This window comes from Thunnus thynnus, chromosome 1 (assembly GCF_963924715.1).
Source record: "Thunnus thynnus chromosome 1, fThuThy2.1, whole genome shotgun sequence".
Classification (NCBI taxonomy): domain Eukaryota; kingdom Metazoa; phylum Chordata; class Actinopteri; order Scombriformes; family Scombridae; genus Thunnus; species Thunnus thynnus.
This window is the reverse complement of record NC_089517.1, coordinates 39,560,793-39,632,881: the sequence shown is the minus strand read 5'-3', so window position 1 is coordinate 39,632,881 and position 72,089 is coordinate 39,560,793. Positions and strand designations below refer to the sequence as shown.

At 39.7% G+C, this 72,089-nt stretch overlaps 1 protein-coding gene across 1 annotated transcript; it reads left to right on the top strand.

Moving 5' to 3' along the window:
* Positions 1 to 21,616: 21,616 nt before the first annotated feature.
* On the top strand, positions 21,617 to 70,663 carry LOC137189240 (mucin-2-like). Its single transcript, XM_067598992.1, has 40 exons — positions 21,617 to 21,732; positions 23,074 to 23,212; positions 25,156 to 25,266; positions 25,433 to 25,502; positions 25,898 to 26,035; positions 26,200 to 26,364; positions 26,548 to 26,642; positions 26,746 to 26,872; positions 27,304 to 27,559; positions 28,212 to 28,261; positions 29,460 to 29,569; positions 29,683 to 29,834; positions 31,206 to 31,344; positions 31,584 to 31,694; positions 32,271 to 32,447; positions 32,742 to 32,981; positions 34,011 to 34,167; positions 34,340 to 34,468; positions 35,113 to 35,260; positions 37,136 to 37,179; positions 37,395 to 37,598; positions 38,680 to 49,317; positions 49,579 to 49,838; positions 50,402 to 50,573; positions 50,821 to 51,068; positions 51,244 to 51,427; positions 55,129 to 55,354; positions 59,078 to 59,250; positions 59,339 to 59,408; positions 61,015 to 61,136; positions 61,232 to 61,263; positions 61,349 to 61,517; positions 62,746 to 62,841; positions 63,617 to 63,657; positions 66,169 to 66,687; positions 67,624 to 67,722; positions 68,017 to 68,145; positions 68,230 to 68,269; positions 68,389 to 68,509; positions 70,258 to 70,663. Exons 1-40 carry the CDS (start codon positions 21,617 to 21,619, stop codon positions 70,457 to 70,459), a joined length of 16,419 nt encoding a protein of 5,472 aa, XP_067455093.1. The 3' UTR covers positions 70,460 to 70,663.
* Positions 70,664 to 72,089: the final 1,426 nt, after the last annotated feature.

Here is a 72,089-nt window from a genome sequence, read left to right as displayed (position 1 = left end):
CATACAACCACAGTTTTTTGATTGAAAGTAAAGTGATGATCCAGATGACACTGAAACCAGCAAAACAGGCACAAAAATGTGTGAAAATAGACTCCACGCTAGACCCTACACAGCAAGCTAGCAGCAATACTAATGCCAACGAAGAAGCAACAGGTTCTAGTATGGCAACCAGCCCAGACCAAATTCTGACTGTTACCCAAGCAATGAAAGAAGACTTTGTCTTGAGGTTCAACAGGCTGCTAAACACAATACAAGAAGTACAAGGGGAACTGAAAGCGGTCACAGTGCATGTCACAGAAGCTGAAGACAGAATTAGCACCAATCAAGACAACATCCTATCCTTGCTAGCTCCAAATACTGCCATGAAAGTGACTGTGGAGGGGTTAGTGCTTGAAGTGGCAACTTAGAAAACCATAGCCGCCGTTCTAAACTTCGTCCGGTGGGTCTCCCGGTAAAGAATGAAGGGACTGGTATGTCATCATTACATATCATACATATCATTTTTGGAAAAGTGGCTACCTGACGTGCTTGGTGCAGATGATTTTCCTGGGCTGCTGCTGATTGAGAGAGAGCGCACAGAATTGCCAAAGTTAATGAAGCTGAAGCACAGTCAGTGGTATGACCCAGAGCAATGATAACGAAATTCCTGAACTACATGGACAAGACTCAGGTCAGAATTAAGGGACCGATATTACTGGAGAAGCAAAGAGTCATGTTTTTTCCCAATGTCTCTGCTGAGCTCCTCAAGTGAAGATAAAATCTTAAATCAAGTGAAGAAAGATCTGGCCTCCCTCTCCATCCCGGAGCTGCGTTATGGGATTGTTCACCAAGCTAAACTCCTGATAACCAACAAGAGGAAATGCCACATTTTCAGCATGTCATCGGCAGTGGAGAAATTTGTGCAAAAAGGATGGCAACCGGGAGACTGCAAGTAATTGAAACAACAAACACTAGCTTAATAGCACCTTTTAAAGAACACTCTGACCCAGTTGGTATGTTCCACAATACCTAGTGGACATGAACAGTCAATAATAGCTAGTGCTAACTGTATGTTACCACTGCATTGATCACATTACTGACTATACATCAGATTATGCCTCTGTGGCAGTGTGCTTTAACCTAGATTAGACAAAGACTCTGTTTGGTTTGGTTGTCATAGTTTATACTGATGATTTATGGGAGAACTCGCTCTGGTTGTTGGGCATGATGCTCCTTTCCATGACGATAGCTTGGGTGGACCAGCGAAGCTCCATAGTTGGGCTCTTTTCTGGGCTCCTAAGGAGCATGTTTAATATGGGATGGTGGGTGTATTTCAGTTGGGGAAGTACACTCAGATATGTTTCCAGTGTTCTTTTTGTTATTTTCTGGGATTTGTACATTTCTTTTTTTTGTTATTATGGCATATTTTTGTTAGCAGCCTACTGAAATATATCCAATTTACCATGATTGAAATTATAACTTTCACCTAGGGCCTCTGAACTTCAGTTCACCGTCTGGAATGTAAGGGGACTAAATAAACTTGTCAAGCTAAAGCAAGTCATGAGTAGGATACAGCAATTAAAAGCCAAAGTAGTGTTTCTTCAGGAGCCCCAATTAACTTCTGCGGAAATAGTTGAGATAGTTGAAATAGTTGAAATAGTAGAGTGAGGAGGAGATGGCCTGGTCAGGTGTTTTAAGCCTCTTTCAGCTAACACTCATGGGGCATAATCACTCACATACATAAATCTGTGTATTTTCATCTTATTAGTGTCACTGAAGATTGATTTGGCAGTCAGATTCAATCACATTTAATCAGATTCAATCAGATTAAATTAGCTTAATGTGTATGGGACAAACAATGATAACTCAGCCTTTTTCAGAAACCTTTTCTCATCACTAGCTGCTCAGCCTGGCCATTTTGTCAATGGGGGGGATTTCAATTGTGCACTCCAACCAGAGCTGGATAGATCTACTGGGTTAGACACCTCCCACCCTCAAACAAGAAAAGAGCTACTTAATAGTATGAAAGACTTTAACTTGGTCGATGTTGAGAAGTACCCCAACCAGCTAACATTTTCCTGTTACTCCAGTACTTACCGGACCTTTTCCAGAATTGATTATTTAGTCTCAGTGGATTTAATATTCAAAATTGCAAGTTGTTGGTATGATAGCATAATAATTTCAGACCATGCTTCAGTTTAATTTCTTTTTAAATTCCCCAACTTTTTGCACCACTCCCCAAGATGGTGTCTCCAGACAACTTGGCTTAGGGATCCAGAATTCATAGGGTTTATTGGAGCACAAATATTTTCAAAATAATGTTGACCAGACATCTGCAGCTGTGAGGTGGGAAGCTTTTAAAAAAGAGGCCAGATGATAAGCTTTACAAGATTTAAACACAAATCTCACAGACTGGAATGCCATCAGCTAATAACGAAGTTCCATAAACTGAGAGCCAAATATAATGTTTTATCTACAAATAGGGCAACAAAAAGTTTGATGAGATTAAGACAATCCCATTATGAACTAGGTGAAAAAGCTTAACTTACAAGCTTTTTCACCTAGTTCATAATGGGACTAGCCTGGCACATTAAACAAATGCAAGCAGAGAAGGCATTAAAACAGATAGGGGGTGATAACCTCTGACCCAAAATAAATAAATAACACATTTTTAAACTTGTACAGCTCCAGAAATATTCAGATTCACCTCTGCATATATAAAAACAATTTCTAGATTTCTAGAACTGTCTGAAACTATAACCAGCTTGAAAGGAGGAAAGACTCTTGGACCTGACGGAATTCCAATTGAAATATATAAAAATTTGAAAACTAAACTAATACCACCTCTGCTCGACATGTATCAAGAATCGTTTGATAGGGGATCACTTCCTTCCTCACTCAACACAACAATAACTACGTTATTACTGAAACCCAGAAAACCATCAACTCAATGTGGATCGTATAGGCCAATTTCTCTTATTAATAATGACCTTAAAATTCTATGTAAAGTACCAGCTAAGAAGTTGGAACCAATTTTACCAAAAATGGTTCACTCTGATCAGAATGGATTTGTACAGGGATGGCAGGGCTTTCACAGCACAAGGAGGGTGCTTCACACACTTTTTGAGAAATCTGGCAGCCCTGACAATGCTATCCTGTCATTGGATGCAGAGAAGGCCTTTGACAGAATAGAATGGCAATGCACCGGCTTGTCTACTCTTACCCACAAGCTGAAATTTTAACTAACAGGCTCACATCAACTTCCTTTAAACTTAATCAAGGAATAAGACAAGGTTGTCCCTTATCTCCTCTACTGTTTACCCTGGCTATTGAGCCACTAGCCATGGCAATACGTAAACACATCAACATAACAGGAATAAAAATAGGAGATATAGAACACTGAATAGCCCAATACGCAACATAATTCTGTTTTGCTCCAGTTTGAAACAAACTCTTCCTATTTTACTTGACTTAATAGGTGCCTTTGATGACTTTTCAGGCTACAAAGTTAATAATGACAAATCTGTAACAATGTTTATGGCAGAAAATGAGAGGCTCAACCCTCCGATCTTAACTCCATTTGTGATGTGACTTACCTGGGCGTTAAAATCACCCCCACTATTGACGAAATTATCCCAGCCAACTACAACCCTCTCACTGAGGTAGTTTTGCAGCTTATAAATAGGTGGACACAATTACCTATATCTTCGATTGGGCACATTAACGTTTTAAAAATGACAGTTTTACCTAAATTCTTGTACCTTTTCCAATCAATTCCACCTTTTCTCTACCTTCCCTTTTTCAAGTGTTAAAGAAAACCTTTTCAAACTTCATTTGGAACAATAAATGTCCAAGACTGAGGCTTTGCCGCATTTGACACAATTGACCATCACATCCTATTACAGAGACTGGAACATTTAATTGGCATTAAAGGAACTGCATTAAGCTGGTTTAAGTCATATTTATCAGACCGATTTCAGTTTGTACACGTTAATGATGAATCCTCTATGAAGGCAAAAGTTAGACATGGAGTTCCACAAGGTTCCATGCTTGGACCAATACTATTCAACTTGTATATACTTCTTTTAGGTAATATTATCAGGACACACTCCATAAATTGTCATTGTTATGCAGATGATACCCAATTATATTTATCAATGAAGCCAGATGAACCCAATCAGTTAAACAAACTCCAAACATGCCTTAACGACATAAAGACCTGGATGACCTGCAATTTTCTACTACTAAACTCAGATAAAACTTAAGTCATTGTGCTTGACCCTAAAGACCTGAGAAACACATTATCTAATGATATAACCACTTTGGATGGCATTACCCTGGCCTCCAGCACCACCGTAAAGAATCTGGGAGTTATCTTTGATCAGGATATGTCCTTTAACTCCCACATAAATCATATATCAAGGTCTGCCTTTTTTCACTTACGTAATATAGCAAAAATCAGGCACATCCTGTCCCAAAAAGATGCAGAAAAACTAGTCCACGCATTTATTACTTCTAGGCTGGATTATTGCAATTCTTTATTATCAGGCTGCCCTAATAAGTCTCTAAAGACTCCAGCTGGTCCAGAATGCAGCTGCATGTGTACTAACAAAAACTAGAAAAAGAGAGCATATTTCTCCATTTTAGCTTCACTACATTGGCCTCCTGTAAAATCTAGAGTAGAATTTAAAATCTCCTAACTTACAATGCCCTTGATGGTCATTCACCATCATATCTTGAAGAGCTCATAGTACCCTATTACCCCACTAGAACACTGCGCTCCCAGAACGCAGGCTTACTGGTGGTTCCTAAAGTCTTCAAAAGTAGAATGGGAGGCAGAGCCTTCAGCTATCAAGCTCCTCTCCTGTGAAACCATCTTCCAGATTTTCTCTCTCTATGTTTAAGAGTAGGCTTAAAACTTTCCTTTTTGATAAGGCTTATAGTTAGGGCCGGCCAGGCTCGCCTTGGATCAGCCTTTAGTTATGCTGATATGGGCCTAGACTGCTGGGGAACTTCACATGATGCACCCAGCTCTCCTCCTCTACATCTGTATGCATTCATGTACCATCAATGCATGTTACTAACTTGGCTTCTTCCCTGGAGTTTTTTGTGCATTCTCATCTCGCAGGAAACCCTGGGTTGCAGGCCAAGCCTTCGTGGTCCTTCGCAGTCCTGTTGGTGTCCTTCCCTGGCAATTGCCACTGTTATGTTATTGTTATGATTGTTGTTATTCTGTCCACCCCCTAGATTTGAAAGAAAATAACAGAGGAGGAATGGTCAGAGGCTTGCTCCTTAGTTCAAACCCACACAGTAGACACACACTAGGGAAAGCAGAGAGCCCAGTATTTGTATTTGTATTTGTATCTATATTTGTTGAGGCAGCAAAATTATTTATATTTGTATTTGTATTGGAATAAAAGTGAAAATAGGCATAAAAATCCAGTTTTTGTTTTTATTACACATTTAATTTTAGGATATTGGTGTGTTAAAATAAATGTTTATGAAAAAAACTATCTTATGAAGAAGGTCCCCACACCAGGTCTCGCAGTCAAGTCTCCCAGATCATAGATGACTGCACTGACTAGTGAGCTAAAACTTTATTCATTGCAATTGCAAATTATTCCAAATTATTCCAATATAAGTCAATTAAGTCAGTGCCTCTTAATCCTAAATTATGTATTCTGAATATTTACCCAGATGATTTTGTAACGTCAAACAGTGTAAGGTTCCTGCTCAATGTTTGTTTTTTGGAAGCTAAACAGTGCATTGCCTGTGCATGGAAGACAATCTGTAGAATTTCCCAGTGGCTGAAAGGAATGACTTTTCTCTTTGCTCTTGAAAAGATAAGCTATTTCACCGAAAACAAACTTCATAAATTGTGGAATTTGTATTAATTATTATTTCCTGGAACATAATATACAAAATGATTTTTGGAATGATGAACTGATGTAACTGCTAATAGGGGGGGGGGGGGGGTTGTAGTTTTTTTATTTTTATGTGTGTTAATTTCAATGCTCTGCATTATAATTATTTCGATTATGTTTGTTTAATGGTTTCATTCATCTTATTGTCTTTTATTGTTTTGTAAATGACAATAAAGAGATGTCTAAAAAATTCTGTGGTGATTATTAATAATTAAAATCAATAAAATTGTTAATACAAATTAATAACAACAGGGCACCACCTGGAGACCAGAACCAATAACCAAACAGTAAGGTAGTCTCACAAAAGGAGTTCACATAGGAATGCTAATAAGCAAGGGATACCACCATCCACGGGTGAATGAAGGTTTGATTCCAAGCTCTGACTCTCTCAACCAGCCTCTTATCACAACAAGTGAACACAATAACCACAAAAGACTTCTCTTTAAATATATGACAGAATTTATTAACCTAGCAAGAATTGATAATTAATAATTAACAAATGCTTTAGTTATCAAATTACTGTACTGAGACTAACACTACCTAAGCAAACATACATCAAACAACAGCTGTACATGGTTAAACACATGTAGGTGAATGCATGTGTGTGTGTGTGTGTGTGTGTGTGTGTGTGTGTGTGTGTGTGTGTGTGTGTGTGTGTGTGTGTGAGAGAGAGAGAGAGAGAGAAGATGGTGGATGTGACCTGGGATGATGATATCGCACAAGAGTCAAGATGGTGGATGTGACTATGGGAGGAAGACACATCACGCAAAAATCAAAATGGTGGATGTGACTGCAGTGTTTTAGTTGGAGACAATGGCTAACATGGCTGTGCCTACTCAGTACAGGTCTCTAGTTGCAAGATGGCGCCGGCCGGAGGTCAGTGCTGCAATCACCCAATTCAGCATGTGTGCTATCAAATACACATGTCTGGTGGTAAGATGGCAAGGGGCAGAACACCGCTGTGTCCCACGTTATCTGCCCACCAGCTGTACAAAGGGATGCAAGTGTTAATGTGTGTGTAAACAGGGTTAGTAACAAGAGAGAGAAAAGAGAAAGAAACGCCAGCTCACGGCATAGTCCCGCAACCGGGGGGGATGGTAGTCTGTAATGCATGTTGTCTGGACTGTTGACCGTCAAACCACTCAAATTAGTTTAGCGTGGTAGACACAACTAAACAAGCACCTGGCATCAGTGATACTCAGAGCTTAAGGCATCCCAATTTACCATAACGAGGTCATTAACTTTTACACACTCATGGTCAAAAGAATTCTCCTTTGATTTCATCACTCTTGCTTCTTGCTTTCTTGACAAGACTGCTCAAAGCAGCTAATTCTCAAAATTTAATCAAAAGGTTAATAGTTCCATGTTTTTACCACAGATGTAAACATTTGGAAATTATGTAAACATTTAAAACATTTTATTGACATTTTAGATTTGTGTCCAATGAAATATTATTGAGTTTATATAGTGACTTTACTGTTGTAAACATTACTGTTGCTGTTCTAGAAACATTATTTACTTATATTAAAAAGATAAATCAATTCTAATCCTGTTCTGAATTAGGATTACTTCAGGACATAGTGCTTAATAATAAACTGCACTTTGAAAAATGTATATAAAATGTTTGAATTTTTTGATAGTTTTTATCAAAATTTCAATGTTTATCCTTACTAAAAGGTCCCGTTAACAGACAAAATGGCGGTACAAAGATAAACAAAAAAGGATCCCAACCTGAAAGGAATAAAGAGCATGACTAAAACAAAAACATGTTCGACAGCATAGAACCAAGTTTCCTTCTGTAGACCCTTGGGGCTATGAACTTTGGGGATACGTTTATTCAATTAATTTAATTGTTAAATGCCCCTAAGGTTCAGATTTTGACTAATGGAGTTTTGTTGGATGCCTTCTCGCTCTCCAGGGTATGTAGGCAGGGATGTCTGAGCTCACCTGGATTATTTTCTCTTACCATTGAACCTCTAGCCATTGCTATCTGTTCAAACCCATCCATCACTGGCATAACATTTGGCACAGATGAGCACAAGCTATCTCCCTATGTGGACAGCCTCTTATTATTCCTAACTCATCAAATTAATTATCTTCCCATTATTTCAGTGTCTCAAAGAATATAGTGCAGTATCGGGTTACAAAATAAATTACTCAAAAAGTGAGAACTTCCCAATCAATGTACTGGATGATGTTAATTTAAATTCAATTCAGTTTTTATTTATATAGCGCCAAATCATAACAAAAGTTATCTCAGGGCACTTTTCACTTGTCACAGTGTTCTAGTGGGATAATAGGGTACTATGAGCTCTTTAAGATATGGTACCTGACCATTAAGGGCTTTGTAGGTGAGGAGAAGGATTTTAAATTCTATTCTGGATTTTACAGGAAGCCAATGCAGCAAAGCTAAAATGGGAGAAATATGATCTGTCTTTCTAGTTTTTGTCAGTACACGTGCATCAGCATTCTGGACCAGCAGGAGAGTCTTTAGAGACTTGTTAGGGCAGCCTGATAATAAGGAATTGCAGTAATCCAGCCTAGAAGTAAAAAATGTGTGGACTATTTTTTCTGCATTAGTCCTTGAAATTTGTTTTATGTGGGAATTAAAGAATATATCCTGATCAAAGATATCATCCAGATTCCTTACAGTGGTGCTGGAGGCCAGGGTAATGCCATCTAGAGTAGCTATATCATTAGATAATGTGTTTCTAAGGTGTTTAGGGCCAAGCACAATAACTTCAGTTTTTGTCTGAGTTTAGTAGCAGAAAATTGCAGGTTATCCAGTAGGGGTGTGCCTGAATATAAATACGTTATTCGGCAAAGCACTGGGCTGTGGGAGGTGGGTGTTGTTCTACCATGTATATAAATTTCATGACATAGAGAACTCCAAAATGGTTGACTCTGTCACCATTGACCGTGGCTTTTCAGGGATGATTTTAAACAGCAGGTGACAGGTTGAGCCATTTTCAATCAATGAAGTGCTGATTTTTATAAATTTGGTGTCAATGTCAATATTAACACCAGCATTGTTGTGTTTCATTACAACACAGTCATATAATTTAGTTTACAGCTAAAAAAAAAACATGTTTAAGTGTGCAGTACCTCTTTAATGGAATTTGGCAGAACATAAGTCTTTATTGACACAACACAAACATTCTAGATGGTAGACTTTTTATAAAAGATGCATCACAGGATGTATATCCTGGACTGAGGGACCTGAGTCACTGTGACTTATTTACGTAAGACTCTGACATCAACACAAGCCTCACAATCCTTCTCCTCCTTAGAGCAACACACGCCATGTTTACATCTGAACAATGTGCCATTTTGTGTTCAATTTCTATAGCTGACTAAGTGATGGGTGCGGACTGCTAAACACTGAGACGTCGTACACACTGAATTACTGATTAGATATTCATTGAATAGGAATCACCCTCACACAGCCATGAAATTTGTTCGAGAGTGTTGAAGTAGAGCCTGTACAGGCATAAATTATCGAAAATGTCACGGGAAATCAGGGAAGAAATAATTTGGCTTTTACATCTCCCTGATCAGGTGCTATGAGAACAAATGTAAAGTGGTTTATAGAATGGAGCAAGAGGCCAGTTTTTCCTTTGCTCATGACCAAGAACAACTTGGGCACATGGCCATACGTTCACTGAAATCTGTTCAGCAGTTTTTGAGTAATCAAACAAACAGGACAAAAAACATAATCTCCTCATTGGTGGAAATAAATCATATAAGATGTACAGCACAACGCATCCCTAATACAATGTTACTACTCACTATCACTTCTGTTAAAAGTATTTAGCTCACAAGATAAATTGCAGCAAGCAGTTCATTTTCTTCCCATTGAGGGGAGGGGTAAGAGGGTGTCTTTTTCTTACTTCTGTAACAAATTGATTTATTTCCAGAGCTTCACAAACTCCTCAAAGGAAACGTCATTAACAGAATAAAAGCATTATAAGCATTAAGCATAAATATCACTGAAGAAAATATATCAAGACTTCACCCTGTCTTCCAGCTGCATACTGTCTCAAATTCTGTGGTATATTCAAAGACAAGCATACAAGTTTACTGTTAAATGAATGTATAGACGTATAAATATTCCAGTAGTAAGCAAGACATTGCACAGGAGTTTTCTCATTTTTATTGAAGTTGTGCTTTCCTCTGATGTACCTGTCACATATTCAGAATTGTTGAGACTTTTTCATTTTTATATAAATATATATATAGCTCCATACATACTGAGCTGTATATGAGTGACTTCAACTCTAAAGTGGTTCAAATCCCAGCTCATAGTTCAAGTAAATGTGACCTTAAACATATCATAGCAATTACAAGTGCTAAAACATCCATTTAGTATTTATTGATTTTCTTTCTTTTCTTCCATCTCTCTTTTCCCTGTTCATTTATTTTTTTCTCTAATAATACTTGTAGTGTAGATTATTGGTGCAATATAATATCTATTCATTTTTGATTTTTTATTGTGGTATATTCATCACATTTTGCAAATGTAATAATTAAGACAAGGTTTATTCAAGATTCAATAGTAACAAGTGGCCTCAAGACACTGATGACAGCAGTGTTTGATATTGGCATTCTAATTGAAGCATGATGGCAACTGTGCAGTAAAGTTTGGGAATATTTTTGGACCTCCACTCAATTTTGTCAGGTCATGTTAGGTGAGTGATGAGAGAAACAGTTTTGCAGTTCATGTTGTAGGAATTAAACACCTAACATACAATCATGCCTCCAGGGGTAATAATATTTAATAATCTCTCATTTTCAAATGCCTCCAAATATCGACCAGCTTCATTGCTTCTTGTCATACATTCTTTGAGTGTGAAGGACTCCACTGGTAGGATGAACGGCATTCTTCCAAAAGATATATCCTTTTTAGGAGTTTTAATGATGGTGGAGGTGAGCGACCATGGATTGAGAGCAGAGGGGGGTTTCATAAAAGTGGGTCAGAAAAGATATAGAAAAAAGTCAGAAGTAGGGATTGAATTCAATACAGCACTCTGCTTGTAATTATGACATTTTGTTAAAGTTAACTTTCTTCATATAACTATATTATATATTATATATTATAAGATGCAGATGTATTAAATGCAACACACTATTAAACAAACTCTGACATATCAAATAGAAGCTCAGCCAAGTAATTTATTTTATAGTAGATAACAGTAGCATTTTTTAGAGACTTTGTTCACAGTTCAGGGAGAAACTGTGGAGAAAAGACTGATGTTGTTTCAGTCTTGCAGATTGACACTGCTTAAGACTGATGTGAAGCTAAGCCTCAAAACTAGTCTGATCAAGAGTCTGCAGGGCTAAGTTTCTATGGTAACTTAGTTGAAACTTATTTAAACCTCCTTTATGAAACAGAATATCCAGACCACAGTGGCCATAGTTTATGATTCATATCATATCGTTTTCAGTCTCATCAAACCATTTATTGAACTGTCATTATGTGTATGGAAGCATCAATATTCATTTATTCATTTATTCAGGTTTTAATTTGTGACCATTATGAATGTTTTTGTTTTTCTAACAGGAAAACAAATGTCTTGTGGTCTCGCAAATAACACTGTAATTTCCCTGTGGGATTAATAAAGTACTCTATCTATATATCTAACCCTGTTACCAGGCAATACTGGACATCCAGTGCTAACATTTTAAAATTCTCATTTTCTACAATATCTATGCATGGCAACTTAAGTATGATTATGGTTAGTGAAAGAGTGTGATTACAAAGGCTAGCATTAATTGCAGGTGTGTGACTGGTCTTGAAATTCGGACTGCTGCATGAAAGTCTGACATTCTAGATGCTCATCCACCACCACCATATCCTCACATTCTACTTACATCTAGGACACACTGCTTTCCTGCATTGGCACTGAACATTAACACTGGAGGTACAGTAATGTACAGTGGGTACATTAGTGTCCAATATAAAAGTAAGTTTTAGGTCTCCTTGAAATTATATTCATAACTAAATTGCAACAGTAAATACAATTTTCTAGAAACGTAATGCTGCTAACATAATAACAAAGTGTTAATTAACGTATTTGACAAGTTATAAAAAATGTCAACACTGAATGTATGAGTGAAATGTTCAGAGACAACATACCTAGTTCTTTTTTCCTCACCAAAATATCTGATCTTGTAGTACAGTATCTGCTCATAGAAACTACAGCAATATTAAACCTTTCATGGTTGTGCTTAGACACTGGCAGCACTTGGTTAAGGTTAGGGAAAGATTGTGGTCTTGGTTTAATACAGAAAAAAGTCTGCAGTGACTTGAAGCTCAACTTGTTTATTAATATTTAAGCCACACTATCTTTCACTAACCTGAACTTGCTTTTGTTGTGTAAACCTGAATGCACACAGGACTCAGGATGTGAACCTGGGTCTCTGCTGTCAGAGTCCTGCATCTTGTGAATTCTCCATCCACCCTGACCTCTGCCATCTGACTTCAGAGCAATATATAGATATAACACTTCATTCATTAAAAAAAGTTACCTGTGAACATAATCCAGGCAGCGATTACATTTGTCAATGCAAATAACTGGGAAAACAGTTTCGTTGTTTAGTTGTTCAACGTAATTTGTAGGACACAGTGTTGACTGGACTGGGAAGGTGGGGTGGATCATCAGATGTAAATAGTTCCCCAGCATCCTAGGTGTGGTTTGTTTTACTAAAACACTTGGTTAAGGTTAGAGATGGATGGTGGTTTTGGTCAAATATTGAAATACTCAACACTCAAATCAGCATTGACATTGTCTACATTGAACTGAAACTGTCTCTGAGTGACTACAAAAAAAACCTCCATCATCTCCATCTCCTGTCAGCTCTGGTTCATTAGGCCTGCGGGGTGAATAAGGTGCTCAGTGCGCTGATGGAGGTGATGACATGTTTACTGAGCAAACAAAAAGTAACCTCATGTAACATGTAAATGTCACAGGCCAACCACCCTGAACATATGTGAGCAAAGGAGTGATGAGTTGTGGAGCTGCCTCACACACACTCTCTCTCTCTCTCTCTCTCTCTCTCTCTCTCTCTCTGTTGCCTGAAGGAACTGATGTAGCTCCACCTTGACTGTCAGGTTATAAAGGCCTTCGTCTCCCAGGTGTGTGCTCTCATAGTAGGTCAGTCCTCAGGATCAACATGGGGACTACAGGACTCCAATTCACGTTATGGCTCATCTACCAGACGCTGCTGGTCGGCTCACTCTCTCAGCCTGGTAAGTGATGACTTGAACTACCACTTACAGCTTCACACTCACTGGATACACTATCAGATGTATGGAAGAGGTCATAGAGAGGCTGACTAGATGTTGTTCTTGTAACAGAAGTTAATTTTGGTGTATGGTTAAGGAAAGAAAACATGCTTAAATGCAAGATATATATATATATGTATATATATATATATATATATATATATATATATATATATATATATATATATATATATCTTATTTGATGTCTTCTACATTTCCTTTGTATTTGTCTGTAAAATAATACAAGAAACTATCTAATTTACCTACTTTGACTTCTAAACTAAACTTTACTATTACAGTACACAGACGTGTATCATTCTGCCAAGCATTGTTTAAACCTACAGAAGGCCTTTCCAAAGATACTGATTTTGTATAAGATTTCAGAAAATGTGTATTTAAGATATCTACAATAGTTCCATTTGATTGAACAGTCTATAGCACCATGGGTTAGATTATTTCATTCCGTGTAAGCATCATATAGTGTGCGTGTGTGTGTGTGTGTGTGTGTATGTATGTATGTATGTATGTATGTGTGTTTATTGATTATTTCTTCTCTTTAATACAGCAACCTTCATTCCTTCTGTAAACACACTGAACCTGAATTCAGGTAATTCTGCAAATGCCCATAATAGATTTTTGCTCAAATCTTCGCATCAATTCAAAAATCTGTTTTAATATATTAATGTTGTTGTAGCTAATGCATCTCACATCGGCCGAGTGTGCACAACTTGGGGACACTATCACTGGAAGACCTTTGATGGAGAGTTCTTCCAGCTGGCCTCCACTTGTAACCATGTCCTGGCCTCACAGTGTAAAGGCAGCTATGAGAATTTCAACATCCAGATGAGGCGCAAAATAGTCGACAACATCCCCACTATCAGCAAAATCATCATCAAGCTGGACGGTTCTGTGGTGGAACTCTCCAGCGGCTCCGTGATTTTCAATGACAAGACGTAAGTTCAGTCCAGACTTGTAAACTACATCTACCCCTGAGATGCACGATATACTTGATATGTTCTGTGGTACATTCTGAGACACTGTTTTAGATGTGGGGAAATGTGTTCTTCTCAAATATTTACATTCAGTGATGTAGTACTGCAAAGTTTGTTCTCTACCTTAAAAGCAGTAGTTTGACAAAAATAATAATAATAAACTTAAGATCTACTGAATAGCTTTTTCTAAAACTTTCAATCACGCTTAACCTACCTCAGCAGATAGTGCTCAGTATTAAAGGTGACAGCTCTCTAGACCTCTATCTCCTATATTTATCCATAAACTCCATTCCCTGGGGAAGAGTGTGAGCACTACTGAAAGCTTCAAAAAAAGGAAGTAAGTGGACCTTGAGTTATTTGTCCATAGTAATTGTGACCTGGAGAAGTGACACAGACAGTTTTTTTACGGTAACTATGATTGTCGTGAGATTCACTGTTGCTATGAAGACGAAGGTTGCCTAACTTTAAAAGGAAGTAGTAACTTTAACCCACACCATGTTTCAAGTGATCATTTTAACCCAAACCATGATATTTCCCTACCCCTAACCAAGAGGTTTTTGTGTTTAAACCTAACCAGACCTTAACCACAGCGTTGTCACACCATAAAACATCATTATTTTTTGACAGTTATTTGGAAAGCACAGGCAAAAGATGTTGTCCTCCCAATTACTGCTGATAGAGGTGGCATATTAGAAAGTGCTCCTATGGGTCGTTCTGGAGTGCATGGTATGAAGAACCTATGTGGTCTTTTAATTTGGAGAACTTGTTGCATTTTAGCCCAGTTATTACAAATTATCTATTCTAGTGCCAAACATTTTCAAAGGTCTTCCATAGCATTTTAGATTCTTGAATCTTTTTCCAAGCAGACAGTGTTTCAGTTCCTTTAACAAGAATATAAAAAGATGTGATGATTTACTTACTTACAACCACTATATGTAGAAATTTTTACTCTGTGATTACAGCATCTTTCAAATAATTATAGTTTTTATTCATAGAAAAAATTGACAATCCCAATGGAAAAGCACCAGTTACATTTTTAATAGGGCCAATGGAAGTCACCAAATAGTTTTCAAATCCCACACATACAAGCTTTGTTAAACATAATCCATTCCAATGAACATTTTCCATATTTTGTCAGTCTTGTGTTGCTGTTTTTTACTTAGTGATTATTGCTTAAGGTCAAGGTTAGATCATATGAAAGTTAGATCAGAGATCAGTGATTCCCATCTAAGTTCTTGTACCCCAGGGGGGTTCCTCTGTAGTTGGCAAGGGATCACAAAAGACTGTGCAGTAGTACAGCTAATTGATAGACATACATACAGACAGAGAGATCCCTAACCCAAAACAAACAAGACTGAGTTATACAAACAAGCAAAACAAACTTATGAGAACAGACAAAACTGTTGCACAGAACATGCCTCAGTTTTCCACCGACCTAAGTTGGCTGCATGAGAGTGCATGAAAACCAAGTAAATCTAAATAAAAAGCTAAAATTAACGGAGACTGATCCTGAAGTAATTTTCCTGTTTGAGAAAACACATGCCTAGACTACTGAGTATATTATTCATAATGAAATATTATTCAGTAATAATCCATTATTTTCTGTTTATTTTTCAGTACAAATAATTAGAGCTCAACTGTGAGGATGGAGAGTCTTGTTTGCAATTGTATTCAATGTAAATGTGTCAGTTGTGATGTTGGTTTCAGGTGAAATCGCCCAGCCTTATCCTAAATATCAACAATTCCAGGATCAGTGTGTCTTCATGAAAAAAAAAGTACAAATGTTAAATATCACATTTGGAACATAACAGATCGGTGTTGATGAAGTGATGATAGGGCTATTGGCGTCCGTGAAGAAAAAAGGATCATGGAAATAGAGTACTTGCTCCTTATGGAGCATTCTAGGTATTTTCTAATTGTTCACATTAAAATTGTGGTATCATATTTTGTTGGGGATTGATTCTACTGTACTATACTACTATAGCTCTGATACTGCAACTTCCTCACCTGCATGACGTGGGACACAAATAACATGCAGTGTTACAAAGTATTTACAGCAGCTCATTTATGAAGTGACCTTATTTGGTTTAGGACTATCTGCCTATCTTAAATGGCTCAACTAAGCTGTTAGTTTTACATTTCAGTATATGACTGACTCTTCTTGTCACTATGTTTCTTCACATCAAGAGTTGGATCTCTAAATACCACTGGGATGTCTGCATTTTTTCAAATCATTAATGGGATTTGAAAATGTACAATTACTGTGCCTCCCAGTGGCAGCATCAAAACAGACATGGTGGCAGATAAGCTGCTCAAACAAATTCAGGCTGCAAGTTGATTTTCACACTGTGGTAAAGTGAAGTGCAAACAAAGGCCTCCTACATGGTAGGAAAACACAGTCATGCTTTGGAGAGAAGTTTTCAGAACCAGCAAAGGCTATAAGCAAGCTGCTTAGAACCTCTCATTTGCAGTTTGTTTGTTTATTGTTTGTTTGTGTATTGTGTTAAAATTGAATCATATGACCCGTTGTGATTTAATGGAGGGTCCCTCATAGTGCTAAGATCATAAACACTCACTTCTGTAGTTCTGTTGAACTTTCTAACCTCTTTTAGCTCACTGTTTTGAGTTTACATTTACTGATAGCTGCTATTATTAACACCTTTAAAGCAGCCATTTCCAGAGCAAGGCTCTGATAATGGTATAATACATGCAACAGCAAACAGTAATAAGACAAAGTTATCTAGATTTTAGATTTTAAGGTTGGAAACAATACGATCCACTGTCCAATCAACTCATTGTAGTGTTTAGCCACTTCCCTCAGCTGCTCTCTTCCCACTTTCCAGGCAGAGCTAAATTCCTCTCCAACAAACCTTTGACTTTCTGTGACTTTGTGTCATTTGACAATTTTTGATTCCCATTCACAGAAGAGCATCTGCATGTTATTACTTTGTCTCTCACTGGAAGATGACCTCCTGTGTCAGCTGCTGCTTTCCGTCTCATTTTAAGTCTCTGTGATTCTGCAGGGTGTCTCTGCCACTGGTCTCATTCGGGGTGACTGTCAAGAAGACCACATCTAGTATCACTGTTGAAGCTTCACTGGGAATCAGAGTTGTCTGGAACCTGGAAGACTCCTTGGATGTATGAAGCACACACTCACACGGATGTCTGTCCTCACGTTTGTGGTCAGGTGTAGTTGTAGTCATGGGGTATTAAACAAACCAACAAAGTTTCACATTGTGAGCGTGTACACAACTCAACAAGATCTAACTCTATGTAACTGCAGAAGCCTTTTCTTGCACATGCTTGTTATATATGCATATGTATATGTGTGTGTATGAGTACAAGAAAAAACGTCTTAAGCCATGTTAATAGTTTAAAAAAAATAAGGCTAATGTTATCTTAATCCCATGAAAAGACCAAAACCAACAATGAAATGATGTTTCTTATAAGTATTGTTTGTGTCGCCGCAATCTGATAGAGCTTTTTCCTCTTTGCCACAGAGCTCCATCATTGTCCAAAAGCCATTAAAATCATATACAAGAGCCACCATGTTGCATTTTGGTGGCATATTTGATAAGTCCGATCAAAATAGTCAGTGTAGCTTTATCCTTTCAGCTCATCTTGGTAGTAACTACAGTCACAGCTGATCACAAACCAACTGAGTAGGCAATAAAATTACCGGTGAGCAGCAGTCCACGCTTTCAGACATTTTTAATTTAAAATTCCAACCAAACGCAAACAAATTTCCACTGATACCTACACAACACTTGAGCTGCTCCCTTTGTAGTGGAGGTTTTGACTCCTCAGGGCCTGGTGCAATACATCCAAACATTCCTTTTTACTATGTGCAATTAAATCAATTTCTAAATTTTTTTCTAAATTTAACTTTTTGTAGGCACCAGCACTGTAGCAGTGTAGCAGTCCCTGTCTGATGGATGAAATAGATGAAATATGAAAGCCATGACTACTGAGCTATGGACATTTAAGTGTTTCATGTTGCTGTAGTGCATGTTATCTAAATTTGGTTTTGTATCTGGCAATTAATATCAAATAAGCCAGATTTACAAGAATCCATGATTTTTAAAAAATGCTTCTATATATCACAGTTTTGAATGAAAGCATAAACTGCTTTATAAATGACAATGTCACTATTACCACCAAAAACGTTTCTCCTTGGCCCCTAGCTTAACTTCAACTCTTCAGCACTCTGACTAACAGACATGCAGACAAACTGGACTAAAAGACTGATCAAGGCTCACTGCACAGCAGCAGTGAGTCACTGAGTGAGTTTGTGGGATATGCCCTGGAGAGATCAGCAAACAATATGCAATAAGCCAGGCCTGAAAACCACAGTGAAATTGTACCTGCTTTAAGTAAACATGCATCTGAATGCATTGCTTCATGAAGATGGATGTGATTGAATGATTGCCTGATTAGACTGATATAATTCATTATACTGGGATGGATGGAATCAGCAGAGCTCGCACCCATTATACTGCATAGTGAGATTATGTAGAACAGTTTCCCAACCTTTTTCTGGCTCATGTGCCTTTGTTTATGTCTTAAAATTCCCATGAACTCAGAAAGAGTACAGACATGTTGTGATGTGAACTTGATTATGGCTTACTCAAATCCCCAAATGGACTGCATAGAAAGAATGATATATTTCAAACTTTTAATAATTATTTAAAAATATATTTATCAAGCAACCCCAAGGCTGTAAAACTCTGAAGTGAAAATCTGAAAAACTTGCTTTGAATCATAAATGATTAATTACGAACTTGTGATTTCGCAAATGACTACTGTATGTGTTCACAGATTGAAATAGATAACAAATACCAGAACCAGATCTGTGGACTCTGTGGAAACTTTGACGGCATATCCAATGATTTGGTGAATGACGGTAAGATCCTTTTCAGTATTATGGAGAGATAACATGCTGTAGATTGTAGTCATGTTTCCATTCACTGAAAAGAAACCAGAAAACAGGACATACACACACACTGCTACTGATGCTACTAAACTCCCTTAATATTAGGGCTGCAGTGTCTTATGGCAGCAACCCAAAATGACAGCTGGTCTGGCTATTGGAGACTAATACTCTGACTAAGGGCGTGTCTTCATCCATTTATGGCTAATTATTGGAGTGGAAATGAGGCTAATGCAATTGCACTTAGTTCCAGAATGACTGAGATTCATAAATGAGAACCATATGCAGGCATGTCTTAATAAATCTGACAAAAGTAATGCGTCTTTGTTTTTGTGCACGCACACAGTTTTAGTCATGAATCTACACAGAGTTTTGTGCATTTGGAAGTCATTGCCAATGCCGTTAAAATGAGATGTGAGTTTTTTAACAGACATAAAGCTGCAACTGGTGATTACCAAGCCTGTTTCTTCAGAGTGTCCTTATTGGCCTCCCTCACTACTTTCCTCCTCAAAGAGATGCTTTACTTCACTTTGATGTCCTCATGGTCATTTTGTGATAGGAAAGTGACTAAGAAGCATTTTGATCTTCGAGATTCAGATATGTTACCCTGAAATCACTGTTACACTATGAATACACATATAATCTCTATTCAACATAGTATTTACTACCCATCCTAACAAGAAAAACGACAGTATAGGTCTAAAATTCAGACCAGTAAAAATGACCTACAGTTACACTTACGCCATCTAGCTGCCATGGTAATTATGACCTGAGAAAGTGACGTGGTTCAGATGACGTCAATATAAGGTAAGTTGATAAGATGATTTTGTCTTGTTAGGAGGAGGTGGGTTGGGTAGATGGATAGATGGATAGTGGACCTTGCTGCAGGAGACCACTGTCTGCCCTCCGTTTCCAACCACGCGTGTCATGATTCCAACCGTGACATTTTTTCAAAAACTATAAGATTGTGGTGTTTACTGTTGCCATGACTAACCCTTAGATTTGTGTCTGAGAGAAAAACTGTCTGAGAGTTTCAGGGCAGAAAACCTAAACAAGGCTCAAGTTCCTGTATGGAGCTAGTGACTAGCAAGGATGACTTTTACCCAAAGGGGAAGGGGGTTGGGGGGGCACAAACATCTGCAAGTTTTAACTTGCTTACTGGTGTTTACTTTCTTTACTTCTTTCTTTACTTACCAATGTTGTGTGATTGTCTGTCCTATACTGTAGGAGTTCCACTGTCTGTGGCAGATTATGCTGAGACCTATAAGGTAAACGGGCCAACAGAGAGTTGTGAGGAGCCTGAGCTCAACCCGGTCCTGAGCTGTGGAAATAAGGTAACTCTTCAGTCTCTATCATACTTCAAACATATTTACATTCTACAGATCATGAAATCAACGTTACAAAGGATGAAGATGCCCTATTATCTGTGCCAACATTGAAAAGAGCACTAGAGTATCCTCAACTTAGAGCAATACTCCACCTAGAATGGACCATTCAATAGGAAAGACTTGAAATTTGGTTGTTAAAAGTTGTGTGCTTTCTGCATTTTGATTATTTTTCCTGCTATACAAACTTGTTACCATTGTTCCATTTCACATTATGACCAATATAATTTACACTGACAAGTAATTTGTTGTGCATTGATGTTTTTATTGATATAATACAAGTGTTATAGAAAAATAAACAAGCTGTTATGTACATATTTGTTAAATGGACAATATCATCATTTGACTACTCACAGGATAACATGTGGCAAGTTTAAGACTCCAGTATTATCCATTTCAATAGATTTATGTGTGTGTGTGTGTGTGTGTGTGTGTGTGTGTGTGTGTGTCTATTGTTGTTTTTGTTTTTTTTGTCTTTTTTTTTTGTTTTTGTTTTTGTTTTTCAGGAATTCTGTGAGCAGATCTTCTCTAGTGCTCCATTCAGCGAATGCCAAAACCTTCTGGATATGGAATCCTTCAGTAAAGCATGCATGGCTGATATGTGCAACTCTAAGGACAGCACTGACTCTGTCCTCTGCAAAACCATCTCAGAGTTCTCCAGAGAGTGTGTCCATGCAGGCGGCAAGCCCCAACAATGGAGGAATACTACTTTTTGCCGTAAGGGTGCTAACACCTAAAGATGACTAAACCTATTTGAATGTTCTGGGGCCCATTTCATTGAAAACAATTTGCAATCACTATTTGCAGACAGATTACATGTTTAGCAGAATTGTTTGATTGTCACGAGTATAACATTAAAGTGTTTGTCTCCACAGACAAGAGATGTCCAAACAACATGCAGTTTTTGGAGTGTACCAGCTCTTGTGCTGACAGCTGCTCCAATCCTCAGGCCAGCCAGACATGTGACAGTCACTGCCATGATAGCTGCAGCTGCCCTGCCGGTATCACACACATTTTACACTAAATATGCTGTATGCCAATGTATGCAATCTCATTTCTGTCCCATTCACAGACATAAAACATAATAGTAGTCATTATTATCTCTCCTCTGCTCCTCAGGAATGGTCTTTGATGACATCAGTAACACTGGCTGTGTTGCAGTGGATCAGTGTCCGTGTCTGCACAATGACAAAGTCTACAAGTCAGGAGAGTCTTACTCTTACAACTGTAGATCCTGGTAAGATCCACTTTTTCGTTTGTTTGTATAAAATGCATCTAGTCGCATTTAGAGTATATTCCAGTCAGTAATAAGTCACAATTCAAAACCTCTTATAGAAGTAAAGTGAGTCTTTACTTTAAGTGGCTACAATCAATATTTTCTACAACAACAATGTATGAAATGATGATGTATAATGTGAGAGGCACGACTCGTAGTGATGAACCTACAGAGAATTATCAGTGACTCTGCAGCTCCCCTTGGCTTTATGGAGCTTTCTAGCTCTAATATGACAGTAGCAGGCAGCTGTTTTCAGAGGAAAAGCTCTAAAAAGCCACTGTACACTACCTGCTCAGCACCAAACGGCAAACAGACACAGTTAGCTCTAGACTAGCTGGTGAACATAGTGGAGCATTTAGCAGCTAAAGAGCCAGATGTTTTCCTCAGGAGTTGGTAGAGAGCAAAAACAGAACTAAAAGAGAGTGAATATTGGACTTACATTCACCAGGTGGACACAAACATGACTCCAAATGAATGAATGTTGCTCCTTCACTGCTGGATGTGGAAATTGCAACTGTTTGCTAACAAGTTCAACATATCAACTTAAAAGCTGATGATATGTCAGTGTTGTGTTCACTACTTGTTTCTACTGCCCCCAAGTGGCCAATAAAACCAGTTATTGCATGTTTAAAGGTAAATGAAAAAAAAAAAGAAAAAAAAAACTCATTTTGTTTACCACCGAAATCCCCACATTTCCTCTCTGTTCACTTTAATACCTTTATAACATCATGTTCAGTGCTGGTCCCTGGCCCTCACAGAAATTTTTTGTTTGTTTCTTTTTGTTTGTTCTGTTTGTTCTCCAAGCCAATTAGTAAACTGCAGTTAAATGCATTCACCTTGAATCCACAGTGTTAGAATAATCTTTGTTATGGCTGGAATTCATCCAGGTTTATCCAGTCTTCAGTTCCTTCAGCTTGCCCCCACTGCTAATAAAGTCAAATAACAAACACTCCCAAATTATAGATTTTGCCTGAGGAGCTTCACTCGTCTTTAGCTGTCCCATTTTAGCGACCAGCTTTTTCCCTAATGTTCATGTGTGTTCAGGGTGGAACAGGGAGGGAGGTGGGTCCTTCCTGGGGACTTTGTGGGGTTGCTTTTTTAAGTAGCTGTCGGGGGCAGGCTTATGAAGGTCCATGCATACTGCGGTATTTCCTGTGACATAAGTCCCTTAATTCCCCATGTGTGTGTCCCCATGCTACCCACTGCTCAGTGTTAAAATGCATTCAAAGGATGATAGTAATGATCGTAAAAATGCCAGTAATCAGCTTCAAACACTGTGTGTGTGTGTTTGTATGCTGACAGTGTGTGTGAGAGTGGCCAGTGGAGGTGTACGGAGGAGAACTGTCCGGGAACCTGTTCTGTGGAGGGAGGAGCCCACGTCAACACCTTCGATGGGAAAGTCTACACCTTCCATGGGGACTGCTCCTATGTTCTGGCTAAGGTAGTACACATCATCATCTGCAACACTGCTAGTAAATCACCACATACAAATACATGTTACATGCAACCTGCATGGGCAAAGACAAACTGCACATTCATGAGTATGGGTTACTTCCCATGGACTACAACCACAGGATAAACATATTTGGAGTAGAGGGGCATATTAGACTGACTGCAACACCTGAAAATATGGCCAAAGGGGCCTCCTAGAGTGACTGTAAAACAAAGTCTTAAACAATTCAAACTATAAGATTATCAGAGAAATTTGGCCACTTTTCCATGAAACCTTGTGTATCGATGTTGATCGATCGATGTTGCTCTCGCTTGTTTTACTAAATTTTTTATTGACGTTGTAGATTATCAAACTCCAAAAAGGAAAAGTATAATCAAAGCTGGACCATCTCCTTTGATTGACCAAGAACTCAAGGAAGCAAAAGCTGCTGCAGCCAGGTCCAAACTGGATTCTGATGTTATGCTATATAGGAAATGTAGACATTTTGTGGTAAAGTTAAATTGGCAGTCACAAAAACAGCATTTAAGGGATGTGAAAATAACTCAGAACAAATCTAGAATACAGTAAGGAATTAACAAAGGAATTAAAACTAAACCAGAGGACATCACTAATCTTTGCTGATCATTTTGAAACAAAGACTTGAGGTCTAATATGAATGATCACCCTAATCCTAACGGTCCATACCCTAACAGAATGGACTGTTGTTTTATACAAATCATTTTCTTTAGCTTTAGCTCATTCAAATGCATGTATGTTTGCAAATGACACAACAGTCTAAGCAATAGCATACAGGAATATCTAACTAATTACAGTGATTATCAAATGGGTAGAAAAGAACCAATTGGTGTAAACAAAACTAAAAGTATGACAATGTGCACAACAAGAAGAAAGCGACAAATGAAGCCATTGTATTTAATATGTAGAAATGTTCAAATTGAAGAGGTCACCGAAGCCAAATTATTGGAAATCAAAATACAAAACAATCTGACGTGGACAGCTCATATTGCTGACCTTTCAAAAAGGTGATGAAAGCAGGGATGGTTGGAGGATTTGCAAGCTTCTTAATTAAAGATATTTGTGAAGTTATATCTCACAATCTAATATATAGCCATATCAGTTACTGCTGTACAGCTCAGAGAGATTGCAGTTTGCACTGAACAAGACAGCAAGGTTGATCCTATGACATGGGTTTGAAATAGAATACTTGCACTACATGATGCTCACAGGCCCACAGTAGAAACACACGTGAGACAACATTCAGTTGCACTATTTGGAAAAATTAAAAAGTTCAAAAGACCAATAAGCACTCAGGAGAAGCTACTATTGGTACGACATAAACACAAAGTCGATAAAGGGAATATAGATAAAAATCATTACGTATTACCAAGGATGAAAATAGAAATGGGCAAGTGGACCTTTATTTACAAGACTATTAAATAATGGAACTCAATACAATAATGTGTTTACAATATGACTGGAAGCTGATGTGTTGTAGACTGTAAGTTCTTATTGTGGCTGTCAACATACAGTACTTGTATTATTGCACTGTCAGAATGTGTGCATCAATTTAGATATATGCAGATGTGTTGGTGTAAATGAAGTGTGTATGTGCACATACTGTATTTTATGTATTTTATTAAGCCTAACTGAGTGTGTGAGTGTGATTGAGTACATTATAATCATGTTTAACTATGGTGTGTATGCATATGCGTATATGTGCTTTAGGCCTATAGTACTCTGAAAATGTTCTTATTGTGAAGATAAGATGGATTCCTGAGAGATTAGCTTTAATCTATTTGATGAACAGAGATATTATAGTGTGTCTTACAACAGAGATTAATGCTTGTGGTTGGTGACATGAGTGTTAAGTCTCAGTTTTCAGTCTTTCAAACATTATTAAAGTTCAAGTTATGTTCCAATGTGTGTTTCAGCAAAGTAATGGCTCCTCATACACTGTACTAGTTGATCTGGTCAAGTGTGGTCTGGCTGACAGTAGGACCTGCCTCAGAGCTGTGACTCTGGCCTTAAACAGCAAGTCTGTGGTAAGCTCTACACACACACATACATACACACACACACTCACACACACACCAACATGATGCACCAAGCAGGTTTAAATGGTTTAAAAGAAATCCAGTCATTATTAAGAAATACTGTAGGACTCATGTTTGATATAATCTAAACTGTGTTTTTTCCTCAAATTGACAGGTTTTGAAAATTCAGGCATCCGGGCAGGTCTATGTGAACCAGATTCTCTCTCAGCTTCCACTGTTTACATGTGAGTTACTATAAATGATATTATAGAATACACACAGCATGGTATAAACAGCTGAAATTCCTTTAAAAAAAAAACCTCAGAGGCAGTTCAGAATTATTGCTTACAGCCCAATCCATTCTTCTCAGGTGCAGAGTAAAAATGATTATACATTAAAAGAGTTTTGAATTTATATTGATGCTGTAGATACACATAAATGAACAGAGCAACAATAAGATCAAAAGTTGAACATGAGAATGGCTATAATCTAACATGCAGAGAAGCTTCAAGCCCAGTACTTTTACCTCAGGCAGTACTGAAAAAGAATGGAGACACAGTAATGAGTATACAGAATTTCTGTGACTGATTGAACAAGTTGCTGTAACATTGAGTGTTTCAATATCTTCTGACTGCTCCAGCTGAGCTGAGTGCATTCAGGCCATCATCCTTCTACATCCTCATAAACACCAAGGTGGGCATACAAGTGATGATCCAGCTGTCCCCCGTGATGCAGGTCTTCATCTCGGCTCAGCCTTCACTCAAAGGAACCACCTCTGGTATGCCTCTACATTATTGTTTCAGTACCTGAAAATACTTCCTCCATGTTTTTATGTGTAGCTTAATCTTGTGTTTACCAATATTTATAATGTAAAGTGTTTTGTAATACTTCACGTCATTGATCTTTGGCATCTGTGTAAATGTGTGTCACCTCCTCCAACAGGTTTGTGTGGGAACTTCAACAACATAATGAGTGATGATTTCAGGGTGATGAGTGGGCTGGTGGAGGGCACTGCTGCAGCATTTGCCAACTCTTGGAAAACCAGAGCCTCATGCCCTGATGTCACAACACGCTTTGGACACCCCTGTAGCCAGGGCATCAGCAAGGGTACAACTAGATTCTCTCCTCCAATGTCTTATCATGTCATGCCATATCATGTAATGTGTGTCATACCATATCATATTTTCATATGATAATATGATATGATACCACATTATAGAGTTAATTTGCAATGCAATTTTAATGAGATGTTTTGGAACTACTTCATTTCTGTTTGTTTCTATGTCTCAGAGAGTTATGCCCAGTACTGGTGCTCCAAGTTAACAGATCCCAAGGGAGTGTTTGCTCCTTGCCACTCTGTCATTAGCCCCAGGACATACAAAGATGTAAGTCTGCACACACAAAGCTATAATAACAAATAAACATGCTGTCTAAACTAAAATACTGTACCTTCAATAATTTGCCCATGCCAACTGTGTCTCCTCACAGAACTGCATGTATGACAGCTGTAACTGTGAGAAAAGTGAGGACTGCATGTGTGCTGCAGTGTCCTCCTATGTCTTTGCCTGTTCAGTGGCAGGAATGCAGATCACCGGCTGGAGGGAAACCATCTGTGGTGAGTAAAGACCATTTTGTTTTACTGTGGTAATAAAGAGAGTATGGGTTTGTAACAAACAGCCAAACACATGCAACATGGACAGATCAAGAGCAGCATATTCAATGAGATTTGATGAAATTATTGGTTTGGTTATTGCAGCAGTAAACAATAATTCAGTAAGGTAAATATCACTAACTAAGTGCAGCACATACAAAATTGTTTGTATTGTATTGAATTATGTCTTGCTGGGAACAGGTAGAAGTGCCATCAAATCAATATTATATTAATAAATTAATGTTAATGGTTGCACCCTCTGACCCTGAGACCTGCAGAACCAGGTGCAGTTGCACCCCTGGATCCTTTTCTATTGCTTATCTGCAACAACAAACAATTATCCAACATAAAGATTTGCTAACATGCTCAAACTCAACTCTTGTCTCCACCAACAGGCAAATTCAGTACATCTTGTCCAACGGAAACAGTGTATGACTACAACATGACCTCCTGTGGTCGTACCTGCCGTTCCCTCAGCCAGGTTGACTTCTCCTGCCAGGCTAGCTTCACCACAGTGGATGGCTGTGGCTGTGCCGAGGGAACCTACATGAACGAGGACCGCCAGTGTGTGGCCAGTGCAAGCTGTCCCTGCTATGATGAAGACACCATTATTCCTGCTGGACAGGCTGTCAGCAAAGACGGCATCACATGGTACAGAGTGCAGTGTTGTCAAGAGTTGCCAAGAGACATAGTGAGAAGGAAACTGAGATTATGGACAGGATTTTTTTGTTCCATTTTAGGGCACTTCAGAGCATAAATTTTACTCCTCAAATTCAGACACTCAAATAAAGTTGGGGAAAACAGATATAAGGCATTAGGTAGACAACAGGGAGTTACATGTCTCAGGAAGAGAAATGTTAGCATGGCAACATGCTCACAATGACAAAAAAACATGCTGATGATTCGTAGAGTATACTAGAGTAACTTACCATCATCATCCCAGTTTAGAATATTAGCATGCTAACATTTGCTAATTTGCACTAAAGAAAACATACAGCTGAGGCCGATGGGAATGTCATAGTTTTGCTGGTATTTGGTCATAAACCAAAGTATAAGTTAAAATTGGATTGTATGATAGCGCTAGATAGACAGGGTTCACCAAAGTTATTAAAATTCATCATGTGGGAAATACTAATGTCTAGACATTTTACTTTGAACCAAATATGTCAATCTGTGGATGGTGCTAAATGAAAAGACAGGGAATCACCAAAATGAGAAAATTTAATGGCAATCCAATCGAACAGTTAAAAACTACAGAAATGTCATTTCTGTTTCTCATATCTTCTCATACCTGCTCTCACAGTATCTGCAGACAAGGAGTTCTCAGCTGCTCAGGAGGGACACAACTAAAATGTAGGTTTCCGTATACGGACACATTCAAATCCCTGTAATTTACATTAACAATATGAGTTTTACATGTTTGCTTTTGTGCTTAACTACTGAATTCAATTTGTCAATTAATTGTTAAAGGTGCAGTGTGTAGAATTTAGTGGCATCTAGTGGAACAGACTTGGCAGAAATGGAATAAAATATTCATAAGTATGTTTTAATTACTGTATAATTGCCTGAAAATAAGAATTGTTGTGTTTTCATTACCTTACAAATGGGTACTTTATATGTACATAGGGAGTAGGGGTGGAGCTGAATCCAAATACGGTATTCAAAAAGTACATATAGTGGATTTTTACAATCCACTATATGTACTGGATAATAGTGGATTTTTACAAATATTTATTTAGTACAAAATTTTAAGAAATATTTCTTTGTCTCTGTCCTCTTATATGCTGTTCTGTCTGTCTCTGTGTCATGAGCATATACATAGCTGCAGGTCTGTGTGTGTAGCAGAGCTGATCTTAAGCAGAGTAGTCAGTGCAGTTGTCCATGGTCTGGGAGACCTGAGTTCAAGTTGTGGAGACCTCCTTTGCAAAATAGGTTATTGATAAACACTTTAATATCCTAAAATTAGAAGTGTATTAAAAACAAAAACAGGATTTTTACACCTATTTCCACTTTTATTCAAATACAAATACAAATAATTTCCCTGCCTGAACAGCAGATACAAATACTGGGCTCTCTGCACATCCCTAATAGGGAGTGGTTCTTCTTCCATGGAGCCCGCCATGTTGCACTGCCTCTCTAGAGCCAAACAATGGCCAAACAATGGCTCTAGAGAGGGTTTTTCACGTTTTTCACAAGTCTTGTAGGTTCTCCTACATGCTTGGTGGTGGAGGTGGTGGGGTATTCAGTTGGTTGCAATCTGCAGCCTCACCACTAGATGCTACTAAATCCTACACACTGAACCTTTAAATACCTTAAAATGCACATGTCCCATTGACAATCTGTTTGATATTAGAGGCCTGTTGAGTGGCCAAGAAATGCTCAGAGCCACAGAAAAAAGAAACAATTCTCTTCTGGATTATGCATTTTCCAAACTGAAGAAATTCATGTTAAATTGCAGAATGAATTATGCACATGACATCTGGAATTTTAACATGATCCATATCATGCTAATAAGGCTTCTCTAAATTTGAATATGTTATTGATTACCCAGCCTTACCAACATGCATTGGCCCCATGGTTTACTTTGACTGTGCCACTGCTCAGCCTGGGATGTCTGGGACTGAGTGTCAGAAGAGCTGCAGCACTCTGGACATGGCTTGTGTAAGTGACAGCTCCACCACGCACACACTCACAGAAATCAAACACTTAGATATACATACAATGGCTCTGTTTGACTCACTCCCTCTCTTCCCCCTTCATTTGTATGGATACAGATCAGTACTGGCTGTACATCAGGCTGCATGTGCCCTGATGGCCTGGTGTCAGATGGAACAGGAGGCTGTATCAATGAGACCATCTGTCCATGTCTACACAATGGACAGGTCTACCAGCCTGGACAGACACTGACTGTGGGCTGCAACACCTGGTTTGTACAGTGCTTTATACAACACGTATACCTGCATGAAAATTCAGACACTTAATATTTCTTTTACAGAGGTTGTCCTACACAATGATTCAGATATTAAACACGCTATGTGTTCAAACAGACGGTCACCAGCAACTTTGATCTACTTTGTTGAGGTCTCAGTGAAACATATTACATTATGAAGAGGTGGTCTTGATCCAGTTACAAATGAACTCTAATACAGTTCATTTGTGGTATGAACGTGATCCAACCTAGATCCCACCCGACTGCAGAAAGCACTGTGCATTTTTTGGATTAAACCAGCTCCTGTAGCCAGCTGCACTGTGCAGTATGTGCTCAATATGTGCTCCCTTCTCTTCTTCAGCCAACGTCTTCTTCGCGTAACGTGTGTTTCCATCAGAATGGCAGTGTAACCATGGCAGTGGGGGGTTTTACAGAGAGAGATAGAGAGAGAGAGAGAGAAAGAAGCCGTGTGTGTTGGTAAATGCAAGTGTCGGTTATACTGTACACTGGAGTGTGTGTGTGTGTGTGTGTGTGAGTGTGTGTTGGTGTCGCAAGTGTCGGTTATATGCAAACTCCTTTCTCTCCCTGCCAACCCCACAAGCTTTCTGACCAATGAACAGAGTGACAGCTCCCATGTGGCTTTTGTTGAAACATTTTGGTTTGCTTGAAATTTTGCCATGTGAAACCAAACTAAACCAAAGCAAAAAGCAAACAAACTATAGTGTGAAAATTATAGTCTTTGGATGTTTCGCCTACTTAGATCTGAATAAAACGCTTTGCAGTAGTCAAGTTGGAGGATATAAAAGCATGGATGACCTTTTCTAGATGAGAGGAATGACCTAATCTTAGTTAAATGTCTCAGTTGGACTAAGTGGGACTGCACCACTTTAGTCACTAATCATCAAAAGACAACTGTGAATCAAAAAATACACAGAGGTTTCAGGCCACTTTTTAAAAATATTGTTAGATGAGGCACTCAGACTAGATGAGAGACTGTTCATGATGCTGGTACTGGGGCCAGAGGGAGTGGTTATCCTTATTACTGATTTTGAGTCATTCCAATGCAGAAGTTTTTTGAGCATCCAATTCTTAATTTCAGCAAGGCACAAGTAGATGGGTTTCATTTTTGATGTTCCCATACATCAAAAAGTTGTTGGATTTGCTGTGACTCCAGGACACTGTTCAGGAAAGTTCACTCTGCTGAGGGCAAACATACTGTACTGACATCCCAGCCCCTGTGTAGCTTGTCTGTCTTTTGGAGCTCCTCATCACCTTTGAAAAAAAAAAAGTAAAAATGCAAAAAGGTTTAGAATTAAATAGGGTTTTTTTTAGCAAGGTTTACATGATTGAAAATTTGTGTCTCCCCAGCTATTGCAGCGGCAGGAAGTTCACATGTACCACCAACGTGTGTGATGAGGTTTGTGGGATCTATGGCGATGGTCACTATGTCACATTTGATGATAAGAGATTTGACTTCAGTGGACAATGTGAATACACACTCCTCCAGGTAAAGTGGCAGGTCATGTTCATATTTAAGAGAAAAATGGACAGATGTACAGTGGTTAAAGTTGTAATCCTTAAGGAGTAAATGATATGTTGAGGATTTAAATGAGGAAATTGAATTTTTTTTGAGTAAAAACCAATTCAGAAACAATTATTCCAAGCTGGAGGGGGTCTTTAAGGATGTTCATTTTAAGGATGATGTCCATTAATTGTATTCTGTGTCTGTGTATGTGCCTTAATCAGGACTACTGTGGCACTGGTCAGGGCAATGGGAGCTTCAGAATTATAAGTGAGAATGTTCCATGTGGAAGCACAGGAACCACCTGTTCCAAGACCATCAAGATCTTTGTTGGGGTAAACACAACACACTTACACACTTACACACTGTGCCCATGTCCTGTCTCAAACACAAGCTAATGTTGATATTAACATGGTAAAGTTGGGCTAGGATTATTTGCTTTATTTGGTACCATAATGGGAGGTATAAGGTTCACTGTAAGACCTGTAATAATAAAATTTCATCCCATAGTCACGCGATGATGCCGATACCCACAATATACTAAATATATCCTGCACATGTCCAGCCTTTGTGAACATTTACATTCAATGATGCAGCTCATGAAATTCAGCCATCATATTGCTATGCAATCAATTTGTATCTTTCTGAAGAAGGGGCCAGTTTCTCTCCAGTTATAAGGGGACTAAAGTTCCTTTTCACAATAGCAAGTAGCTTTTCAGGAGAAAACTATAGAAAAATACCTTGTAATTGTTGTGTGATAATTATGTGAAAGACTTCATAGTTGTGATTCCCAGACTCAAGGTACTGATACACTGTATAGTTGTAAAAATGTGAGCAAGTGAGTACTTGTTCCACCTCACTTAACTGGTGCAGTAATAAAATGCATGTTTATCTAATGTTGATACCCACAGGATAATGAATTCCAGCTTAAAGATGAGAACTTCCAGGTGGTGAAGGGCAGCAGCCAGGTGTTCCCTGCTCAGGTACACAAGATGGGTATTTATCTGGTGGTGACAATCAAGCCAGGACTTGTGCTCATGTGGGACCAGAAGACCAGTCTTTTCATTAAACTCAGTCCAAAGTTCCAGGTAAACACTTTATTCTGCATATCTTGATTGACATCTAGCCTTTGCACAAAGCATGACTATTTGTTAAGCCAGTTCCTTTCAGTCTGGCTTCTTATCAGAATATACCAATTTGACTTGTAGTTTAAAGTTACATTCCTCATTTAGTATTTTGTTTAAATCTATCTTGTGTTATGCTACAGTAGTCTGATGTATTTTGTAGTCAGCAGCGTTTTGGTAACAACAACAAACTGGTGCCTTACTCTGTATCAGTCCTATCATATAGCAGTGAATACTGTCATTGGGTTTCTCCCTCAGGGTCAAGTCTGTGGTCTGTGTGGAAACTATGATGGTAACAGTAAGAATGACTTCACCACACGCTCCCAGGAGACAGTAGCAGATGTTTTACAATTTGGCAATAGTTGGAAGGTTTCATCCAGTTGCCCCAGTGCTCAACTCATCGATGATCCCTGTGCCTCCAACCGCTACCGAGCAGCCTGGTCCCAGAAACAGTGTAGCATCATCACCAGCGTCACCTTCACGAGCTGTCATTCACAGGTATCTATAGTGATAACAAACATACTTACATGGATACACACAGAGATGATACACACAAGCAATATCACTTTAACTACAATGGTATTTAGGAAATAAGATATACTGTATTTCATCGTCATTTTCAATTTTCATTCATTATTTCAAGCGCTCATTCATGTGTGTTGATTGCCTGACCACTACTGGCCAGGGCTGAGGGCAGTGATGTTGATCAATATGATGGTCTGTTTGGTGGTCTCCACATCCATCTGTTCCAACAAAATGTTGGTCCAGAGAAAAATATAATAATAACAATAAAGTAATAATAACAATAATAATAATAAACTTTATTCATATAGCACCTTTCATACAAGAAATGCAGCTCAAAGTGCTTTACAAGAAAGACATTACATAGACATAAAAAGAGGATGAAATAAGAGAAATAAGATGAGAGAGAAATAGACATAAAATGAGCATTAAAAACAGGGATACAATGCCATAATAAACGTGACATAAGATGGAAAATACAACTCATTTTATCTTTATATTTATAATGTCATGTCAGTGGCGGCAATTTGAGACTATTATTTAATTATTTGTAATAAATGCACCCGTGTATGCATATTTATTGGAATTTTCAGAATATATCAGCACCTAGGACTGCAACCCAGTCCAGAAAAAACAGTTGCTAGTAAAAACCTCATCAAAACCCTGCCAGAAACGCAGTGGTCAGAAAATACTTCACTGCTTTTAATTTATTATATTTCAGCAAATTTACTAACCGACTACTGACAAAAAATAGAATAAAAATAAAGAGGAACGAGAAAAAGAGAGCTAAAAGAGGAAATATCGTAACAACTACGACTGTTAAATTTTTGGACAGGATATTCACAGTTAGGTGATAGCACCACCATCAATATCTCTACTATTACTACTGATAGTACAGCCAATGTGATTACTACTACTGCTACCAATGCTACTGCTGCTACAACTACTACTGCAACATTTTGTTACCCTCAGCTTTCATTGACAGTATGTTATTGTCTGTTCAAGGTTGACCCAGGGCCATACTTTGATTCTTGTGTGAGAGACTCTTGTGCTTGTGACACCGGTGGGGACTGTGAATGTCTCTGCACTGCTGTGGCTGCCTATGCCAAAGCTTGTAATGAAGCTGGAGCGTGTGTTAAATGGAGAACTCCAAAGCTGTGCCGTAAGTTTTTGCTCCAATCACACCAGGAAAACATGAGCTATGGAGGGACAGAGGACAGGGGAGGAAATTTAAGAATTTAGGGGAACTCAGGTGCTAAATCAAAATCAGAAATTGTAGCACCATGAGTTTTGTAACAACAGCTAGGATGTTTTTTTGTCTCTGTCTTTTGCAGCTATTTTCTGTGACTACTATAACTCCCCTGATGGCTGTGAGTGGCACTACAAGCCTTGTGGAGCTGACTGCATGAAGACATGTAGGAATCCATCAGGAAACTGTTCCAATCTCATCACTTCCCTGGAAGGTACAGTAGACTGATCTTTTGGTATCTCATTACTCTTGACTTGTGGAACCTGTGTGTGTGGCCAAATCAAAGCTTTGAGTGGAACTTAAGTTAACTGACTGATTAACCTTTCCCCTGTTCATATAAACAGTGATAACAGTGCATGTCAATCAGATGTGCTCTTGATCCAGTTTTTAGATGTGTCAGAGCCATCATACTCAGTACTGCAGTCATATCTGTATGAACCTTATATTTATTTTATTTAGTATCAACAATGAAATACAGACCCAACAGTTTGTTTAGTTTAGCCTTTATTCTCACTGTGTCTTTCTCTTTTGTGCTCTCTTTTCTTTGTCACTCTGTCTCTCTCTCTCTCTCTTTATGTCGTTTTCTATTTTGCATCAATACTTATTAGTGTGTTGGCAGGCTAAATAGAAAGAGATCATGCCTAAAGCAAAACGCTAACTGTTCCAGTCTGCATACAAATGGGCTGTTAAGGACAGTTACACTCTGCAATTATTATCGCAAACAAAATAAGGTTTTAGAATCCTAAGGATGGGCACTGTTTCTCTGAATTGCTGCAGTGTCTATGTTTAATGGATTCAAGAGGCTGCTGTACTTGTATTTCTACTGAGGTAAATCAAAATGTTATAACGATGTTGCAGGCTGCTATCCACAGTGTCCTCCAACCCAGCCATACTTCGATGAAGACACCATGAAGTGTGTCGCCTGGGGCCAATGTGGCTGCTATGATGACAAAGGCACCCATTACAGCATCGGAGATAAGGTTCCATCAAACAACTGTTACACTTGGTATGTCTCATACAGAAGATTCCTCTTCACAGTAATGACTTAGCACACAGTAAGCAATGATGCATCTACCACATTTGCACTGCACTTAAACCAACTCTGAAGAAAATAACTGTGCTCAGTCTGTTTCACCTCAAAAACCCTGCACCCGCTTAGTGTCTTGTACAATGATCGCTTTCCCCGGAGCTGATGGTGCAGCAGAGAGGCTGCTCTCCACTGCTGGAAACATGACGCTAATAACAACAGAGTCATTTATGTTATCTGCCAGTTATGTTTCATGTTGTATTTAGGTGTTGTAAGGACACCAGTCAGTGGTTTGGCACACAGTTTACTGGCGCAAGAGACTGAAAATAGTGCTCCCTTTTATATTTATTCAATTGAGAATAAGTTTTGAATGGAGAACAGATTCTGAATCGAATCGGCACCAAGTATTGTGATAGTGCTAAATCAGGAGATAAGCATATTGTCCCAGGCCTACAAAATCAACACTCTCATTTGTCATAACCTTTATTTTTCATCTTTTTGTTCCATCTTGGTAGACAATTTATATTTCTATGGACACTTTCATCTATCAAATCGTGTTTTTTTCACTTAAGTGCACGACACTCTAAAGGTGTGCACACAAACCATGTATGCTGCACTACGCACATTCTCCAGCCTTTGTCACCTTTGTCTCAAAAAAATCCAGGAAAAACCCTGTCCCATGTACAATAAGGTTTTGTGTCAGTCTATGCCCTTCTTCTTTTGAAAAGTCTTTTTTTTATCAACAAATAAATTGTTTCCTTTGTCAGGCCATGACAAGCATGCAGATGTAAGTTTAAGGATGAGATAGGTTTACACAAGATCCTTCTTGTTCTTAGCAGCTGGCATCCAAATCCCTAAATACATTTATTGATGATTTTGACATATGGTGATTTCATAATCCATGGATTAAAGACTACACTTGCTTTTCCTCTTTGAACAGAATACACTCAAGAATCATTTGCTGTATTTCTAACTACAGGAATTATCAAGATGTAGGTGATCCTATGCTTGTTTGGATTGTTGTTAAGGGCTTTATTAGAAACTTCCCTTCTTGTTTTGCCTCCTATTTAAACAATACCAGGCCAGTGAAAATGTCAACTGCTGGAGCATCTTAAAAAGAAATACAGTGTTTCTATTGAAGATAATCTTTTGTAACTGGAGATAATTTATTGAGGAGGACAGCGTTTGTCAGAAATACTATTTCAGTGAACACATGGCAAATAAGCTTCTTGTCTTTGGGTTAAAACAGTGAGAAAATTATGCATCAATAGATTGCATACAAACCCCCCATGAAAAGTCTAGTCTCTGATCCAGTAGAAATTAAATAATACTTTGATGATTATTTTTTTTATACATCTGCTACAACTTTGATATGGATAGGTGGAAAATAGCTTGTTGAAAGGGAATTTTTATGGTTAGTTTTAGAATGATTTGATCGGCTAGGAGACAGTAACATAAAACAACATATTAAACTCATCCAAAAGTGAAAATCACCAATTAATTCACTTAAAATTGCCTGCAATGTATTGGTCTCCTATTTTGTAGATATAATAAAAAGTTGCTTTTAAGTCCAAATTTTGATCTGTGTTTTGATAAACTGGCTCAAAATTTGTGGTCATGCACATCGAGAGGGAAAGAGTCATATAAAGCCAGGGCTCATAAGATCTAATTATGATTGTGGACAGCAGCGAAATATTACATCCATGTTAATTATTGAGATAATGAGGCAATGTTGTGGTATGATATAATTTTACTGAAAGGCATGTCCTTGGTGTATGTTTACATTTCAAACCAATTTTCTGTATACAATACCAAAGTACATTGATATAACAACCATTTCCTTCTATTTCAAAGCTCCTGTACAGTCTCTGGAATAAGGTGCAACTACAATGTGAACTGTAAGTACATGTATACACTGATATTAACAAAGTGTACATACTGTATGCACACACATGCATACACAAACACACACACACACATACACACACAAAAACACGCACACACACACACACACACACAAATATATATATATATATATATATATATATATATATATACACATATATGATAACACATAACAAGGTTAAAATGATGAAATACTCTCCATCTGCAGCTTGTACATGCTTTATTAATGGGAAAACCTACAAATATGGGGCTACTATCTACAACACCACGGATGGACTGGGACACTGCATTGTAGCTAAATGTGAGGCCAATGGTACCGTAACCAGGAACATGTACCCATGCTTAACCACCACCACTCCTGGCCCTACAACATCCCCCTTTACATTCAGCACAGCTGTAATAACAACTTCAGGTAAGAAAAAATCTACATAGCATGAGCCCAGATACTGCTTTAGAATTCTCGATAACTAAATCAAAATGCAAATTATATATTTTTCAAAGAAAAATTACGACATTTTAATGGAAAAGAAATGTGTATGTAATTGTTAATGATATACTTTTCTTTACAAATGGATTTTTTTTAATTTTACCAGTTGCTACCACACCTACATCAACCACCACCAAACATGTAGAAACAACCACATCAGAGGAAACAACAATAAAGGTTGAAACAACAAAGCCACCAAAAGTAACCACTGGCCCACTCATAACCTCCACCACAGCTGTTCTTGAAACTACAACCTCATTGCCAGGGGTCACGACAAAAAGTCTAGAAACAACAGTTGTCACATCCAAACCTTCTGTTAGTACAAGTACTACTGAAATACCATCAACTACCACAAAGGGAACCACCACTAAACCTGGAGAAACTACCATATCAGAGGAAACAACCGTAAAGGCTGAGACAACAAAGCCACCTAAAGAAATCACCACTGGCCCACTCACAACCTCCACCACAGCTGTTGTTGAAACTACAACCTCATTGCCAGGGGTCACGACAAAAAGTCTAGAAACAACAGTTGTCACATCCAAACCTTCTGTTCGTACAAGTACTACTGAAATACCATCAACAACCACAAAGGGAACCACCACCAAACGTGAAGAAACAACCATATCAGAGGAAACAACAACAAAGGTTGAAACAACAAAGTCACCGAAAGTAACCACTGGGCCAGTCACAACCTCCACCACAGCTGTTGTTGAAACTACAACCTCATTGCAAGGGGTCACGACAAAAAGTCCAGAAACAACAGTGGTCACATCCAAACCTTCTATTGGTACAACTAAAACAACATCAAAAAACACTGCAGGTGTAGTCACAGGAAGGCCCCAAACAACAACTGAAATAACAATGCCTTCTGTTTTGAACACAACAACTTCCACTGAAACTACAGGAACAACAGCGATAGGTACTACATCTATTGGCCCAATAACACAGACACTTCCAGGCTTTACAACTGTCTACACTACTGGTTCAACCTCTACCATACCAGTCAAACCCACAGCATCCATGTTTACTACAACAACCACAGAGGGAACCACGACCAAACGTGGAGAAACAACCACATCAGAGGAAACAACAATAAAGGTTGAGACAACAAAGTCACCGAAAGTAACCACTGGTCCACTCACAACCTCCACCACAGCTGTTGTTGAAACTACAACCTCATTGCCAGGGGTCACTACAACAAGTCCAGAAACAGTTGTCACATCCAAGCCTTCTGTTGGTACAAGTACTACTGAAGTACAATCAACAACCACAAAGGGAACCACCACCAAACGTGGAGAAACTACCATATCAGAGGAAACAACTGTGACGGTTGAGACAACAAAACCACCTAAAGAAGTCACCACTGGCCCAGTCACAACCTCCACCACAGCTGTTGTTGAAACTACAACCTCATTGCCAGGGGTCACTACAAAAAGTCCAGAAACAACAGTTGTCACATCCAAACCTTCTGTTCGCACAGGTACTACTGAAGTACCATCAACAACCACAGAGGGAACCACCACCAAACGTAAAGAAACAACCACATCAGAGGAAACAACAATAAAGGTTGAAACAACAAAGCCACCAAAAGTAACCACTGGCCCAGTCACAACCTCCACCACAGCTGTTGTTGAAACTACAACCTCATTGCCAGGAGTCACGACAAAAGGTCCAGAAACAACAGTGGTCACATCCAAACCTTCTGTTGGTACAAGTACTACTGAAATACCATCGACAACTAAAAAGGGAACCACCACCAAACGTGGAGAAACAACCATATTAGAGGAAACAACTGTGACGGTTGAGACAACAAAACCACCTAAGGAAGTCACTACTGGCCCAGTCACAACCTCCACCACAGCTGTTGTTGAAACTACAACCTCATTGCCAGGAGTCACGACAAAAGGTCCAGAAACAACAGTGGTCACATCCAAACCTTCTGTTGGTACAAGTACTACTGAAATACCATCAACATCCACAAAGGGAACCACCACCAAACGTGGAGAAACAACCACATCAGAGGGAACAACCGTAAAGGTTGAGACAACAAAGCCACCTAAAGAAGTCACCACTGGCCCAGTCATAACCTCCACCACAGCTGTTGTTGAAACTACAACCTCATTGCCAGGGGTCACTACAACAAGTAAAGAAACAGTTGTCACATCCAAGCCTTCTGTTGGTACAAGTACTACTGAAGTACCATCAACAACCACAAAGGGAACCACCACCAAACGTGGAGAAACTACCATATCAGAGGAAACAACTGTGACGGTTGAGACAACAAAACCACCTAAAGAAGTCACCACTGGCCCAGTCACAACCTCCACCACAGCTGTTGTTGAAACTACAACCTCATTGCCAGGGGTCACTACAAAAAGTCCAGAAACAACAGTGGTCACATCCAAACCTTCTGTTCGTACAAGTACTACTACAGTACCATCAACAACTACAAAGGGAACCACCACCAAACGTGGAGAAACTACCATATCAGAGGAAACAACTGTGACGGTTGAGACAACAAAACCACCTAAGGAAGTCACCTCTGGCCCAGTCACAACCTCCACCACAGCTGTTGTTGAAACTACAACCTCATTGCCAGGAGTCACGACAAAAGGTCCAGAAACAACAGTGGTCACATCCAAACCTTCTGTTGGTACAAGTACTACTGAAATACCATCAACATCCACAAAGGGAACCACCACCAAACGTGAAGAAACAACCACATCAGAGGAAACAACCGTAAAGGTTGAGACAACAAAGCCACCGAAAGTAACCACTGGTCCAGTCACAACCTCCACCACAGCTGTTGTTGAAACTACAACCTCATTGCCAGGGGTCACGACAAAGAGTCTAGAAACAACAGTTGTCACATCCAAACCTTCTGTTGGTACAAGTACTACTGAAGTACCATCAACAACCACAAAGGGAACCACCACCAAACGTGGAGAAACAACCACATCAGAGGAAACAACAATAAAGGTTGAGACAACAAAGCCACCAAAAGTAACCACTGGCCCAGTCACAACCTCCACCACAGCTGTTGTTGAAACTACAACCTCATTGCCAGGGGTCACTACAACAAGTCCAGAAACAGTGGTCACATCCAAGCCTTCTGTTGCTACAAGTACTACTGAAATACCATCAACTACCACAAAGGGAACCATCACTAAACCTGGAGAAACAACCATATCAGAGGAAACAACCGTAAAGGCTGAGACAACAAAGCCACCTAAAGAAGTCACCACTGGCCCAGTCACAACCTCCACCACAGCTGTTGTTGAAACTACAACCTCACTTCCAGGGGTCACGACAAAAAGTCCAGAAACAACAGTGGTCACATCCAAACCTTCTGTTGGTACAAGTACTACTGAAATACCATCAACATCCACAAAGGGAACCACCACCAAACGTGAAGAAACAACCACATCAGAGGAAACAACCGTAAAGGTTGAGACAACAAAGCCACCTAAAGAAGTCACCACTGGCCCAGTCACAACCTCCACCACAGCTGTTGTTGAAACTACAACCTCACTTCCAGGGGTCACGACAAAAAGTCCAGAAACAACAGTGGTCACATCCAAACCTTCTGTTGGTACAAGTACTACTGAAATACCATCAACATCCACAAAGGGAACCACCACCAAACGTGAAGAAACAACCACATCAGAGGAAACAACCGTAAAGGTTGAGACAACAAAGCCACCTAAAGTAACCACTGGCCCAGTCACAACCTCCACCACAGCTGTTGTTGAAACTACAACCTCATTGCCAGGGGTCACTACAACAAGTCCAGAAACAGTTGTCACATCCAAGCCTTCTGTTGGTACAAGTACTACTGAAGTACCATCAACAACCACAAAGGGAACCACCACCAAACGTGGAGAAACTACCATATCAGAGGAAACAACTGTGACGGTTGAGACAACAAAACCACCTAAAGAAGTCACCACTGGTCCAGTCACAACCTCCACCACAGCTGTTGTTGAAACTACAACCTCATTGCCAGGGGTCACTACAAAAAGTCCAGAAACAACAGTGGTCACATCCAAACCTTCTGTTCGTACAAGTACTACTACAGTACAATCAACAACTACAAAGGGAACCACCACCAAACGTGGAGAAACTACCATATCAGAGGAAACAACTGTGACGGTTGAGACAACAAAACCACCTAAGGAAGTCACCTCTGGCCCAGTCACAACCTCCACCACAGCTGTTGTTGAAACTACAACCTCATTGCCAGGAGTCACGACAAAAGGTCCAGAAACAACAGTGGTCACATCCAAACCTTCTGTTGGTACAAGTACTACTGAAATACCATCAACACCCACAAAGAGAACCACCACCAAACGTGAAGAAACAACCACATCAGAGGAAACAACCGTAAAGGTTGAGACAACAAAGCCACCTAAAGTAACCACTGGCCCAGTCACAACCTCCACCACAGCTGTTGTTGAAACTACAACCTCATTGCCAGGGGTCACTACAACAAGTCCAGAAACAGTTGTCACATCCAAGCCTTCTGTTGGTACAAGTACTACTGAAGTACCATCAACAACCACAAAGGGAACCACCACCAAACGTGGAGAAACTACCATATCAGAGGAAACAACTGTGACGGTTGAGACAACAAAACCACCTAAAGAAGTCACCACTGGTCCAGTCACAACCTCCACCACAGCTGTTGTTGAAACTACAACCTCATTGCCAGGGGTCACTACAAAAAGTCCAGAAACAACAGTGGTCACATCCAAACCTTCTGTTCGTACAAGTACTACTACAGTACCATCAACAACTACAAAGGGAACCACCACCAAACGTGGAGAAACTACCATATCAGAGGAAACAACTGTGACGGTTGAGACAACAAAACCACCTAAGGAAGTCACCTCTGGCCCAGTCACAACCTCCACCACAGCTGTTGTTGAAACTACAACCTCATTGCCAGGAGTCACGACAAAAGGTCCAGAAACAACAGTGGTCACATCCAAACCTTCTGTTGGTACAAGTACTACTGAAATACCATCAACACCCACAAAGAGAACCACCACCAAACGTGAAGAAACAACCACATCAGAGGAAACAACCGTAAAGGTTGAGACAACAAAGCCACCAAAAGTAACCACTGGCCCAGTCACAACCTCCACCACAGCTGTTGTTGAAACTACAACCTCATTGCCAGGGGTCACTACAACAAGTCCAGAAACAGTGGTCACATCCAAGCCTTCTGTTGGTACAAGTACTACTGAAGTACCATCAACAACCACAAAGGGAACCACCACCAAACGTGGAGAAACTACCATATCAGAGGAAACAACTGTGACGGTTGAGACAACAAAACCACCTAAAGAAGTTACCACTGGCCCAGTCACAACCTCCACCACAGCTGTTGTTGAAACTACAACCTCATTGCCAGGGGTCACTACAAAAAGTCCAGAAACAACAGTGGTCACATCCAAACCTTCTGTTGGTACAAGTACTACTACAGTACCATCAACAACTACAAAGGGAACCACCACCAAACGTGGAGAAACTACCATATCAGAGGAAACAACTGTGACGGTTGAGACAACAAAACCACCTAAGGAAGTCACCTCTGGCCCAGTCACAACCTCCACCACAGCTGTTGTTGAAACTACAACCTCATTGCCAGGAGTCACGACAAAAGGTCCAGAAACAACAGTGCTCACATCCAAACCTTCTGTTGGTACAAGTACTACTGAAATACCATCAACAACCACAAAGGGAACCACCACCAAACGTGGAGAAAGTACCATATCAGAGGAAACAACTGTGACGGTTGAGACAACAAAACCACCTAAAGTAGTCACCACTGGCCCAGTCACAACCTCCACCACAGCTGTTGTTGAAACTACAACCTCATTGCCAGGGGTCACGACAAAGAGTCTAGAAACAACAGTTGTCACATCCAAGCCTTCTGTTGGTACAAGTACTACTGAAGTACCATCAACAACCACAAAGGGAACCACCACCAAACGTGGAGAAACAACCACATCAGAGGAAACAACAATAAAGGTTGAAACAACAAAGCCACCAAAAGTAACCACTGGCCCAGTCACAACCTCCACCACAGCTGTTGTTGAAACTACAACCTCATTGCCAGGGGTCACTACAACAAGTCCAGAAACAGTTGTCACATCCAAGCCTTCTGTTGGTACAAGTACTACTGAAATACCATCAACAACCACAAAGGGAACCACCACCAAACGTGGAGAAACTACCATATCAGAGGAAACAACTGTGACGGTTGAGACAACAAAACCACCTAAAGAAGTCACCACTGGGCCAGTCACAACCTCCACCACAGCTGTTGTTGAAACTACAACCTCATTGCCAGGAGTCACGACAAAAGGTCCAGAAACAACAGTGGTCACATCCAAACCTTCTGTTGGTACAAGTACTACTGAAATACCATCAACATCCACAAAGGGAACCACCACCAAACGTGGAGAAACAACCACATCAGAGGAAACAACCGTAAAGGTTGAGACAACAAAGCCACCGAAAGTAACCACTGGTCCAGTCACAACCTCCACCACAGCGGTTGTTGAAACTACAACCTCACTTCCAGGGGTCACAACAAAAAGTCCAGAAACAACAGTTGTCACATCCAAACCTTCTGTTGGTACAAGTACTACTGAAGTACCATCAACAACCACAAAGGGAACCACCACCAAACGTGGAGAAACTACCATATCAGAGGAAACAACTGTGACGGTTGAGACAACAAAACCACCTAAAGAAGTCACCACTGGCCCAGTCACAACCTCCACCACAGCTGTTGTTGAAACTACAACCTCATTGCCAGGGGTCACTACAAAAGGTTCAGAAACAACAGTGGTCACATCCAAACCTTCTGTTCGTACAAGTACTACTACAGTACCATCAACAACTACAAAGGGAACCACCACCAAACGTGGAGAAACTACCATATCAGAGGAAACAACTGTGACGGTTGAGACAACAAAACCACCTAAGGAAGTCACCACTGGCCCAGTCACAACCTCCACCACAGCTGTTGTTGAAACTACAACCTCATTGCCAGGGGTCACTACAAAAAGCCCAGAAACAACAGTGGTCACATCCAAACCTTCTGTTGGTACAAGTACTACTGAAATACCATCAACATCCACAAAGGAAACCACCACCAAACGTGAAGAAACAACCACATCAGAGGAAACAACCGTAAAGGTTGAGACAACAAAGTCACAAAAAGTAACCACTGGCCCAGTCACAACCTCCACCACAGCTGTTGTTGAAACTACAACCTCATTGCCAGGGGTCACTACAACAAGTCCAGAAACAGTGGTCACATCCAAGCCTTCTGTTGGTACAAGTACTACTGAAGTACCATCAACAACCACAAAGGGAACCACCACCAAACATGGAGAAACTACCATATCAGAGGAAACAACTGTGACGGTTGAGACAACAAAACCACCTAAAGAAGTCACCACTGGCCCAGTCACAACCTCCACCACAGCTGTTGTTGAAACTACAACCTCATTGCCAGGGGTCACTACAAAAAGTCCAGAAACAACAGTGGTCACATCCAAACCTTCTGTTCGTACAAGTACTACTACAGTACCATCAACAACTACAAAGGGAACCACCACCAAACGTGGAGAAACTACCATATCAGAGGAAACAACTGTGACGGTTGAGACAACAAAACCACCTAAGGAAGTCACCTCTGGCCCAGTCACAACCTCCACCACAGCTGTTGTTGAAACTACAACCTCATTGCCAGGAGTCACGACAAAAGGTCCAGAAACAACAGTGGTCACATCCAAACCTTCTGTTGGTACAAGTACTACTGAAATACCATCAACATCCACAAAGGGAACCACCACCAAACGTGGAGAAACAACCACATCAGAGGAAACAACCGTAAAGGTTGAGACAACAAAGCCACCGAAAGTAACCACTGGTCCAGTCACAACCTCCACCACAGCGGTTGTTGAAACTACAACCTCACTTCCAGGGGTCACAACAAAAAGTCCAGAAACAACAGTTGTCACATCCAAACCTTCTGTTGGTACAAGTACTACTGAAGTACCATCAACAACCACAAAGGGAACCACCACCAAACGTGGAGAAACTACCATATCAGAGGAAACAACTGTGACGGTTGAGACAACAAAACCACCTAAAGAAGTCACCACTGGCCCAGTCACAACCTCCACCACAGCTGTTGTTGAAACTACAACCTCATTGCCAGGGGTCACTACAAAAGGTTCAGAAACAACAGTGGTCATATCCAAACCTTCTGTTCGTACAAGTACTACTACAGTACCATCAACAACTACAAAGGGAACCACCACCAAACGTGGAGAAACTACCATATCAGAGGAAACAACTGTGACGGTTGAGACAACAAAACCACCTAAGGAAGTCACCACTGGCCCAGTCACAACCTCCACCACAGCTGTTGTTGAAACTACAACCTCATTGCCAGGAGTCACGACAAAAGGTCCAGAAACAACAGTGGTCACATCCAAACCTTCTGTTGGTACAAGTACTACTGAAATACCATCAACAACCACAAAGGGAACCACCACCAAACGTGGAGAAACTACCATATCAGAGGAAACAACTGTGACGGTTGAGACAACAAAACCACCTAAAGAAGTCACCACTGGCCCAGTCACAACCTCCACCACAGCTGTTGTTGAAACTACAACCTCATTGCCAGGGGTCACTACAAAAAGCCCAGAAACAACAGTGGTCACATCCAAACCTTCTGTTCGTACAAGTACTACTAAAGTACCATCAACAACTACAAAGGGAACCACCACCAAACGTGGAGAAACAACCACATCAGAGGAAACAACAATAAAGGTTGAAACAACAAAGCCACCAAAAGTAACCACTGGCCCAGTCAAAACCTCCACCACAGCTGTTGTTGAAACTACAACCTCATTGCCAGGGGTCACTACAACAAGTCCAGAAACAGTTGTCACATCCAAGCCTTCTGTTGGTACAAGTACTACTGAAATACCATCAACAACCACAAAGGGAACCACCACCAAACATGGAGAAACAACCACATCAGAGGAAACAACTGTGACGGTTGAGACAACAAAACCACCTAAAGAAGTCACCACTGGCCCAGTCACAACCTCCACCACAGCTGTTGTTGAAACTACAACCTCATTGCCAGGGGTCACGACAAAAAGTCCAGAAACAACAGTGGTCACATCCAAACCTTCTGTTGGTACAAGTACGACTGAAATACCATCAACTACCACAAAGGGAACCACCACTAAACATGGAGAAACAACCATATCAGAGGAAACAACCGTAAAGGTTGAGACAACAAAGCCACCGAAAGTAACCACTGGTCCAGTCACAACCTCCACCACAGCTGTTGTTGAAACTACAACCTCATTGCCAGGGGTCACGACAAAGAGTCTAGAAACAACAGTTGTCACATCCAAACCTTCTGTTGGTACAAGTACTACTGAAGTACCATCAACAACCACAAAGGGAACCACCACCAAACGTGGAGAAACAACCATATCAGAGGAAACAACTTTTATGGTTGAGACAACAAAACCACTTAAGGAAGTCACCACTGGCCCAGTCACAACCTCCACCACAGCTGTTGTTGAAACTACAACCTCATTGCCAGGGGTCACGACAAAGAGTCTAGAAACAACAGTTGTCACATCCAAACCTTCTGTTGGTACAAGTACTACTGAAGTACCATCAACAACCACACAGGGAACCACCACCAAACGTGGAGAAACAACCATATCAGAGGAAACAACTTTTATGGTTGAGACAACAAAACCACCTAAGGAAGTCACCACTGGCCCAGTCACAACCTCCACCACAGCTGTTGTTGAAACTACAACCTCACTTCCAGGGGTCACGACAAAAAGTCCAGAAACAACAGTTGCCACATCCAAACCTTCTTTTAGTACAAGTACTACTGAAATACCATCAACAATCACAAAGGGAACCACCACCAAACGTGGAGAAACAACCACATCAGAGGAAACAACAATAAAGGTTGAAACAACAAAGCCACCAAAAGTAACCACTGGCCCAGTCACAACCTCCACCACAGCTGTTGTTGAAACTACAACCTCATTGCCAGGGGTCACTACATCAAGTCCAGAAACAGTTGTCACATCCAAGCCTTCTGTTGGTACAAGTACTACTGAAATACCATCAACTACCACAAAGGGAACCACCACCAAACATGGAGAAACAACCACATCAGAGGAAACAACAATAAAGGTTGAAACAACAAAGCCACCAAAAGTAACCACTGGCCCAGTCACAACCTCCACCACAGCTGTTGTTGAAACTACAACCTCATTGCCAGGGGTCACGACAAAAAGTCCAGAAACAACAGTGGTCACATCCAAACCTTCTGTTGGTACAAGTACTACTGAAATACCATCAACTACCACAAAGGGAACCACCACTAAACCTGGAAAAACAACCATATCAGAGGAAACAACCGTAAAGGCTGAGACAACAAAGCCACCTAAGGAAGTCACCACTGGCCCAGTCACAACCTCCACCACAGCTGTTGTTGAAACTACAACCTCATTGCCAGGAGTCACGACAAAAGGTCCAGAAACAACAGTGGTCACATCCAAACCTTCTGTTGGTACAAGTACTACTGAAATACCATCAACATCCACAAAGGGAACCACCACTAAACGTGGAGAAACAACCACATCAGAGGAAACAACCGTAAAGGTTGAGACAACAAAGCCACTGAAAGTAACCACTGGTCCAGTCAAAACCTCCACCACAGCTGTTGTTGAAACTTCAACCTCATTGCCAGGAGTCACGACAAAGAGTCTAGAAACAACAGTTGTCACATCCAAGCCTTCTGTTGGTACAAGTACTACTGAAATACCATCAACAACCACAAAGAGAACCACCACCAAACGTGGAGAAACAACCACATCAGAGGAAACAACCGTAAAGGTTGAAACAACAAAGCCACCTAAAGAAGTCACCACTGGCCCAGTCACAACCTCCACCACAGCTGTTGTTGAAACTACAACCTCATTGCCAGGGGTCACGACAAAAAGTCCAGAAACAACAGTTGTCACATCCAAACCTTCTGTTAGTACACGTACTACTGAAATACTCTCAACAACCACAAAGGGAACCACTACCAAACGTGAAGAAACAACCATATCAGAGGAAACAACAACAAAGGTTGAAACAACAAAGTCACCGAAAGTCACCACTGGGCCAGTCACAACCTCCACCACAGCTGTTGTTGAAACTACAACCTCATTGCCAGGGGTCACTACAAAAAGTCCAGAAACAACAGTGGTCACATCCAAACCTTCTGTTGGTACAACTAAAACACCATCAAAAACCACTGCAGGTGTAGTCACAGGAAGGCCCCAAACAACAACTGAAATAACAATGCCTTCTGTTTTGAACACAACAACTTCCACTGAAACTACAGGAACAACAGCGATAGGTACTACATCTATTGGCCCAATAACACAGACACTTCCAGGCTTTACAACTGTCTACACTACTGGTTCAACCTCTACCATACCAGTCAAACCCACAGCATCCATGTTTACTACAACACTATGTGCCTGCAATGTCAATGGAACTTCATATCGTCCAGGTAGGTGCTGCTCTAGGTGGGTGTTTTCTTCACTGCACATAGATTCATGTGTGTGATGTCTTGAATCTTTCTTTCAAAGATAAGAAATGAACCAGACTTCACTTGAGTCTGCTCACATTACCTCAGAGTTTGAGTTTGTTATATGAAATGGATTAATCCTGGTTCAATTTGTTAGTCTCTCTTATTAATATAAATGATTTATATTTATGTATTCCTTTAATTTTGTGCAATAAACTTTTTACTCCACTCTGATTTTCACAGGTGACTTGGTGTACAATGTCACTGATGGCTTAGGGTGGTGTTTCGTTGCATATTGCAATGCATCTTGTAAAGTTGCAACACAATCCAGTCCATGTCCGACAACACCAATACCCAGCACAACTGCACGTTCTACATTGTTCAGCACAACTACAAAGGCTTCAATTTCAACTTCAGTTCCTCCCACTACAACTATTCCTACCTCCACTTCCACTCCATCAACAACTACCTTGGACTGCAATGATGTATATCCACCGAGAAAGGTGTGATATAGATAAAATAAATTAATGTAAAGACTTTAAGCATTGTATTTCACCAGTGGCTACTTTGTGTCCAGGGACACACTTGTGGGGACTTTTCTGTTAAACTTCACAACAGACTGCATCTCGAAAAATAATTTTAATTACACTAGAGATGCACTGATTCCAGTTTTCTTGGCCGATTCCAATTTCCAATATTTTAAAAGTCTGGCCTACAGATTCTGATTTTTGCCGATTCAGATTTTCTTTCTTTATAAAAATTTAATTAAATTTTTTTTTTCTTTCTTTATATATTTCCTTTCTTTCCAAGAACTATAATTGACAGCATACACAAACATTTTTGTAACTTTTCTTTAATGGAATACTGAAATTCAATTGTATGTTCATTAACTATTTAAATAACTTACATTTTTCTGATCAAGGCAGTCACCAGTCATGGCTGCTCAGCTAAAAACCGTCCATTTTCGGTCTGTGGCCAATCAATCAGTGCATCACTACACACTACATTACAGTTTTACACACCCATTGTTTCCTCTATGACTTACTACTTCCTGATCCCCATCCAGGATGGAGAGTCGTGGAAGGTTGGCAACTGCACCACAGCTACGTGTGCCAATGGCAAGGTCACAGAGACACCTACTCCCTGTCCCACAGTACAGCAACCCATCTGTGCCAATGGACGTAAAGTTGTCAAGGTCTATGATTCTAATGGATGCTGCTTCCACTATGAATGTGAATGTACGTTGAAAATTTCAATACAGTTAGCTTTACTGCTTTTGTCTTGTATATGCAGCAGAGAATCTTGTGTCAGTGTGCTCTGACTCTTCACAGCAATTCTATTACTAAGGCCATTTTTGTAATAGACACTAACTGCTAACGAACTAACAAACATGGCCTTCTCGGTGGAGGTGATAATGGCATTTTTTTTTCTGCTGGTTCCAGCTCTTACTTAGATTTACCACACATGGTTCCTTTTATCCTGCAGGTGTGTGCAGTGTCTGGGGTGGATCCCACTACAAGACATTTGATGGAAAATCATACAGTTTCAAGGAGAACTGCTCTTACTACCTGGTCAAAGAGATTATTACCAAATATAACCTGACTATTATATCAAATAACCATGACTGTGATCCTTCAGACAGCACATTCTGTCCCCAGACTCTTACTGTTACATATCAATCCTATAAGGTAGCACTGACTCAGTTGAAGACTTCAGGAACAGTAGCTAATGTGGTAAGCACCTACTTGTTGTTTTAGTGTCAGTCTCTCACTTTATTAATTATTGCAAGTGTACTAACTTAATGGTAGTCTGTCAATCAAAGTGGTGTGATGCATGATGCAGTTAGGGTTAGAGATGCTGCTGTGGTTCACAGTCTTCACTAATGTGTTCTGTCTCCTTGTCCTACAGGTGTATGTGAATCAGAAACGTATCTATCCTGCTTACAGCAATTCTGTCCTGCGGCTCACTAGCACAGATATGGTCATAACATTGGAGATACCACAGATCAACACAAAAGTGGTCTATACGGGCTCCTCATTCAGCATTGACCTTCCCATTTCCCTCTTTGGTGGGAACACTGAGGGACAGTGTGGTAAGTTACCAGAACACTTAACCCCAGACCCTTACCCTCACCCTGTTCAGTGACACTTATTTCAGTCAGGAGATATTCAATATAAACACTAAACATAATAGCTCATAAAAGCTCAAATTTCTCTTCAGAAAAAAAACATGCATTCATATTATTGGAGAACTTGGGTTCAGTTTTATAGGAAGGTAATAATCTGAAACTTTATAGAACAAAATTGGAGAGAGTTAAGAGTTTTCATTTTTTTGAGTGTGTATTTTGAAGATTATCATGGACAGAGGATATTAGATATATAGTTAATAAATGCAAAAAATCAATCAAATCATGGTTAGATATAGTAAGAAGTAGTGGAACAAAACAGAAAGAGCAAGTAATACCTAGAAAATTCTACAATTTCTGAAGAAATTGTGTGAGAGCTGCAAGATGCTATCTGCTGTTGCCGGCTGCTGCTGCCTTCTGCTCCTGCCGGCTGCTGCCAGCTGCTGCTACTGCTGCTGCCACTGCAAGTTCCTGCTCCAGCAGCAATTTTTAAAAAAAAATTGTAGCACAACCTACAAGTGAAATTGTATCAAATGCTACAGACTTGTTCTGTATCCCCATCTATACAATTTACTGAATTTGTTACGATGGAATATTGTATTTAAGGGATATGGAACTTAATAAGTAGTATGGTGGTGTTTCACTAATGGCCACAAGGTGGGGCTATTGGTGCCATGCTTCAATATGTCATGCGCATTCTTGTTTACCATGTTTCATTTTATTAAAGACAACAGAATTGTAGAAATATCATGCAATAATATCATAGTACCACTCCCTGTGTAGAATTGTATCAAAGGTTATACACTTGTGCGGTGTGGCTGTATATATGACATTCCCAAATTTAGTGTTAATCTAATTAAGCATTGAGTTATGGCCCGTTAAGTGCATCAGGCCATGCCTTCAAAAGTTTGGTAACCAATTACAGACATACAGTAAGTGATACCTGAAAACAAACACCAAGGATTTGGCTCCTCTAAACATGGTAAGTTTGGTGAAGATTAGCTGAAATATGTGCCAACAGAAGCAAGAAATGTGTTTAACAAAAATTCCAAAATGGCGGAAAAACTTTTTTGATTGAAATGGACAAGGCTTATATCAGTCTACTTGGCATCACCTAAGGAACATACTGTGCAAATATTCTTTGGATAGGCCTCATGGTTCATGAACTATTAGCCAATACAAATATACAAACATAGTAAAACATGTAATGACTGACCACATGGTGGCGCTATTGGTCCATGTTTTTATATGTTAAGCATTTCCACATGGGGCACCTGTACATGAAGTATGAATACTTTCACACTTTTAGTTTTTGAGATATGAACTTTCAAACATTCCCCCCATAGACTTTCCATTATAAATTTTAATACTTTAAAAAATATCTAAAATCACTGAAACATGTAACAATGAAGAAAAGAGATAGCATACATCTCCAGAGATGACAAAAAACAGCGAAGTCATATGAAATAACAATCATTAACTTGATTAAAGCTGCAAGCAGCAATGAACAGCCATCGCACCTTGCACCCATTGGAAGGCATGGCAGTTGTGATATCGCTACTGGAGGTCAGCTGACACGCCTCTGAATTTTCAGGATTATCGGACACTGTGTGAATGGGTCAAATATTATTTTCTTTGTGCAGTACATGTTGCTGGAGATGACATATAGTAAATATATATATATATTTTATTATATATTGAGTGGCACGTCATGCCACGCCAAGGGTGTTCAATGAAAACTAAAAAGCTTTGCAATTTAGCATTTAGCAAAGGTGTTTAGATATAACCTACCAAAGTCGCAGTCTCTCGGGTTAAATCTCAAGGAGGAGTTTGTTAAAATACAACACCTGTCAATGGATTTACTTTGCAAAAAAAAGTACTTAGGGTATGGCTCCAATAGGCTTTTTTAAAATCTGGAGATGTTACATTTGCCTATCAAATTTTGTACATATATGTCAAATTTAAGGGTGAGGGCTTTGACGTTGAAATTTTCTAGGGGGGGCCCTCGAGCCATTTTGCCACAACCGTGCTCAAGACCCTTATCAGATATCAAGTTACGCCACTTTTAATGCATGTGCAAAGTTTCGCACTCCTAGCACCTCAAAAATGCTAAAAGTAATTAGGGTTCTCTATAGAGCTAATGTGCCATGCCCAAGCCCAATTGCGATACTAATTGCAATACTTACTCATTTGAATATGGGTACAAAGTTTCATGAGTATACATCCTAAAGGTCTCGAACATGCGTTCGTAAAATAAAATTTAATGCACGAAATCCAAAATGGCTGACTTCCTGTTGAGTGAAAAAAATTGAAAAAATATGTACAGGCCCTAATAATCTTTACACTTTCAGTTCCAGGGACCGTTGGGCCCATGGCAATTTCATTCTTGGGTCCTAATAATGATAGTAATAATAATAATAATAATAATAAAAAAAATAATAATAATAATAAAAAAAAAAATAATAATACTAATAATAATAATAATCTTTACAAAAACAATAGGTTCCTTGCACTTTCAGTTCGAGGGACCGTTGGGCCGTGGTACTTTCGTGCTTGGGCCCTAATTAAAGCCGCAAGCAGCAATTACTGGGCCCTTTGTTAAAATATAACACCTGCAAATGGCAAAAATAGCGCAAAAATTGTTAAATCAAAATGGCTGACTTCCTGACATGATACATGTGCCTACCTAATTTATCTTTATAACATGCAGGAAATATACTCAAGGAAGGCAAGAAATTATCAAACAATTACAGAAAATAGGGTCAGCAGAGGAGAAAATGGTTGTTAAATTTTTGAGAGTAATTGGACTGACAAATTTAAAAAGGAATGAACATTGAGAAAGATTAATTCTGGAAGGAGGCAGTAATGAAACATCAAAGATGCCAACGGCCATGAAATCTAGAAGTACAGAAGACTTTCTATAAAGAGCATGGATGTATTATAGGAATGCTCTCTTAATACATCCATAAGAAAGAGTAGTTGGAGTTTTCTTCCACACAAATTATTTTTTGCCCAATACAGACACTATGACACTACACAACAGATTAGTTTCACTTAGCTTGTGGTCAAGTATCTCTAGGAAATTGCATTAATTAGCAACAGCTGATTTGCCATGGGCAACTTTTGTCATTTGCTATACCAATGAAAGCTGACAATGCCAGCTAAAATAAGCTTGCTGCTTGAGTGTTTGCAAAGTGATCTTGGTTGATAATAAAGAGGGCGGATGAATAAAATTTCAGTGACAAGTCATGAACTGGTTATGAACATGAGTCATAGGCAAAAGGGTTAAAGGCAGGGTGAGAGAAATCAAAAACATTTAAATGCCACCTCTAACAGCAGGCACCTGAGAGAGCCCCTGGGGCTCTTGATGACCCTGCACTGTCACTGCCAGCCTGCAGTAAAGACAGGCCTAATGGTTACACTAAATAAAACTTCTGAAACTAAAAAATGTAAAGAGCAGAAATTAGAATAGTCAATACAACAAGTCACAGAGCTGGTGATGATCAGAAGAACAGGATGACCCTTTATAACTGATATGAAACTAATATATACTACAGATGAGGACCCACATGTAGAAGGCAAAACTAAACTTAAATCCACGTGAACAGCATAGCACTGCAGATAAGAAACTATGCTCTGGCCTCATCCTGCTGCTTCTCCTTTTCCAGGGACCTGTGACAACTCCCAGACCAACGACTGCCGTTCTCCCAATGGCCAGGTGGAAAGCTGCTCAGACTCTGCAGGCCAGTGGCATGTCCCAGGTACACCCTGTGTCAACCCCACAATCCCACCTACAACAACTACAACAACAGCACCCAGGACCACCTCAAAACCACCATACTCAACAACACAGCCCATTTGCAAACCTGCCATCTGTGATATCCTGACAAGCAGGTGGGGGGAACCACAAAATATTAGAAAACCCTTTTAGTCTCTAAGGCTTATTGCTTGTACAGTTCCATACTTTTGAAAGTACCTTTATATTATGTTAATTATATGAGTCTATCCTGTTTGCTTGCAATCACCAGCTTATCAGAATAAGGGTACTGGGTACTATTCCGAGTTATGACAGAGCTCAAACCTGAAAATGCACTTTCAGGATTTTTGAAATGCTATGTGTAGTCATTGCCACTGTGGAATAGGATGCTATTATATCATGCACTCAATGCCCCAAAGGTCACTGCCAAAATAATTAGTAAACACAGTTGTGTGCAAATTTCAACATAAAACGTAGGTGCGAAAAACATTGCAAAAAGGCCCTCCTCTACATTAAAGGGAGGGTACATAATTTTTTGAGTTTTTATATCATTCTAGCTGCCCATATAGCTGCCCAGTAGTGTTCCATATGTATTCAAATCTGAAAATTCAAATTTTGGTCTAAGTATGTATGTTTTAGCATCAAAATGCCATTTTCCCAAGCTCTCCTAAAACCTTTTTGGAGCTCCAGCTCTGCTCCCAGCTCTCACCTCCAGAGCTCCCAGGACTCAGCAGCTGTCTCTCCTGCCGCTCCATCCAGTGCATTTATTAACATCTCACACACTCAGACTCAGCGCTGCCACATCGCTCATAGTATATCTGGGCAATTTCTCATGCTGTAGTAAGTTAGTATGTTAGAAAGACACTGTCAGTGAACTGTGTGTGTGTGTATCACTGCTTTTTGGTTGAGTGGGCGTTTCCATTTGTAAAACCTCGAAAGGAACACAGATCGAGTCACCCTTTATACTACAGAAATTATATAAATTATAGAACAATTCTGAGGATTAAGTGCACTTTTTAAAATGACAGAACCTGCATTTTCTGATTTTATTATTTGTGATATGAAGTTGTTGATAAGTATTTTTTTCAGTGAGTTTTGGAAGTGAAACAATTCAATTTAGTGGCAAATGTAGACCCTAAAAAGTAGCCACTCACATTTGGCTAAAGGTAGACCTGTTACTACCCACTGTGGCATGATGTGGTAGAGCATAGTCATACCTATTCATTGACAGAATCATAACCAAAAAAGAGAGATATGGTTAGATAGAGACACATTTTAAATTCTGGTTGGTAGAACATTATAGGATTACAGGAACTGTCAATTTATACAACCTAAAGGCTTAAACAGATATTTCTTTATTACAAGTTTTGGCAGCAGTTAAACTTTTTTTATTTTTATTTTATATGTATATATGTCACTTCAAATTGAAAACAAGAATAAAAAAGGGATGAGTTTATATGTTGGGCACTACCAGCTCCTTGGAAGTTTTTCATCACAGTAGCAGGCTATAGTTGGAACAAATCACACCAAATTAAAATTGAAAATGCTGGGTGAACCAGGCACCTGGTGGTTCACTAAAGCTACTGGACATTTTGCCACTGTGCAGTAGAAGGCATCTGGTACATACAGTATTAGTCTACTTGTTAAAGCTAAGGTTGTTTTGGACCCAAAAGCAGGCACAGAAACAGAGAGGAATGGATAAGATGGGATGGTTTTAATAAGTAAAACTGGTTGTGGAGGGAAGAAGGGAGGGGAGCTGGCGATGGCAAGGGGTGGGCAGGCTGTGGAGGAGTAGTATGTCAGAACTTGGCTGGTAGCTGGGTGAGTATGGCGTGGAGTGGCTGAAGAGTGGGCTTGCAGCAGTGTAGAGAGCGATGACGTGGTGAACGAGCTGGCACTGGACAGCTGGACACAGAAGAAGTCAGATTAATAATTTGCACAAAGAGGACACAAGAAAATGAGTACAAAGAATACTGAGCAGCCGAGAGAGAGAGTAGCTACCACTGTGCTGACTGAACAATCTGACGAATGAAGAAGAATGAAAGAAGAGCTGGGGTACTTGAGCTGTTTGATGAGCTGATTGCAGACCGGTTCGGAATTTAACCTCAATCAAAAGTGAACTAGTCTGGTCTGACCATACTTACCATCAGTGGCGGCTGGTGACTCAAAAAATTGGGGAGGACAGGAGGAAAACCAACATGGAATCTTACAACAAACCGCATCATACTATATCGTTGTCCTCCACATGATGAATCATGGGGTGGGGGCAATTTTATATGCCAATAAAACAATTTGCTTTCAAAAACAAAAAACCCTGAGTGATGAAAAGGCTTCTACATTGAAGACATCTAGCATATACATTTTTTTTCTAAACAATGAAGAGCTTTTTTAGCTGAGTGGTTCAGAATGTGTCATTTTACCAACAAAGTGAAATTCAAATTTATAGTATTGTTGTACTATGACAACAGATTTATGTTCTCATCAGAAACAGACAAGATATCACATGATTTACATGTGTTTCAACTGAAGAAATTGTCACAAGCAAGCAGCCAGACCTCCTGCACACTTCATTTAAATTATGTTGTTCACTTTCTATTGTTGTTGAGAGGAGTTCATTTCAGAGCAGTGATATGTTGGGCTGCAGCACGGACAGCTGAAGCAGCGAGGTCCAAGGCTGCACCAGCAGAGCAGAGCTCTCCAGCCGCTCTCCAGCGCGTCCTGCCACTGCTGCACCCCCCAGTCCAAATCCATTCTCTCGTTAGCTTAATAACAGTCCTTAACAGTCCTTCAGAGCTGCTACAACAAGCCAACTGTTGCGTTGGCTAACGGAAGCAGCTATCTACTGCTCGATAAAAGACATGAAATGTAACATCTAAAGCTGAAAAAAGGAAATTTGGATCGCTTTACCGCATACAGTTGTAGAGATTTGAAGATGAAATTTGGAAACTGTCATTGGACCAACGTGATGTCAGTATTGTATTCTGCATGAAAAAATTAAGTACATTAAATTGATATAAGAGATCCCGCCCTGAGGAGGACAGCAGGAGCCTGTCCTCCTCTGCCCCCTACCACCACTTCACACACACAGCCCTTTCTCCTCATGCCCTGCAGGTGTCGCTGTTGAAGCATTTTGATCAGAATTTCAATGATGGATTTTTTTCTAAAGAAGACGGAAAAATTATTTTTTTATATTTTGATCATCTCCCTCTTGCCTCTCAAAAAATAGAGGAGGAGCAATGTCCTCTGCCTCTATGGACGAGCCTCCTCTCCTTACCATTGACAGGGTGAAAAAAGTTTATATTTACTATGTGATAGAAACCAATTTTTATGTTGAATTGGAAACAAAACAGCAAAAACTAATTTTTTGATGATTATGTGCAATTTTAGATCTGATCTGATCTTTTGGCCTTCCATAACCCTGGTGCAGCGCAGCATGTTAACTCATAAGAACATGTGTCCCTCTTCCAACAGGATGTTTCCTATGTTATATTGGAAACAATAGGTGCAACTGTTTTGATATGGTTCATATGCTGCTGCCTGAATAACATATTGCTTACAGAGACTGTTCAACAAAAGTTGAAATTCTCATGGAAAAAGGCATAATGATAATCTCTATGCTGTTTACACTGTGTGACCAGAGGAAAAACAACCTCTTATACATTGTAATTCGGTCCAATACAACACCACTACTAAGCATGACCTAAAAACATACCATAGAACTGATCACACAACTAAAACTCAAAATAACAAAAGTAATGGTCTCTACAAAAACATCTTAGATTTGTCTTGCAACTCATTGTATGTAAAGTCTTCTGATCAATTTTCCTGACATACTGTTCTGGCTTGTATATCCCCTCCAGTGTATTTGCAAAATGCCACACAGTCATATCCCCAGGATCGTTTGTGACATCCTGTGTGTCTGACATTTGCAATGGTGGCAATAACAGCTGCTCCAGCCTGGAGGCCTATGCCACTGAGTGTTCTAATGCAGGAGTCTGCATTGACTGGAGGAATGACACCAATGGGCAGTGTGGTGAGATATATATTCAGTATTGTAGGCCTACAATAATATGGATGTTGCTTGGATTTCTGAATGATATAAACACATCTCCATTTTATAGAGCACAAGTGTCCAAGCAACAAAGTGTATATGGCCTGTGGCCCTGATGTAGAGCCTACATGCAATGACAGGTAAAGTATATGTCAGTACAATATTTTTTTGTTTGTTTCTTAACATTTACTCACCACTTACTTGACTTAATATATTCATATTTCTGCTGTCATTGAAGCACTGAATTAAACTATGTTTAATAACGTCAGTATCACTAATATCCACATGAACATAATCCTGTCACCCAGAATTCTAATCACATTCAATACTGATGTTCCACTTGGTGAGTGAGTTTCCCACAAGTACTTATAGAATGTCAGATCTTTTCCGTGCAGTTGATTAAATACCTATAGTCATCTCAGAGCAGAAGGAAAGATGTTGTATTTAATCTACAGTCTGGTTGCAGAAGCTCCTCTTTCACTTAACATAAATAAAAGAAGGGTGTAATTTTTACACACTGATGGCACAGCAGTGGTAACTTCCTTCGTTATTTATATTTTCCGATACACAGGACCGGTCAGGATCTAATGGTAGATAATGTTCTGTGTTCTTCCAAACAGCAAACTGGAAAGCTATTAACTCACAGATCAAAAATTTAACAGTAAAATCATTTGTCTTAATGCGGCTGTCCTTGACTCTTCAGGATGAGTCTTGAGCTCCATCAAGACCTGACCTGTAATCAAATATAAACTCAGAGCTACTGCTGGCCAGTGCAGGAAAAGCTTGAGGTGCAGGATACTGTTTGGGCACAACAGTCAGGAGAAATAAATAAAACATAAATACATCAAAAAATGGCACTGATATGTGCAGAGTCAGAGACAGAAACATCCTCCATATTTTCAGTGGATTATGTTCACTTTCCACCTGTTTAGACCACTTTGATGGTAGAGGATCACATTCACACCTCTCCAAAATCCTACTTGCTTTACACACAACTGGCCCAGTGTGGATACATTCATTATTTACAGTATTTAAATATTCAGGCAAGACACTTGGATTTAATGGTAATTGACATTTGTGCATTTTTCTAATCACTAACTAGCAAATTTTCAAATCCTATTTTGTATTTGTTTGTTGAAAGATATGAGGACTGTTAATATTTTTTTCCGTTGGATTTAATAAGGACTACTATTTTGCATATAGACTTGGTTTTGTTCATTGACTGTAAAGACATAAATAGATATGCAGAGGAGGATCAGGACTGCCAGCAGCTGCAGCACTAATATTAAATAACTGCCTGTTCATTCTACTATTGACAGCATATTTTTGATGATGTATATTCATGTAGGTTTATTTTTGTTCTCTCAGAGACGTCAGCCTCTCTCCGTTTCACCTTTTGCTACTTTTGAAGGGGATGAAAGGAGTTATTAATAATGTATTCAGCCTCTGTTCCACTTTGAACCCAGCTATGCCTGGTTTGCGCAACCACTAGTAGTCACTAAAATTGCAAAAATGTGCTTGCCCTTTCTCAGGAAAATAGAGCCCAGAGATGTGATTGCAATTTACTGGCACATTGGCACTTTTTACTGTGTATTGTTAACTTTCATAAAGGTATGTTTTGATAGATGATCGGAAATTTTTTGTTGTTAGTCTCCACTCACAGGTCCTTGTTGTTTGACCATCCCTCAAAACATTTCCAGGTCCTCACATCACTATAAGAATAAGTAATTCTATTTCTGACAACAGATACAACAAGAAGTTCCAAGCAGAAAGTGGGGCATCTGCTACCCACTTTAAGGAGGGTTGCTTCTGTCCTCAAGGCACCACCTTATTCAACACAGTCTATGAGACATGTGTTACCTCCTGTGGTAAGAAAACCTGTTTTGACTAGGTCATGGAATATTTTTCACGATATTTGTCACAGCTACAAATATAAGAACATTTGTTTCTCTTTGAATTTCAGATTGTATTGGACCTGATGGAAAGCCCAGACAGGTGAAAACTCTGCCTAACACATACGTTCATCTACACTAGCAAAGCATGAGCTGTGTGTCTTAACTGGTTCCTTTCTCTTAACCAGCCTGGTGACACATGGACAAGTGGCTGCAACACCTGTGTGTGCGACAAGGACTCCATGAGCGTCCAGTGTCAGCCTGTTCACTGCCCATCAGTACAGAGCCCCATCTGCAGCAAGCCTGGCCAGCAGCTGGTCAACAAGACAGATGGCTGCTGCACAACACAGTCATGTGGTCAGTTATAGTGTCACAAAACCAAATGTGATTCTGTCACTTTGTAAAATTACACTTTTGGGGGCAACAAGGGGAAATTGTTTGAGTTGATGGCAGTAAAATCTACCTCTGAGGTCTAGTCTAAACGTCTAAACCACAGGCTTTCTTTTCATCGGATCTCCACCTGGTATTAACATGCATTTGGATATGTTATCTGGATCAAAAAAGACACAGGGTAATGTAGGTGTAAAGATGTTGGTGTTTTTGAAGTTCCAACAGAGCCAGATTAACTGTTCTCCCCTGCTTCCGGTCTTTAACCATGTCCTGACTCCATCTCTCTACTTCAATCACAGACATGAGATTGATATCCATCTGAACATCTCACTCTACAAAGAAAGTAAAAGTGTATTTTGGGTGTTTAGTACATGCATGAACAAATATTTAACCATCTCTGACTGTACTGAATCAGCTTCCCTCTCCGGTGTGCCAAAGTACCTTTGTCAGCTCAGTTGTAATACACAGTATGGGCTATTAACCTTGCTCATATAGCACTAGCTCGTACTGAACTGGACAGTAGCAACAGACTGAATTTGTATTCGTTAATACCAGGTGGAGTGTTCATTTAGTCTCTCATGCAATGTCATATTTATATTTACTGATATATGTCGACATTACTGCCTTTAGGAACAAATGAGAAAAATCTCTGATACACTAGCATTAAGGACAGACTTTAAACTATCGTATTTAGGGATATTTTATAAAAAACAAAAAGTAAACAACTGCAGTAACTGTAGGGCCTTAAAGGACCACACCAGTGTTGTTTACATATCATATGCTGCTGGCTGCTTTCCAAAGCAAACAAACATGTTTTAGATTGAAGAATGTGTTAACCTTTTATTTTATTTTATTTTGTATGGTAAAAAAAAATGAATTTGCAGAGACACGCTTGAGATATGTCATCCATCACAATGAACATCTTCCGCTTTTTGCTCAAACTTACCTTGCTAGTACAGACCAAACTTTGTAATCAATAACCAATGGGAACGTGTAACTGCCCTGCCTCACAACAATAATTTTAACCTAAATTTAAGCAGACGTAATATGCACTTTGATGTAATACTGTTTCAAGGCTCTACAGGTTAGTATTTACAGGGGGTAGAGTTCTTTAAGTTATTGTTATCAAAGGCAAATTGAGGCAAATCTCCACATTCACACTTTGATATTCATCCCATACTTTTGTACCCAACAGAATGCAACATCAACCTGTGTCCCGCTCCTATCACGTGCCCATTGGGCTTCCAACTCACTGTCACCAACGGCACCTGCTGCCAATCCTACAAGTGTGGTATGTGGCAGCACATCATAACTGCTGGTGTACAATGTGTAATGCAAAACTGTATATCCTTAAGAAACATGCCACTGTGAGCTACTAAGAGGTTTGTTGGTAAAGAAATGAAAAGGTTTGTTGGTAAGAAATAAATACACAGACATTTGCATTAGTGTAATATATCACAGCCATATATCAATGAAAAAAGTTAGATATTGTAAAAAAATTCCTTCTTTCACTTGCTTTATTGCATTATTTTTAAGCAGTGTCATTTTCCCATTCATATCTACCATGAAATGACTACAAAAAGTAATTTTTCAAGAGAAACGATGAATGAAATTTACCTAATCTAACTAATTTCCTCTGTTCTAAAAAAAAAAGGCGGCTTTAGACAGGAAAGGAAAACTCTTACATTAGCATGTGTCAGTGGCATGTACAGCTGATTTTTGGTGCATTTTCTATTTAAATGTAAAGACGAAATTATTACTTCAAGTAGAACCATACTGACCAGGCTTCAGTCCAGCAATTTAGTTTTGAAAGGAAGAAAGAGATTTTTAATATTTGTTCACAATTAATTGTTAGAATTAAATCTGAAACAATTAATCCTCACATAAAGGATTTTAAGAACCTGCTTTAGGTAAAACACAGGTTTACTCTTTTACCTAGAATATGATGGATAGATAGAAGATTAATATCGATTCATCTCTGTGCATAGATTAGCCTACAGTAGCTCGGCACACATCTACATTACTACTCTGCTAACCTAATTCATGTATCTTTTATGTCTCTGCAGTACCTAAAGGTGTATGTGTCTATGACATGACTGAGTACAAGGTAAGCACACAGTCCAAACTCCCAATATCAATATATATCTCAGGGTACGACAGGGAAGAGGACCCAAACACAGATACAGGCAGGCAGAGCAGGTTGAATCACAGGTACTTTATAAGAAGAAAAGGTCAGTGAACCAGCTTACAGTTCAGCAGTTCAGCTGATTTATCAGCACTGAAACTTTTCACCCTCATATGTCACAGTATATAATATATATATTTGATCAATACTGTAATTTAGAATAATCAGCTTGTTCCACAATAATGTCATAACGTGGAAAACTGGAGAGTGAGTCTGTTCTGATTTCATATTGTTATAGACACAATAAAACACATGACTGACCAGTCACATGACTACTGTAACAGTTACATGAGCAGCTGATCCCAGAGCTGTGTGGGAGAATGATCTAATTAGCACTGCTGTGTAAATAGCACTCAATGCAGTGAGCAGCAAAAGTCAACCTGCACAACGCGACAAACTGCTACTTCCAGTGTAGACAGGAAGTTAAAAGAGAAAACAACAGTCAGGGCACTTCCTTGTTACTGAAATGCATGAAGTCAACAGGCCTGCCAGACTTAGAAGAAGAGGAAGATTGTAAGATTGAAAGTGGGAGACAGAGAGAGACAGGTGAGCACCATGACAATATCAGAGTCACACTGCAGGTTTGAAAATACAGCAACTATTCAACGAAGCTCTAAACTGGAACAATCAAATAACTTAATGAACACTGTCTTTTACAGGTTTGAATCATAGTGAGTCTTAATTTCCTCTGAGAAATGTTGATCCACCAAAGGATAAGCTGTTTTTTGATGTCCAGTGTGTGCATGTATTCTGTATACTCCTGACAAGAAGCTACACTGACTTTCACTCAGTTCCTTTAGTGCAGACCAAAGAAAAAAAACGTATCTTACTTATCCACACCAACTTACTAAAAATGAACAGAGTTGAAAGCAGGAAGTCATATGGATGGAGAGGTAACTCGTTAATTGGACAGCTCAGGCATCATTCTTTGTCAGCGGTGCTACATGGATCAATATGGGAAAATCAAAACAAAGCATTTCTTTGACTTAACTGCGGTCGCGAGCATTATTAAAGACTGAAAGTGCACCTCATCTGTCTTAAATAAAGACAGACTGGTAGAAACAGGACAAGAATTATAGCTGCTGTCAAATAACTTCTCAAAATATACAGATTAGTACACAGGCATGACACACCTCTGTTTTAAACTACTGTGTGTTCAGTTTTTGATTTATCAGGGAAATTCCAACAGTCACATACCTTCTATAATCGCAGTCCTATGGTTTGTCTACTTTGCATTCACACCAGAAATGAACTGAATCAGAGTTTACTTGGAAGTGGTTCTGTGTTTGCTTATCTGCACCAAATGACAGCCTTCACACCATATAGTAGCTTATTTGAACCACATAAAACAGATTAGGTGTGAAATCACCCTAAAAGAGGACAGACAGCCCCCAGCGCAACATAAGGATGCTTTATCACCTAAACGGTCAGGTTCAAACTAACATGCTGTCATTCAAAGTCTGGTGTTAACTAAGCAACCACACCAAGACCACTTGAAAAAGGGGCTTCCCAGTGGACTCTGATGCAGCTGCACTGTGTGATAGTAGATAACATGAAGTCAGCATGGATTCAAAAGTTGAACCGTTATTGTATATACACAATCCATGCACTAATTGCAAGAACTGTGAAGGACACAATCTTCCATAACCACCTTCTTCATAAGCTCTTTGTGACACTAGAAAAAATAAAGACAATAGATGTAGTAAAGTTTAGAATGACCTGTTGTCAGTCACAAGAACAAACTTTTGTTTTACTCCAGGAAACCCTCATGTGTTTTACAGTATTACAGTCACCTAAACTATCTTATGAGTTACCTGTCAATCAGTAGCTATGACTTCATGTTAAAGCTGCCAGTATAATTCTTCAGAACTGCTTGTTTGCGTTCTGAAGAACTTGTTGGAAAACCTATTCCCGTCATCAGATAAGTTGGGGCTCTGTCTGGCCAACCAAAAATACGACATTTACACCCATTTCATGTTGTGATTAGCCAGCTGTGTGGAGGTGAGAAAGGGGCCAGAGCTTAAATTTAGCTCTCTGTTACTAACTTTGTCTGTCACTCATCATGTGAACAACCGAGAGCAACACAATGTCTTCAGGGGACTGTATGAAAATATGCACATTCCCCCCATGTTCCCCCATATTTAAATCGCTTCATGCACCCCTGCCACCGCCCCCCACCCACTCATGATGGCTGGCCATTCAGTGCGATTATAGTCACTTCTGATTTTTGATGTGATCTGAGTATAAACTGATCCTTACAATTCTTGGTTTGTAACAAGTCAGTGTGAACATGAAACAGGCCAGAACTTAAAGGCAACAAAGGAGAATTGTTTTTCTTGACAAAGAACAAATGATCTGAAGTAAAGTAGTGAAAGTTTACTTGGAATCCTGAATTGATTTTTGATAGAGCTTTGATCATTGTGTATTCTGTAGCCTGATGCCAAGATACCAACACCACAAACACCATCAGAACCACCATTAGAAGCACCATCAACACCAAAGCAAAAATCAGGAACAACAACACCACTATCAGGACTGGGACAACCATCAGGAACAACAGCACCACCATCAGGACCAGGACAACCATCAGGACCAGGACAACCATCGGGAACAACGGCACCACCATCAGGACCAGGACAACCATCAGGAACAACAGCACCACCATTAGGACCAGGACAACCATCGGGAACAACAGCACCACCATCAGGACCAGGACAACCATCGGGAACAACAGCACCACCATCAGGACCAGGACAACCATCGGGAACAACAGCACCACCATCAGGACCAGGACAACCATCAGGGACAACAATAGCACCATCCGAAGAAACCATAGAGTCTTTTAAACCTGGGCCCTGCCAGGAGTGTTACTGTGGCCCCAAAATGGATCCCATCACCAAGCTGAACATCATTACCTGCAAACCAATTGTCTGCAACACAAACTGCTCTGAAGTAAGCTCATTCACAGGACATACCAACAAACACACACATTCACTACACTTTCCAAAAGCATGACAGAGCTGTTGTATTGGATTGAATTAGATTGTATACGTGTACCTAATAAAATAACCACTTAGTACATAAGTATGTATGCATTTACCCCATCCTTTATTTATCATCTGTTGTTGTTGCATTAAATTTCCTTATTTATTGCTGGCATTAAATATCTCCTTTGAGTCTTAGACGTATAAGTTCTGTCAAATCTTCATGTATCATGTTCCAGCTATTCAGAAAGTTCCATTAAATAGATGCTCTATTGAGTATTCAGCAGAGGAACCAGTAAGTGATTAGGAATAAGGAATTTATAAGGTTCCACTGGCTGAATATGGCAGACGAATACAATTGAATACAATTTAAAGGACCAGTGTGTAGGATTTAGTGGCGTCTAGCGGTGGGGTTGCAATCTGCAATACCCCTCCACTCCCCCTCTACTTCCAAGTGTGTAGGAGAAACTATGGTGGCCGTGAAACTCACGAAAAATGTAAAAGGCCCGCTCTAGAGCTGGTGCTTGTCCATTCTGTGCTACTGTAGAAACATGGCAGTGCAACATGTCAGCCTCTGTGGAAGAGGATCTGCTCCCTATGTAGATATAAAGGACTCATGCTAAGGTAACAAAAACACAACAATTCTTATTTCCAAGGGATTATACACTAATGAAAACATACATATGAATATTATATTCCATAGCTGCCAAGTCTGTTAGGCTAGATGCCACTAAATTCTACGCGTTGCACCTTTAATACAAAAAGAAGTTGCATCAAAAAATGAAATAATAAATAAATAATAAAGGAGCAAACATATTCCAACACAGACACACACACTGTAGCATGTTCTTACAAAGCCAAAGGAACTGGCTCCCTCACAATCTCTCCCTCACTCTGTCTCCAGGGTTATGAATATCAGACTGTACCTGGCAAGTGCTGTGGGACGTGTGTCCAGAAGAGCTGTATTATCACCACACCTGACAACACAACACACATCACTGAGGTCAGTACTGCAGCTGTGTGAGTGTTTCCTCATTTTTGATAGCCAACAATATGAGAAATGGGATATTAACTGTAGCAAGCAAATTCTTTCTACCACTTAAACAATTTATATATTTGTTAATAAAAGTGAAACAAACAAAAACACAAAATAAATGTAATTCAAAGCTAAAAATAAGACTAGCCTTATTTCTCATTAGTGGCATTTAGGCCAGGCTGTGTTTGTATATGAGCCAAAAGATAAATCATGATCTTTGTTGAATATCTGATTTAGCTTTTGTTCTTCCTGTTGGTACAGGTCAACAACACCTTTGTACCCCCCAATGACAAGTGTGTGAAATATACCTGTGAGAAGGTCAATGGACAGCTTGTTACCAAGGAGACCAAGACCACCTGTCCTCCCTTTAACCCCTTGGACTGTGAACCTGTGAGTTGGCCTTACTTTGTCAAAACTCAGAAGTTCATACTGTCCATGTCTAAAACATAACACTGCTGTATCTTCTTCCTCCAGGGCACCATGACAACTGACACAAACGGATGCTGCAAAACCTGTAAGTTAGTAGAGTATATGTATATATATATACATATATACATATATATACATATATATATACATATATATATATATACAGAGAGAGATAGAAAGCTTAACCCTTGCTATGTGTTCCAGGCAAACTGCGCAGTGTCTGTGAGGTCCAGAGTAAGCAGACAGTCATTGAAGTGAACGGCTGTAAGAGCATGCAGCCGGTTAACATGACATCCTGCGCCGGACACTGTGGGAGCTCATCCATGTGAGTCTATTTAGCACCAAATTTGAAGTTCAACTTTATCAGCAATCCACAGTAATCACTAATTAATGGCATTACTGGTGTTAATAAATCCTTTACCAAGGCTTTACAGATGATTTATAAGCCATTCAGAAATTTTTTTTTAATTATTCAGTTTATCAGGAAGACCCCTCCAATAGACAGTTTCACCTCTTTTTCTCAAAAACAGCTGCAGGGCATCCAGATCAATATCCATTTCAAAACAACATACTAACATTTATAACTGCAGACATCATGACTGATTAGAAAGTAAGAATTATCAAGTCTGCAGTTGTAAATGTTAGTATGTTGTTGTAAGTCAGAGATTCTCAGTTATTGATAAGCCATCAGTAATTATTCAGATTCTTATTCTAATCCATTGTCTGCAGCTGTGTATGTTAATATGTTGCATATAAATGAACTTCGTGATGAACTAAAGAGCTAAAGGTTAAAGTAATTTTGATTTACAAGTTGTGTAATCTCTACAAACAGAGATTACACAATTTGTAATGCAGTAATGCATACCGGAAGTGTTCTGGTTTCCGTATGTAGACCAAGTAGTATTGACCAATCACATTTCAGCGGACTTTTGTTGCATGCAGGTAAACAGACTGTGTGGAGAGCAAGAGAAACGGAATGCCTTAGCTGAAATGCAATCTCGGAACCCAGTGGCTATCGTCTGACAACAATTAATGCACTCATATGCATATATCTGTTTATAGAAATTAGCTTAAATGTTGTCTGGACCCTCTGAAGTTGCTAATCGGACTGTAAACAACAACTGTGACACAGCATACAGAAGAGGAAGTCTTGGCCCAGATATTCATTATCCATTATCCAGATATGCGCTGGCTACACCAGAACCCTTGAAATATTGGCCGTTGCCCCCAGAGGCTAAATCGTCGTGAGACAGATAGCTGCTGAGTTCCAAGCAAGGCCCAGGGCTTGACATAGTGTGCAAACCATGGAATTACAACTTCCAGTTCTGACAGGCACCCAAAAAGCATTTTTCCCACACACAACCATGGCAAAAGGAGCAGCTGTAAAACGTTGGATATATTATTATAGCATCACAACCGCCACGAAATTACTCGTTTCACTATCAGAATTTGATCTATTTGGTCCGATAACATTTGGAGTTCTAGACTCCAAATGTCTAGAGCAGCACAATTGAAGGCTAAACCGGAAGTTAGCCGTTTCAGCTGGCAGAAGTCTCTGGTGCACATGCTCTATGGGTGCATGGGGCCCATAGCGTATGCTCAATATGTTTTCATCGGGGTAATTTCTTTACAGCGGGAAGTGGCTTTTCTGGCGCCATGTGCCACTTAGCGACTTTCATAGGAATGAACGGGGCCCTGCCTCCGACACTGTATCAAGTTCTCTTTATACACCCATGGTTCCGAGATTGCAAGTTTTGTCACTCATGGCCACTTTGACATTTCAAAAATGTATTTGCTGTTGGGAATACTAAGAGAGTCCCCAGATTTTCTGATCAGTTTGTGGTCATGATAAACAAAATCCTACTTAGACACATTATGCACCATGTGAGCACAATATAAACTAAAATAAAGATGTTAAAACTGGATTTTGACTCAAGGCCCACCAATAAGACCGGACCACAGGATTAGGTAATAATGCAAAACCCTGTCGTTGACTCACTGACTGTTCAATAAACTGTTGTGATCTGTACATGCTGTGTGGGAGAGGATAAGAGCTGTTGTCTGTGTGCGCAGGTATTCTGCAGCGGCTAACATGATGATGCACCTGTGTGAGTGTTGCCAAGAGGCCACCACCAGTCAGAGGCAGGTGGAGCTGACCTGTGCTGACAGCTCCAAGGTCCAGCACATCTACACCATAGTGGAAATGTGCAGCTGCAGCAAAACAGAGTGTGTGCAGAGGACCACGCCCAAATCACAGCGCCGCCGGAGACGCTGATCACTTACTGCTTTACAGTAACTGATCAGCTGACTGAAACCTTACAGACACTATGCAAGACTTCAACTTAAACTTTCTTTCTCATGTCAGGTTTTATTGTTTATAGCCCAACATGTGCTATTTTTCCAGTGTCACAACATACTACTGTGATGTAAACTTTCTTAGTTTAGGATTTTATGGGTGATGATTATTAAAATTATATTTCTGCAATATGAACACTTGCATCGACATTCTTATTGATCCTGGCTGGAATGATGAACATTGACCACCAGGAAGAGCAACATTTTTTATCATCTGCAATTTAACATTAGCAGTTTGTTTCATTTCATCATCAACATTTTGATGATAGTTTGACATTTTAGAGGATGGTACATATTAAGCTCTAGCTAACACTGGAAACAGGTCTCTGGAGGTCACATCATCTAATTGGCGGCAGCAGTCACCATTGAGTCACAAATACAAAACAAAACTGGAAAACAAGTTTAAGACCTAGACAAAGACACATAACACTGAATAAAATGACTCAAACAGCAATAGTTTTGGAATCACAAGTGAACAGTCACAACTATCAGACAACATCTCTTAAACTAGAAAATGCAATTTCTGAAGTGCAGTGTGAATGCTGGCTGTTGAAAGGCTGATGCTAAATTGGGTTGATGGCTTTAATTTGGATTAAGAAGCAGCTGAAGGAGTATGAATGATTTGGAAAAGTGTGAAATGGGTGGGTCAAAGTAGGAGATCTCAATCAGCTGTGTTGAATAAGCTCAAAAAGTATGAATGTGATTTAAAAGTTGAATAAAACTCCTATTGTATTGTAATAAATCTGAGTTCAGACAGAAACCAGAACTTATATGGGATAAATGACAGAGACCTCAGAATAATCGACACCAGACCATCAGAGTATCAAGAAAAATAGAAATCTTTATTAAGTAAACACCAATAAAAAGAAGGGGCTTCGGAGTTTCACTAAATAGGACAGTTATGCCACTTGAGGGGGAGTCAGGGCTGGCCACACTAAAATTTCACACCACCATGCAAAGATGCAAGACACTACAAGGATAAGAGCACATCACCACAACTTCAGGAAATGCCTGGGAGCACACCACACTGCACACAGTGGAGTCGCACGTCTACTTTAAGAAAGAGGGTGGGGCCAATACAAGACCTCCCCCCACCCGGAACCCAACTCAATCCCACCCAGCTTCTCTCCTGTCCCCACGGCAATAAAATACAACAACAAACACACAATACATACAAGTTAAAATATATACTAAACTTGCGTGGTCGACGAGACCCCCCCCCGGGGTCTGAGCTTGTGGCACCGTCCAACTCCCCGGGGAACCACGGCTCCGTCGGACGGCGCAGCAGGGAACGGCGGCGTGCCGGAGGCAGCAGCGAGGTTGAAGAGCAGCGGCAGCGGCTTGCGCTCCTAAAGCCCCAGCCCTAACTAACTAAAGGAGGCAACAGACCTCCCCTCCTAACACAGGAACTCACTAACCCCCTATCGTACCTGTCTTCGTCGCCGGCAGCCCTAAACGGCAGCGAACGACACCCTCCCGCTCCCGGAATGAACGCAGCCACACCGCAGGACAGCACGCTCTCCCGACCTCCACACACACGAATGCCCGCT

Coding starts and splice junctions, on each gene's coding strand:
- LOC137189240 (XM_067598992.1), top strand. CDS start 21,617: ATGGTCTTTGATGACATCAGTAACACTGGCTGTGTTGCAGTGGATCAG. Junction 34,168..34,339: donor GAGAACTCCAAAGCTGTGCC/GTAAGTTTTTGC, acceptor TGTCTTTTGCAG/CTATTTTCTGTGACTACTAT. Junction 49,839..50,401: donor ATGTATATCCACCGAGAAAG/GTGTGATATAGA, acceptor ATCCCCATCCAG/GATGGAGAGTCGTGGAAGGT.